Here is a 72,089-nt window from a genome sequence, read left to right as displayed (position 1 = left end):
CCAATGACTGAGACAACGGGAGCGAGCTGCAACTTTAGCAAGACTCCCGTGATTTTACTCTGACTTTGGAGTTTTGTCTGTGACTTTGAAATCGGAGGAAAAGTCGGTAGTTGTAAGGCCACTGCAAGATTTCCAGTCTTTTCCTCTGCTCTGCATCAGCACTGTGCTCTGGCTTTCAACTAGGGGTGGGGGAAAAAAATTGATACAGCATAGTATCATGATATTTTGTCTGGTGATATATCATTTGTCTCGTCCACCAAGTATCAACTTTTTCAAATCAATTGCTAATATGAACTGGACTCTATGATACTGGGAAAAAAATCTATTGCTTGGAGAATTGTTTGGCCTGTGAGGTCCGCAGAGGTGACGTCATAGAGCAATAGAAAGTTAGTACAACAAACATGGCAGCACCAGGGGAGGACATTAGGTATACAAGCAGGGCACGAATAAGATGGACATGACACATGAGGTTTGCAAGGAGTGCTACATGAAAATAAAATACCGCAGAAATACGACAAACATGAAGGCAAGACTAATGTGAAATCAGCTTAACAGTTGAAAAACTTGTATAAATCACAATATATGGTATCACAATACTCATTGTATCACAAAATGTTTAAAATCGCAATACCATCGAATCGAGACCCAAGTATCGTGATGATATGGTATCGTGGGGCCGCTAGTGATTCCCAACCCTACTTTCAATCCACCTCCACCCAAGCATCCACCTGGTGGCTCCTACAGGGGCATTGAAGTGGAAGCCTGACACCAAACAGATGCTATGCTGCCATAATAGATGCTTAATCAAATTTCAAACGTGACATGACTGAAATGCATCTATAATATGGCCTCACAGTCTCAAGATCTCAAACCAGAACCTTTGGATGTGGTGCAACAGGAGATTCACATCATGGATGTGCAGTCAACGAATCTGCAGCAGCTGCATTTTGCCGTCATGTCAACATGGATCAAAATCTTTGAGAAAAGTTTGCTGAATCTATGCTGTAAGAATTAAACAACTGTAGGTTGAAGAGGGCCCACACAGTTTTAGCAAAGTGTGCCAGTTGTAAACAAGCCAAAGGCCAATAATGTGGTGCATCTATTTAATGCTTTGTGGATCAAACGGTAGATTGGATTTGGAACGACGAATAAAGATCTTCTAACATCACGGAAAGACTCGTGGAGACCTGTGGAGATCATCAGTCATGAGAGGGACTGAAGGAAATTGGATTGTATCACTTTGCAACAGTGAGACAGAATCTGATTTTGATATATTTGGCTGCACGAGTAAGTGTGAGACAATTGGATTAGTGATTCTCTTTGGTTTGTTTGATATGTAACATCAGTCTCCTTCATGAAACTCAATGCCTGGTTGCCCTCCGTGCAGTCTCTATCCTCAGCTCCTCTGGGACAGCAGGTCCACAGGGTTTGAACGCTGCTGCTGCAGGATAGATTGGTCTTCTGGTCGCTGTGTGTGCTCTCCAGGCCGGTGTCCCATTTCCTGGTTTTCTCTAAGGGGCCGACTTTTGCTTTGTTTAACAGGAGGCATCAAATCCAGATTAAAACCCCATCTCTGTAAAAGATACTGCCATCGATTTATCACACAAGGAGGCAGAATAAACAGCACACATTATATAAACAGGGGCTTTACCTTCTGGAAGGCCACACATACACATTAATGCACACATACATATGTACTCAGCACATACATTCTGCAAGAGACCACCAAGCCATTGATCTCCTGCTGTAATTTATAGCTGCTTTCACATAGTCCTTGTTGGGAATTTGCTGCAAGCCAGGAAAACATGCTAACTCATGATTCTGAACACAGTTTGTGTTCAGGAATCATATGAGACAGCTCGGGGGTCAGAGGATGCCCACCAGATTTTTCAAGAGTTCTTTCTGTTCTCTTCTGGTACTAACCCACTCACACTAGGTCAAAGTGAACAACTTTACAACACAAAATTAAGGCCTGAGGCAAGGCAGTTTTATTTACAGAGCACAAAGCAATTCACAAAGCTTTACAGAATCCAAAACAGAACCGTTTAGAAATAAAAAGCATTCAAGACAGCAAAAAAAAAAAAAAACTCAATGTATGGAATATAGGGTAAAAAGCAGGACACATTTTATTTTAGCTGTAGGGACATAGTATTGCCTTTGTGATAAGACAGTCCATGAAGTTTAATCTCTGCTGAATATTCCACGGTTAAATGTAAGTGATATAAGCAAGTGGAAGCATTTAGGAACAACAGAAACTCAGCCAAGAAGTGAAAGACCAGACAAAATCAGAGTGGGGTCAATGACTGGTTGGAAGGTGCACATGGAAAGTGGAAGTGATTGGGAATGACAGCAACTCAGCCACAAAGTGGTAGGCCATGTAAAATGATGGAGCGGGGTCAGTGGATGCTGAGGCACGTAGTGTGCAGAGGTCGACAACTTTCTGCAGAGTCAATCACTACAGACCTCCAAACTTCATGTGGCCTTCAGATCAGCTCAAGAACAGTGTGTAGAGAGCTTCATGGAATGGGTTTTCATGGCCGAACAGCTGCATCCAAGCCATACATCAACAAGTGCAATGCAAAGCGTGGGATGCAGTGGTGTAAAGCACGCCGCCACTGGACTTTAGAGCAGTGGAGCCAAGTTCTCTGGAGTGACGAATCACGCTTCTCCATCTGGCAATCTGATGGACTAGTCTGGGTTTGGTGGTTGCCAGGAGAACGGTACATGTCTGACTGCATTGTGCCAAGTGTAAAGTTTGGTGGAGGGGGGATTATGGTGTGGGCTTGTTTTTCAGGAGCTGGGCTTGGCCCCTTAGTTCCAGTGAAAGAAACTCTGAATGCTTCAGCATACCAAGAGATTTTGGACAATTCCATGCTCCCAACTTTGTGGGAACAGTTTGGGGATGGCCCCTTCCTGTTCCAACATGACTGTGCACCAGTGCACAAAGCAAGGTCCATAAAGACATGGATGAGCACATTTGGTTTGGATCAACTTGACTGGCCTGCACAGAGTCCTGACCTCAACCCGATAGAACACCTTTGGGATGAATTAGAGCGGAGACTGAGAGCCAGGCCTTCTCTTCCAACATCAGTGTGTGACCTCACAAATGTGCTTCTGGCAGAATGGTCAAAAATTCCCATAAACACACTCCTAAACCTTGGGGAAAGTCTTCCCAGAATAGTTGAAGCTATTACAGCTGCAAAGGGTGGACCGATGTCATATTAAACCCTTGGATTAAGGCCTCGTTTACACGATAATGTTTTGTTTTGTTTTCTGTTTTCGTTTCCAAAAAGTTCCATGTTCAGACGGCAACGTTTTCAAAACAATCTCCATTCACACAAGACTGCGGGAAACACCACCAAAAACAATGCAGTATACATGCCAGGCCAGTAGATGGCAGTGTGATTTTCATGCCTGCACCAGATTCTGACTCGACCCTTAAGCCTTTCGACGGCGTATGGGTCGAGTTAGAATGTGGTGCAGGAACAAAAATCGTCTCTGCTGATCCAAGTGATGGTGAAGTAAATCAACACTTTGTTGGAGAAGTACAGGTAAACTGAAAAGAGTAAGGAGCACGAACAGTACACTGGTGTCGGCCATCTTTGTTTTGTTTTTTGCTTCCCATCCATGCATGCGTTATAAGCCTACTTGTGCATGGATATTTACTGCAGCCGCAGTGCTCATGTCCATTTTCAGAAAGTGCTGGTTTCCCTGTTTACATGGAGATGGGGGCATTTTGAAAAACTTCCACTCTGGGCCTGTCTCCGAAAAGTTCCATTTTCAGGCACCAAAACGCCATTGCCGTGTAAAACACTACAAAACTGTTGCGTTTTCACTCAAAAATGTCATGTAAACAGGGCATAAGAATGGGATGCCACTTAACTTCAAATGCGAGCCATGGCAGGAGCGCCAATACTTTTGGTAATATAGTGTATGTAACTTACTGACTGCTTGGTAAGCATGATGTAATCTGTAGTTATACTGATACAGTTCTCTATTTGTGGAGCTCCTCTCCTACAATTCTGTGTTCTGTGCACACTTTGAATAAGTTGCACTGACTTTGAGATCCTCATTGTGAGTGTGGTGATTCTTCTTCATCCCACACATAGCAAGGACTATAAACATATGGTGACATTAGTTTACTGTGGAAGAACTTGACTGGCCCACACAGAGCCCTGACCTCAACCCCATGGAGCACCTTGGGGATGAACTGGAACAGAGACAAAAATCTTGTGGACAGCCTTCCAAGAGGACTGTAAAGGTCAGGCAGCTGAATACTTTGTAGATAAAGAGTATTTCAGTGAGTTTTTATATGATTATGTATTTGACCATGCTTGCATCTTCTCAGTGCCTTAAATACAGAGTTTTTGTGTTCTTACAATAGGGGTGCAATCAAAACAATAACAAAATACAGCATTAAGGGGAAGCAGGGAACCAGGGGAGCAAAACTCTGGTGAACCCACTATCTCCTTGGTTCCCAGCCTGGGGTCCAGGCCCCCATTCCGGGGGGGGGGCACCAGAGATTTCAGGGGGGGCATGAGGGTCTGTCTACTCTGAGGTTGTTAAAATAATACTGAAACTACTAAAATATTAATAAAACACATGAATTATTCATACAAAAATCTTTTGGTTATCACACTTGTGTTTCTGGCTATTTTGTTTTGCTTAAAGTGATGAAAATAATTCAATTTGATGTGTGTTTTGACAGCAAAATGGCACTGTCTTTTTGTGTTTATGGCATGGATCCTGGGGGGGGCGCAGCTCTTCTTCTGATTGCAAAGTAGTCAAGATGCATGGACAAAACAGACCTGATAGTGATGAGTCGTTCGTGAACGAGCCTTGTCAAAGAGCTGGCTCTTTAATGTGAACGATAAGAGCCAGATCCCATTCCGCTTTATATCATCATTCTTATTATTGCTATTATTGTTTTATGCATATTGTGTGTGTGTGTGTGTGTGTGATTGATTTTCAGGAATGATCTTTTCTCCACAGTTCTCTACAACAGGCACACAACACATTAGGGATTCAAGGTGTAACAATGTTTTATATCCAATGTTTTATATCTCATTGCTAAGCGCTGTCATGAGCTGTGGAGGGTTCAGTGCCTTGCTCAAGGGCACTTCGGCAGTGCTCAGGACATGATGGCACCTCTCAAGCTACCACTTTTTTGCATAAACAATGTTTTTGCACTTCTCTCAACCAGATTCGGCAAGAATCTAATTGTCACGTGTTTTGTTGCTCTGATTGGCCCCTAAAGATGGACATGACATTGATTTTTTTCATCAATTTAAAACAAATGAGCATAGTTGGAGTAGAATATCAGCACAGATATCAAATATATGTCATACATTGCTAAATTTGGCAGGTTAAATGAAGCCAAACTGGTACCAGATGAAGAGCTGTTCAGGAGCTGAAAGAGCCGAACCAAATGACCCACATCACTGAAAGCAGCTGAAACTCCCATCACTAAGACCTGAAGAGGAATGGTCATGATCCAGCACAAGTACAGCCGCGCATGCACTGCTTTTAAATAGATAACAGATTTAGAAAATGTGAGATCCCACACAGAATGACAAATTAAACGGATTTTGTTTTTATACTAAGTGGTGTGCAACAAGATGACCAACACACTAAAGGCAGGTGAACACTGTGCACTACTTTATTCTGATCCTTGGGGTCCAGGACCCCCCAGGGGTGGGGGCGCCATAGTTCTCAGGCTGTGTTTGCTCCCATCATTGTCATGCTTTCATGCATGCTATGCTGTCCTCTGTGTTTCCCCTACACAACAGGATTTCTGAGTTAAAATATTGAAAATGTTTGGGGTTTTTTAAATCATTTTTCATTGTAGCATCTCTTAACATCTGTAGGGCACCTTACTACTTTATTCTGCTGCTCAGTTTGAACTACATCTATGTCTGCATGCCTGAATGCAGCAATCCCTGCCCTGTGATAGGCTTGTTGGATATTTGCATTAACAAGCAGTTGAAGTGATGCAGCTAATAAAGTGTTGTTGAGTGTTTTAGTTTGTAAAAACTCAAAGACTTGTACTGTTGTGAAAAAGCAAGGTCATGTAGAATCCAGTCACATGTTTTGTGTCTGATATCTGAGTCATCTTCTCCAACAGTTGTTTTCTGTGCGCCACCTTCGTTCGACTGTTAGGCTCTATTCATGTTGACGGCAACCAAGAGCCTGTGGGGCGCAAACTGTCCTTTTTTTTGTGAATAGCCTGAGAAACCGAGCAAAGGTGTGAAGTTTATCAGCAGAATGTAAACTTGTTGACACAGTAAATAAAACTGTCTTTTCTGACCCCTCTGACCCTCCAGCCTGATCATGATCTGTACTCGATAGTTGGATCAGCTGATTTTCTGTCCTTCACTCTGCATGTGTCCGTCTGCCAGTGAAGACCTTTCAACACTTTGATTCAGACTTCAACATTTCAGATGGATGACTGTGAGATTCTGTCCTGACACTTAAGACGCCCTGAGGACAAATCCTGCAGACTGTGGAGATCCCCTTCATTTTCCACATGCATCACCAGAACATAGACTCTCAACATAGACCATAACATAGACTCTGATTTGTGAAACACAGGGCTGAACAGTCAAATACTGGCTTCATTTAGAAGACCCATCTGACCGCCTATCATACAGCCAAACACCTGGGTACCAGACAGGGATCATTCCTGGGTGGTTTTTGTTATGTAGCCGCCCCAGGTAAAGACAATATGAGCCTTTCTCCAAATAGCAATTTCAGCAAGTGGATTAAATGTTTTAAAGAATCTCTTTTTAGATAAGAAACCAGAAACTATAAGACATACCCAAATCTGTAATTATATATAACCCAAATACCTAAGAGCATCATAACGTAAACCCATCACACTGTAATGTTTTAACATAAAATTGGTTAAAGATAAATTAAAACAGTCATTAGATGAGATAAATGCTGAAAAGTAATGTTTAAAAAAATCTATCAAAAAGGAGGTCTGCATGACAGCATGCTAGCAGATTTGGCCCCTGAAGACTGGACCCTCCCACTCTATAATTTTGACACTTTTTTTCCCTCTTTTATCACTTTTGTGCAATTTGTGCTTATTTTGCCTCTTTTTGTGCCATTTTACACCAATTTAATCAACTTAAACCTGTTTTGATCACTTTTTCCCACCAATTTTGCCATATTAAACATACTCCTGCCAATCTTTAATCCCATTCCCCCCCTTTATGCCCATTTCTTAAAATGTAAGCCATTTTAGTCATTTCTAAACCCTTTCCACTAATATTCTGCACGTTTCTGCTATTTAAAAACTGATTCTTTCCCATTATTGCCATGATTAAACCTTATTCACCACTTTTTACCCCCATTTTTGCCCATTTTCAACCACATTCACTATTTATTATGGCCTTTTATGCCATTTGAAACCATTTTGACCACTTTCTGCCTTTATTCTGCCCCAGTTAACCCATTTTTGCCAGTTTATACCAATTCTTTCTACTTTTTAATCCCATTTCATCACCAAAAGTTGTCACTTAGTGACAAGTGGGTGGCCTTTTTTGCCCCTTTAAACCCATTTCCACCACTTTTTAATCTAATCCCACTTTTTCTACCAAATTTGACCACTTCTTTAAGCCAATACTTGTTGGACTATGGTGATGTTCTCTGCATGCAAGCTTTGTCTCAGAGTGTACATGCTCTAGACACAGTGCATCATGGATCCCTGAGGTTCATCACTAACTTTAAATCTCTCACTCATCACTGTTTGTTGTTCGATCGTGTGGAATGGTCTCCTTTTTTTACACGTAGACTAAACACTGGTATGTTCCTATCTACAAGGCTATTCTTGGCCTTATCCCTTGCCTTCAGACCTACATCAGTCAGAAGAGTACAGGAACTTATAATCTTTGTTCCCAGGATCTTTACTTGCTGCTGTCTAAACTGGGAAAAAGGTCATTTAAATTTACTGCTCCCTCTGCCTGGAATGATTTACAAAAAGAGATGAAACTCAGTGAGCTGATCTCACTGGACTCTTTTATGTTACACCAAACCAAACAAAGGACTCAAATGCAAGACTTGGAGATCAGAGGCAAATTCAAAGTCCGTTTAATCAGGCAAAGGTCGGTACACAAAAATCCAGAAACACAGGCAAAGGTATCCAAAGGCTAAAGACTAGGTCAAAAAAAAAAAAAACAATCTGGGTCAGGATCTAACGAGGAAACACGAGGAATATGAGTAAGCTTACACAGAGGAAAAGACAAACTGGCGGGGAAGGAAAGGACTGGAGAAGACTAAGGGTGCGTTTGAAAAGTCCAGAAAATCACTTTCTAAGTCCTTTCCTATTCACTTTTCTTTAACCCTGTGGAAAAACGTCACAGCGTCACAGGAAGAGTGGGAGTAAGAGGATAGGAAGAGAGAACAGCGGTGATTGACCGCTCTTTCCCTAGGTGGATGTTGCGTACGTGACGTGTGTTATTTGTGTAAAAACTACAATTTAACGTTGATGGACTACAAAATTCGCATTCACCACTCGCTGGGTTCTCCGTGTGAACATATAACATATAACATAACTCTCTGCAAAGTCAATACGACCAGATGAATAATGTTCAAGTCCTTTTATTTCACAACAATGTTAAATTGTTTTGTTTTATTCCCTACCTATCCTTTTTCTTTAATGTTCTCATCTCTGTTAATTTCATTAGTCTAATCTGGTTCCTTCTTTCAGCTCGTTCTGTGAAAAGCTCTATAAACTGTGTCTTACTTGCGTAATTATGATGGTAGATATAATAATCACAGTATGGCAACACGCCAACTTTATTGCTTTAATTGGTGGTAAATAACTTTTATCACATTTACTTTAATATTTCAAAATAGAAAAACAAATACAGTTTAAAATACTAACTGATTGGTTTCCTATTTGAATAAAATGGAAATGAGAAGAAATGAAATCGTTTTCATAAGTTAAATGATATAGTTTTCATGTCTGTAATATTCCTCTGTTCATCCCTATTTCCTTCCTTTTATCACATGAATTATAAGTTTGACAGGGATTTTTACTATTTAAATTGGGGCTAGTAAAGCTACAGTCAGTTCACTTGTTCTGATTAGCGGTCAACAGGCTCGTCACTTTAAATGAAGTTTACGCAAAGAATTGTGGGTCATCTTTTCATCTCTCCTTAGTAAAGGATGGTCCAGTGTTTCCTTGGCTAAAGGAGAGAATAAAGGAAATAATGAAGCTCCTTTCCTTTTCAGCTGGAGAATTTGAACGGCCTTTATCATGGCCAAACAACTTCTGGGTTGTTTCACTCAATTAGGAACCTTCCTAAGCAAAATGGACTGTTCGAACGGACCCCAAATTCTCTGGGGGAAGGGAGACAATTACACGCAGGTGAAACACATGAGGTAATCACAGACGTGGGAGACAGGTAGGGATGGGCAGGAAGTGGCAATCTGAAAAGAGACACAAGGTAAGTATCACAAAATAAAACAGGAAGCAAGAGACAAGAAACCCAAGGATGAAAGAATTCTAAAATAAGACACTAAATAAACCTGCAGACATGACATTTTATAAGAAAGTTGAAAGATTTAGAGGCATCTGGCAGCAGCTGCTCTGATTAATCCACAAAGATGGCCGATTCCAGTGAGTATTTGCTGCTTAAATTGTTATCGTGTGCCTGTTATTTGTGTATGACTGCTCTTTGCTTGTTTGGAAATCTGTTAAGTGCTGCTGTCTTGGCCTGGACGCGCTTGAAAAAGAGATTTTTAATCTCAATGAGGTTTTCCCTGGTTAAATAAAATAAATAAAATATTGCCACTGTTAACCACTTTTCCCACTTTTCCTCCTTTAGCCTCTTTTTTCTAATTTTCACCTCTTTAACCCATTTTTATTCTGTTTAGGAAAACAAATTTACATTTTTAAGATGGATATATACTATGGCATATATGTTTTTTTAAAAAGGTTTTTGGTGAGAGTTGTTATTAAAACTTTTTTTTTTTTTTTAAGGTGAAGATATTACGGTGTAACAGGCATGGAGGGACACCTGCTAGCAGCTTAAAGACTGTCTGTAAAGACAAAGAAAGCAGACTGAGTCGGCCGTGCTCGTTAACCTTCCTCTTGCTTCTGCGAGACTGAAGCACAGAGCGCAACACAGACTGTTCTCAGCCAGCTCAGCAGGGAGGCGCTGCCCCCTAGTGGCACTTTCAGGAATCTAATTTCTCATTCATTGTATATGCATTTTTTCTAACATTTGTGCAAAATCCATACAAAATAAACAAATAAAAATTATAGAATGTGACTGCAAATTACTGTGTGTTACAACAGAGTAACTTTATAATGACTCCTTGGTCCCCCAGTCTGCTGGGCCCCAGAAAGCTCTCCCCTTTCACCCCCCCTCATGGTCAGCCCTGTCTGCATATGACTGTTTTTGAATGTGCATGGCTGTGTTCAACCACCTTCAGGTACAGTGGGGGTCCCTGGTCTCTGGCACCTTTTTGGGGGGTGGGGGGCTGAAAAGGTTGAGAACCTCTGAGTAATTCTTCAGTATGCCTTGTTTTTGGTACATACCATACCGTACCAAATAAGGGGCATAATACTTTGAATGGTGCATGACCTTATTTTAGTTTCAGACCTCAATTCCCAAAAAGTTGGAATCCCATAAACCCCATATTTAGTGTGAGATTTCAGATTTCTTGGGGAGGACCCCAGACCCTCTGTGCTGAGTGCTACTTTCATCACTGCAGGCCTTTCGTCTTCTCAGTCAGCGCTCTTTTAGTTTCTTAAGTAATCTTTCTTTTATTTTGTCTCATAGTCTTTAAATGCATATTTCATTTCTTTAAGCTTGAGCAGCCCTTTAGCTTGGGAAAGTACAGAGAAAGATGTAACAACATCAGATGAATTTCTCTGGAAGAAATTTCCATAAATGCAACATTTATGACAGACCTACAGTTACTCTGTTGCTCAATATTTTGCATACAGTGTCAGTGTGCAGCAGAGTTCAGTGAATTGTAATGCTGTCATTGTTATCAGGGGATCTTTTGTCTATAACGGACCTAATTTTCCTTGGAAACCGAATCATCTGTCAGCTCATCCTTGGCATGGTTTTTGTGTGCAATGCTAACATTTTTAAACAACACTTTTGCGACAAATTTGAGCTGTTTATGACAAACATGCTGCTTAAAGAATGTCTGATATCCTAAAAGTGTTGGTCACAAAGATGTGGCCTATTTCTGCTGTGAGAAAACCTACATGCAAACCCCTCAACTGTTGATTCTTTGTACACTTGTATGTTTACCAGGAGCCTGGAGCATATTTTTAATGAGTGCTGCTTCTTGTCCGTCCAGTTCTTAGCAGGATCCTCTGGGCTTCAGAGCAACAGCTGCAGTTTGGAGCCAATATTGGGACCCATTTGCATGAGTGCTGGTCTGCCTGAAGGCTTCAAAACTTTGAGCAAGCAAATAAAAACCAGTACAACAACACTGGATTGGTCAGTAAATAATGGATAGTTGTTGTTGTCAAAGATGTGCAGAAGTAGGTAAAGTTACAAACTGAAAAACACATTTAAAAACAAATATTTGCTCTCTTTAACCTGATGTAACGTGTTTGTTTGTATACATCTAACAGCTACAGGATCAGACCTTACTGGGAGCTTATAAGGCTCTAAAACTTCCTCTGAGTAAGAAACAGACCATTAAATGTCTAATAGAGCTCAGTAAAGGATGTCTAATCTCATTACAAGCCTTTTAGTTAATTCACAGATGTGCACAGCTGTGGTCTGATGGAGCATAAAGCTGCCAACAGGTCAGACGGTCATGTTGAAGCTCTTCCACCGCTGCTGCAGCTCCTCTACACACCTGAGGATTCTTTAGACGCTACCTCTCTCTAGTGGAAGACAGCTGTAATAACATGTGACTCTGTTAGATTTAGAGGATGCATGAGACTTTTCTGAAGGATTTATTAGATCATTTCAAAACATCTCAAACAGCCAAAGTTGAAACACAAGAGAACTGGGCAGTATGCTTCAACTTACATCAGCTTTATTTCTGCCTGTTTTCATGCTGTTCTGCAGACCTGAAGAGAGATTATCGCCCTCTACTGGCTGTACATCAGTTGGCATGTATTTAACTGGGACATCTTGATAAAGTCCAAAAATATTGGTGATTTCTCGAGATATTTCACTGTTTTAAAATACTTTTTTGACAACACTTTGGCAGGGGTGTAGAAAGTACAATACAATGCAATACTGTGCACAAGAAAAAGTGAGGTTACTTTGATTGAAATGTTGGGTTACAGGAAAATTTCTTCTTAAGTAAAAGTAAAAAGAGTTGAAATCAATTTTGGTCAAAGTACTGGGTTGTAAATTTTGACACCTAAAGGGGTTAAAATTAAAATGTGATTTTCCCTCAATGTAAAAACAAACAAACATATTGTTTAATCATTGTGTATATTTTATGACAAATTGCAGTGCAACCAAAAATTTAGGAAGCAATTTGGAAACCTGAGCTTAGTCCCATCTCTACCTACCCCTTGCTTTTGAGCGCCACCTGCCCCTTAAAACAGAATTACGAGGTATGGTGGTTTAAATCTTCCCCGATGAAATGGGATGGCCCTCCAAGTTCCTGATTGGTTATCACTCGTCATTAACACAGATTCAACAACAATACAGGACATTTCTCAACTTTCTGAAATGCTTATTTGGAATAAAAAGACAATAAAAATTACTTTATCTATATTATAAATAAGTGTACATTATAAAATTAAATTATTATATTGGGTAACTTAACTGACCTAAATAGATTGCTGTAAAATATAAATGTTATGGTCATTACGGAATTTTACAAGAAAAAAATAATCATGGTTAAAAAAAAAAAAAAATTAAAAAAGAGAGATTAAAACATAAAAGCTTAAAGTGCAATTACTATTAATTTAAAGATAAATAAGTGAACCAAAGGAATATGAGCAAAAATAATGATAATAATAATAATAGTAATAATGATAATAATAACAATAATAATAATAATATTAATAATATAAATAGTAATAATAATAATAATAATGATAAAAAATAATAATAGTAATAATAATGATAATAATAAATATTAATAATATAAATAATAGTAATAATAATAATGATAATAATGATATAGTAATAATAATGATAATAATAATAATAATAATATTAATAATATTAATAATATAAACAGTAGTAATAATAATAATGATAATGATAATTATAGTAATCATGATATAATAATAATAATATTAATAATATAAACAGTAGTAATAATAATAATGATAATGATAATAATAGTAATCATGATATAATAATAATAATATTAATAATATAAATAGTAGTAGTAATGATAATAATGATAATAATAATGATAGTAATAATAATGATAATAATAATATTAATAATATAAATAGTAATATAATATTAGTACTAGAAGTTCTAATAATAACAACAATGATAATTGTTGTTGTTGTTATTATTATTATTATTATTGTTGTTGTTGTTGTTGTTGTTGTTTTTATTATAGTGATGATGATGATGATAATAATAATAATTATTATAATAATAATAACTAGAAAAGCACTTAGAGAGCACAGACTTCTGTCATTAGCCTTATCTCCCAATAGTGAAAAATCCTTTAAAAATTCCTGAATCCAGACGGTGATCCGGTTGACTCCCAAAATCTAATTTGCCGATTACTCCCTCCCCGGTGGGGTGGAGACACGGTGAGGCAAAGGCAAAGCATTGGCTTTGCTACGTTTGGACTGTCATGGCGGAAGCACCCATGGTCTCACCGGACAACTGAAAGTCATGGCAGATGGTGAATATTCCTCTGTTCCTCCCAGCATTGTGAGTACTCTCACTACTATTACTGTCTTTCTCTTTGTTACGCTCCCACTCGTCTCCTCAACCAGGCGTGTGTCTTACAAAGTCTATACACTCCAAAACTTTGAATAAGTTACTCATGTCTGCCATCTCCTGGTGTAAAGTGGTAACAGCACAGACCTCCACCATTAGCCCTATCTTCCAATAGTATAGAATCCTTTATAAAAAATTCCTGGATCCAGACGGTGATCTGGATCAGTCCCAAAATCTAATCAGTTCTTCCATATGCCATTTCTGACATTTCCTGAAAATTTCATCCAAATCCGTCCATGACTTTTTGAGTTAAGCTGCAAAAAGGCAATCCAAGACACCCTATAAAAGTTGTATACACCGCGTTCCACATTATTATGCAAACAACATTTTTCTCTGATTTTCCTAAATATTAATGCAAATGACAGTCAGAATATTTTTCAAGTCATCAGCCATTAGAGCATAATTCAAATGTTTTTGAACAAACTTCATAATGACAAAAAATATGTAAAAAAAAAATAAAAACCTCAAAATGCACTGTTCCACATTATCAAGCACAACAGCTTTTTAAAACATTTTATAGGTTGTAAAGAACTGAAAATGGTCATTTGTAGAAATTGCAACATCAGGGGGTCATATTTACTGAAATCAAAGCTATTTCAATCAAAAACATCTTAACAGGACAAGTTCCATGTTAACATAGGAGCCCTTCTTTGATATCACCTTCACTATTCTTGCATCCATTGAACTTGTGAGTTTTTGGAGAGTTTCTGCTTGAATTTTTTTGCAGGATGTCAGAATATCCTCCCAGAGCTGCTGGTTTGATGTGAACTGCCTCCCACCCTCATAGATCTTTAGCTTGAGGATGCTCCAAAGGTTCTCAGTAGGGTTGAGGTCAAGGGAGGATGGGGGCCACACCATGAGTTTCTCTCCTTTTATGCCCATAGCAGCCAATGACACAGAGGGATTCTTTGCAACATGAGATGGAGCATTGTTATGCTTGAAGAAAATTTTGCTACTGAAGGCACGATTCTCTTTTTGTACCATGGAAGAAAGTGGTCAGTCAGAAACTCTATATACTTTGTCGAGGTCATTTTCACACCTTCAGGGACCCTAAAGGGGCCTATCAGCTCTCTCCTCATGATTCCGGCCCAAACATGACTCCGCCCCCTCCTTGTTGACGTCCCGGCCTCACTGGGACATGGTGGCCATCCACCAACCATCCACTACTCCTCCATCTGGACCATCCAGGGTTGCACGGCACTCATCAGTAAACAAGACTGTTTGAAAATGAGTCTTCATGTATTTCTGGGCCCACTGCAACCGTTTCTGCTTGTGAGCATTGGTTAGGGGGGGGCTGAATAGTAGTTTTATGCACGACTGCAAGCCTCTGGAGGATCCTACACCTTGAGGTTGCTGGGACTCCAGAGGCACCATCAGCTTCAAATACCTGTTTGCTGCTTTGTAATGACATTTTAGCAGCTGCTCTCTTAATCTGATGTATTTGTCGGTCAGAAACCGTCCTCATTATGTCTTTATCTGCATGAACCCGTCTGTGCTCTGAATCAGCCACAAATTTCTTCACAGTACAATGATCATGCTTAATTTTTCCTGAAATATCGAATGTTTTCATTCCTTGTCCAAGGCATTACACTATTTGACACTTTTCAGCAGCAGAGAGATCCTTTTTCTTTCCCATATTGCTGAAACCTGTGGCCTGCTTAATAATGTGGAACATGTGGAAAAGTGCATTTTGAGGTTTTTATTTAAAAAAAAAAAAATAGTTATCATTATGAAGTTTGTTCAAAAACATTCAAATTAAACTCTAACTGTGGATAACTTGAAAAATATTATGACTGTCATTTGCATTGATATTTAGAAAATCAGAGAAAAACGTCGTTTGCATAATAATGTGGAACGCGATGTAAAACCCCATTTAAGGTGCCTTTTTTTACATGGCAATATATATTTGAAAAAGTGGACCTAAATTTCTACATTCAGATCCCTGAAGTACACATGCTACCTCTGAGTAATGATCTAGTATAAATATGCAGCTTCAGCACTATTGCAGTAAAAATCTAAGCTAATGTCAGATAAAGATTTAAAATCATGTTCATGAGATTTCTTATTGCTTGTGAAGCTGATTAAATGTGTTCTTCTTGTATTAAAGTGTTTCTCACCATGCATTTCTTCTGCTGTCTTACATTATTTATGCTGATCTTGGTAATTATGTGTTCTGCAGGCTGACAGATATAAAATAAAATCCATTTTTCCACGTTAGGTCTTGTATTAATGCCTTAAACATCCCCTTGGACCACACCGTGCAGATGTCTGACTCATAAATCTTTTCTATTACTTCTGTTATTCCTCTGCTGCTTTGCAATATTTCAAAAGCCATAAAGGGCGACATAGTTTTCACATAATAAATCATTTATTGAAATATAAATCATCTGAATGTACATGTTGTAAAATAATGAAACATAGTACTAAATCATCATATTGGCTGTGATTACAGAGACTGTACCGTCAACAACACAAACATTCACAACCACACGGCTTTAAACATCAAGAAAGCTTCCTTTATCCTCCTCTTTTTTTTTTTTTTTTTTTTTTTTTTTAAGCTTTCTTTAACATCCACAACAGACTGGGAAACAAAGCAAAGTGCAGCAGCTGGTTGCAGATGAAATCACAGTGGACAGAGAGGTGGAGGCAGTGGATCAGCTGGTACAGTAGCTGAGAAATAGGATAACAAAGGGTTAACTGATGTATAACATCAGATTCACATGAATCTAGTCCCTCTAATGTCTAAGTTTAACTAGAACCTGCTAATTGACTTCAGGACAGTAGATACAACAACATGAGACTTGGCACAAAAGCACTACCATACAAAATGTCTTCTAAGATGAATATTTTCTCAAAAATCCCTTTAATTTTCATGAGTTGCAATCACTTGTGTTGGCATGACTGCAGAAACTTGCAACCCTTTCTCCTTTAAATTCTCACAACTCTGAAAATGCTGTAAATGTTTTAACCCAATCTGCTAAATTGACAAAAATGACATCATATTTTGCAGAAACTTTGGCAAAAGTTGGCTTTCTGGTCAAAAAATGTGGGGAAACTAAGTAACTGCATACATTTTTTGTTGATTTAGTTTGTAAACATGATTTGCTGTCCATGCAGAGCAGCCAAATTCACGTTTATGTCATTAATTAGCACATTTTTAAGTACTGTCCCTGATTTTTTCTCCACATTAAGACCCAAAGCTTGAACCACTACCTATGTGGAGAATGGGAGCATTTAAGCTGATGAAAAGTTCTCATGTCAGACATCAACAACATGACAAAATAGAACTGAAACAGCATGTACAAGTTTCAAAATGTTTGACCCAGTAATCCAGGTTGAGAGAATGGATGCCAAATTCTGCAGAAACACTGAAGACAGTAGCAGCTGTTGAGTTCATTTGTTGTACTGTTTTGGGTTGCAACTATTAGTTCTGTCCATGAAGAGGATCTCTGCAATAAATTACAGCAGGATTTGATTATAGTAGTTTTTCTATCAGTACTCTAAATTTAAAGCCCATGAACACACCACAGTCTCAATGGGTGGCATAAGTTGAAATGATTGTTTCTCATGCATTTCTCTCTTCTTTAAACATTGAAAGGGTTAATGCTTTATACCAGGGGTGTCCGAACTATGGCCAGGGGCCAAATGTGGTTGGCAGTCCAATTTTGATTGGCCCACAGCAAATTCTGGAAATAAAATGAAATATGGTCCACATTTGAACATAGAGGTTGTGCTTGACTGTATTGGACTTTGCAGATTCAGCATAAGGTGGTGCTACCATGCTAATTCTGTAACAAAAATCTCAACAGATAGAATTTATTCATGTTTTGTGTGTGTGTGTGTGTGTGACTAAACTGGGACAACTTTGTGCATTTAAAAAAATACTGGCACTCATATAATATCTTGTTTTCTAACTCCCTGATTAGTTTTGGCCATAAAGCAGCACTGATGGTAATCCCCAGGGCTGAGTCAGGGTCAAACAAGGCCGCCCAGAATCTAATTGGCATCCCCAAAAACCCTAGATTGTTTGTTTTCCTTGTCAGCCATTAATTCGAGCATTTAGCATTAACTCAAGCAGGCTAAGGAGTCAAGCTCCTCCCCGATCAGCTGATAATGCAAGCCCTCATCAGCTGATTGCCAGCTGATTTGCTCTAAGCACGCTATTGGCCTTTTGCTCTGATGCATGCATGGAGAGAACATGCAAAATCCACACACAAAGGCCCTAAAGTGAACAAGGGACCTTCTTGCTGCATCGTGATGCAATTGCTCCCATGCTCTCATTTAATCTGCTCTTGCCTGGTCATACTCTGTCACTCTCTTTGCAAGCTGCTCTTGCAACCCTCCTCCACCCCAGCTCCTCCTTTATCCTGCTTCTGACATAATCAATGTCATACACCTCGCCTTGTGGATATCAAACATCTTTATATATTTCCATATGTGGCCTTCACTGGAAAAAGTTTGGACACCCCTGCTTTATACTAAAGGGTCACATGTTTTCATTCCTTTTGGTGAACATTTCCTTTTTAATTTTCTCCTCTTTTCTTATAAATTTATCTCGAAGCATCGGTTACATTTGGTCAAATAAGGGCGCAAAACCTTGATATGTGCTTGTATAAAATACTGTTATCCCAATAATCCTCTTATAAAACAACTCTGGAATTATTTACAATACAATCACGCTTCGTCTGGCAAATACGACTGAAGGGACAACGTTGGAGGACATCATTCTGAGCAAAAGGTGAGACACTGCGAAGATGCATGTAACTCTCATAACCATTCAAACAGCTATGTTCAACATCTATTCACAAATAATACATGTTTACATGAGGACGAAGTAAAAAAATAAATTTGATTACTGCACGAAATTGCAAACATTATAAGGTCATATACATAAGGAATGCACTCAGTCCAGATTTTGTGCTTATTGCTACTGATTGTACCAGCATCAGGTGCTTCTCTCTTCCTGCAGGACCGTCTTCCTGCCAATGCTGTTGCTAGTATTGGACTTTCTGTAGTGGTTAAATGTGAAAGACATCTCGGATGTTCCTTTAGAGCTGCTGTTCAACGTGTTGAATCCATCCCTTCTTGCTTATATTGCTGTTAAAGAATGCCCGATAGAGTAAAGCTTAACGAAACAAAGATGATTTTTTTCGTTTTGATCAGTCCGACACGGGCTCGATGGTTCTGTGTCCTTAATGTCCCGTTACATCCTCCAGCCCAGCAGGGGGCAGTGTCCAGGAGGTAAGGGTGTACCATACAGTCACCACAGACGCGTCCACACGATGAAGTGGTTTTGTTCTGAGGAGGGATAGAGGGGTGAGACAGCAGAGTCTTTGGTGCATTTACAAGTCTTTAGTCTCCTATGTCCTTACACCCCCTGTGTCCTTGCTCTGTGTGCTTATAAGGGGGGGGCAGGTGTCACAGGAAGCTGTCCTCTACCAGGTCACTACAGTCCAGACACATCTCATCCAGCAGCGTGATGTCCTCCAGAGTCTCACCCTCACGCTTGGCAAAAGTGGAGCTGCTGGAGCCAGTCTCAATGGCGCTCTCCTCGGATGTCTGAGAGCTGCAAAGACACGAATAAGCCGAGTTAGCGACATCTACGGTAAAATCAACACAATATGCAACACATTTTCTAAGTTTGGCAATAAGGTTAATACAAAGAGTGTGCCAAAACCATTAAAAAACCTTACAAATGTAAACAATCTGCTCTTTGTGGCCGTGTGAGTGCTACACCGTGTATGCCCTGGCTCAGGTTTAACCAAAATGCATCAACAAATATGTAAAGGATGTCAGGGAACTTTTTTATTGTCTAGTCTGACAGTAAGTTTAAACTTAGAATGGGATGTACACTGACATATATATTTATTTTTCTTTTGGCAATTATCTTAAGGGTAGAGATGCACCAACTGTAAAAATCAAGGCTGATGCATATACAGATCAGCTGTTAGGTTAGGTGAGCCAACATTAAGGTGACACAACAGATAAACATCAGCTTCTGACATCAGTTCATGCCTCTGTTTTCACATATAGCCAATGTTTGTCAAAAGGGCTGATATTGGTGTATACTTAGGTTAAACTGATCTGTTCTGTCCACATATAGATGATAAATTAGGATCGGAAGTAATGTCAGAAAGCATTATTACTTAAACCATATGAAACAAAACTTCCTTTCAGGGGGATAGGGGAAGACTTGAGGGGACACTCTTGCAATGCCACCATGGGAAACGGCTCTACCCCCTAACCCCCTAACCCTCCACATGTGGATGAAGCGTGGTCACTGACAGCACCAGACGGAACCAAAGTTTAAGGAATTTGCTTAAAATTTGGGCGAATATGCCATTTGGAAGTTACTTGGAAATTTCAAGTATTCTCATGGAAGGAAAGATGGATTGGAAGTTTTGGGGGGAATTTGCTTTGAATTTTTCCTTTCGCATATTCATGGAAATATGGAAAAATTGTTTTCATGTTTGGGAAAATTTGTTTGGAAATTTTCAGGCCTTTTTATGTAAATCGAGGAAATAAATTTGAATTCCTTTAGGAATTTGATTGGGAATTTGGAGGTGGGCGGTGTTCCTTAGAACACTGAAGAATTCTCATGGAAGTTTTAAAGGATTTGTTTGGATGTTTTGTCTTTGTCATGAAAATTTGGAGATTGTTTTTGGAAATTTTTAAGAATTTGCAAAGGAATTTTTGGGGTACTTGCTTTCCAATTTGGGTATTTTTTTCCTTTTTTTTTTTTTTTTTTCTTTTTTCTGTTAGAAAAGTCTTTATGATTAAGTTTCAATGAAACATTTGGTGACTTTCCGAAAAACTTAAGGGTACTTTTTATGAAATACTTCATGAATATGTTTAATATATATATATATATATATATATATATATATATATATATATATATATATATAGAGAGGAGGACAGTGGATAGAGTCCGAAACAGGGATGAGAGCGGGGGAGGGACATGCGGTTAAAGGGCCCAGGCAAGATTTGAACCTGTGCCCTCAGTGTACATGGGGCGCGCCCCAACCACTCAGCCACCTGTGCCTCAGTTTTAAGAATTTTAACATAAATTTTAGGTAATTTCCTTGATTTTTTGGGGAATTTGTGTGGATTTTGGAGGAACTTTTCCAAGAAATTCCTGTTCAAAGAGCAGGCTGATGTTTTAAACTCTCAGATCCTACTTATTCCAAATAAATAGGAGAAACCTAAAATGCTTCCAAAACTAAGCTCAGGTCTCAGGAGGTTATTTGGTCTGGTGTCTAGGTGAACCCAGCCTTCACTATCTCTTCCACAAGTTCGACATATAACTTTCCCCTCCTTGTTCTACTCCTGAGCTTCACTTGGGATTCTGTCGATGCCCAGATTACAGTCAAACATTTTGTCTCCCCAGCAGACCACTTTTCTCATTTTCTGCTCTTCTTCACAACCTAGAAAGTGGCGTGCCCACTGATGATGTCACGGTTCCCAAGAAAGAAACAACTATTTTTGGTTCCAGCTGAGAACCAACTTTTCAGGTTCAGAACCCATTTTTTCTCGGTTTGAATGCACCGACTGGTTAAAAAGTAGATTCAGGAACCAGAACCGGCACAGAGCCCTGTCGGTCTGAAAGGCCTATGAGTGGACAGCCCCAAAATAACCAGCACACTGCTTTGCTTTGGAGCTGAGGGAACTTGACTTAAAAAACACAAGAAGAAAGACTACCAAAGACACTTAACCTGAAAGCAAGAAGAGCAAGCTGAGCAAATGTTTGCTTGGATTACATGAGTTTTAATTCTTTGCTGCTTGGAGCCAGCAGTTGCTTGTGCTAGCAATAATTCATCCCTTGTGGCATCGCAGCACAACTTGCTTTGGAGGTGAATGCTTTAAAACAGTAAAAGAATTAGATTTTTCTCTCCTGATTAGGTAAGGTATTGGTTCACTGTGTGGTTTTGCCAATGCAAGACAGCTTAGTAGTCTGTTGGTATTTTCATCCCCATGGAGTTCTAGTTGTGCTTACCCGTGTCTGTTCCTCTTTCCGTATTCATCGTCAGATATCGGGTCCAGGTCTGGGAGGGGGATGATGTAGCCACTGTCAGAGCTCAGCCGCTGCTCGTCGAAGCCGCTCTCCCGGTCCTTCAGCTTGCCTTGGTTCTTGTAAGTGATGCCAATGTAGGCGTCGTCATTCTCCATGCAGACCCGGGTCACGGCAGGGTGGTCGCTCTTTAGGAACTCATGGTTCACCCGCTCATAATGCTGCAGACAGACAAAATTGTTAGACTTGTATATAGTCAGAATGCACATGATGATATGATATTTGGGCAAGCTGCACGGATGATACCAGACAGAGTGCCAGTGTCTAAACAGAACAAACACATCTTTATGAAGCTGCAGGATGGCCATGGTGTGAGTGTGATCACTGCTTGAGTTGCCAGCTGGATGGAGAGAACCAAACTGAAACTCACACATGCCTGAGGTGCTGAAACAAGAGTGGGTTCCTCCTCTGCCCTCAGCCCTTAAATGTCTGTGAGGCAGGCCGAGGTGAGGCTGTTTTGATGTGCCATGTGTGCTGTGGGGTTTAACAGGGTAATTAAGGTTGGGGCGGTAAAGGCGAGAACTGAGGCTGCGTCATTACCCAGACTGAGGCTGGACGCTCTAACAGCCAGCTGCTGCTGATCTGCACCCTAATCACACGTAGGTTTGAGCTTTCCCCAAAGTCTGCAGACACACTCCTAATGCACCCTCAGAGGAAGTGAAGGGGGTTAAAATGATAAGTCTGACACTTTAAGAGTGCATTAAATTATTTTTAGCCTCTGCTCTGCCTGGTTAAATGAAGGGTTGGCAGATAAGACAGGACACCTTGACTGCATCTATCACTAGACATGCAGAAAAGAAATGGAAGAAGATGAATGAGTTTCACAAAAGTATTCAAGAACCTATCTACATTTTTTATCAGTCTTTTGTTCTTTTACGCTGCGGCATATGCCATGAGCTTCCAGAGTCCAAACCCTAGGAAGAGGCACAAAGGCAAATTTTTTCTGCCTTAATGCAGTGGTTTCTCCCTCCAGTTGGGGAGAGAGTCTCTGCCTCAGGTAAAGGAGTTCAAGTACCTCAGGGTTTTGTTCATGAGTGAGGGTTTCCGTTTCTACCTCCTAACCCTCACCTATGGTCATGAACTCTGGGTAATGACAGAAAGAATGAGATCATGGATACAAGCGGCTAAAATTAGTTTTCTCCAGAGGGTGGCTGGGCTGAGATTTAGAAATGGATTAAAGACTTTCAGAGGGAAGTAAAAGTAGAGCTGCTACTCCTTTGCATCAAAAGGAGCCAGTACAGGTGGTTCAGACTGTGATCATGATGCCTCTTGGGTGCCTCACTTTGGAGGTCTTCTGAGCATATCTGGAGATGAGGAGACCTCAGGGGAAGACCCAGAATGCACTGGAGGAAAAATATATGCTGTCTGGTCTTGGGATCCCCAGAAAGAGTTGGAAAGTTTCACTGGGGAGAAGGATGTCCGAGTTGACTTGTTCAGCCTGCTACCACTGCAACCCGGCACTGGATAAGCGGTAGAGGAAGGATGGATGGATGGACGGATGGACGGATGGACGGATGGACGGATGGATGGATGGATGGATGCATGGATGGATGGATGGATGGACGGTTGGATGGTTGGATGGATGGATGAATGGATGGATGGATGGACGGATGGATGGACGGACGGAGGGACAGATGGATGCATGGATGGTTGGATGGTTGGATGGATGGATGGATGGATGGATGGATGGATGGATGGATGGATGGATCTCTATTATATTTTTTATCCCTTTGATTCGGAGAAGAATGTGGCTTGCAGAAAAAAACAGGCGAGCCCTCTTTTCTCTAGATTCTCTATGTGTGAGACTTAGTGCTCTTACAGGCAGTTTAAAAGTCCTGATATGCACACTGAAATGAGATCAAGCCAGGACGCTACCAAGGCCCAGCCACCACCCACCCGGTTGGAAACAAACTTTAGTTTGTTTACAAAGTAGAGATGTGAGGTGAGTTAGTAATATCTATAATCACTGTTAAAATATACCCTGACTTTTCTCTAGATTCTCTAGCTGAAACTATTGATACAAAGCACTGTACTACACTGTATAGATAAACTGTGAGCAGCATTTAAAGTCTGTCTCTATGGAAGCAGACCCTAAAGGGGTAGTACTCCCTATGGGAACAAAAAGTAAGCAAATAGCAAGAATGGATTTGAGACTCACCCTCCTGTAGCTGGAGGGCAGCAGAGCAGCTACAGTTTCACTCAGACCCAGGAAGGATGGCCTCTTCTCTGGCTCGCTGTTCCAGCACTTCATCATCATCTCATACCTAAAAAGTGAAAAGAAAAACAGGCAACAGGCATCATCACAACATGTCCTGTACCTCTTTACGTTTCCATAAAGGCCTTATTTCAACAAACAGTTCTGAATTTGTACCCAAACACATTATTAAACTGAAGCCCACACAAAGAATTATATGAACCATCACTTACACGTCATGTGGTGCATGCTCTGGTTTGGACATCCTGTATCCACTCTTGATCTTGTTGTAGAAGCTTGAATCCACAACCATCCCAGGGTAGGGAGTCCCACCTGCATGCATACAAAGATTCTCATTAGTTGGCTTTTCCATCTACATGCCAGTGTATTCCTCTGGTAGGTGTTTGCAGAGGCTCACCTAAGGAGAATATCTCCCAGAGCAGGATGCCATAGGACCAAACATCACTGAGGGATGTGTAAAGGTTGTCAAAAATACTCTCTGGTGCCATCCACTTCACTGGTAGGAAAGTCTGTGAGATCACAGAGAGGAAATGTTCAATCAAGCAGACAACAATATGATGCAAAAGGATGGAAAGCTTTGTTTGAGAGCTAAATTGAGACTTACACTTCCTTTGGAGACGTAGTTGTTGTCATGCATGATATCCCGGGCCAGTCCAAAGTCACAGATCTTCACTATCTTTCCTTGAGAGAGTAGCACGTTTCTTGCAGCGAGGTCTCGATGCACACACTGCAGAAATTGAGAGTAAGAAAAGTCAATCAACATCTCAGTGCATAGGACATTTTAATTCTCAGCTCCAAACCAGCACATTTCGCTCCCAGGGCTTCAGCTTCTGCATCTATTTCTGCTCACATTTCATCTCAGCCGAGTTCATTCTTAATGTTGTTTCATTTCGCTTTATAAAGCATCGGTCTTTGTGTAAACATGCCAGTTGGAGGGATGGCTGTGACCACTGGATATTTAGGGATAATAACTATGAAGCGTCTGGCTGCAGTGTGTCCCTGCCTGCTAATTCTAGCCTTGGCGTTGCTGCTCCTAAATTCAGCCGCTGGCCTGTCTCCTGAGTGGGCTCAGAAGCCTTCGCAGGACCGCTTATCACAGAACTGCTGATCTCAGTCCCCTTTGGACTGCACCGACATCTTTAGACAGGATACCAAGAAAAATCCAGAAGCAGTGGGAAGCAGGAACTATGTGGTCTGTAAACCCCAGCAGTAATTCATGCAAAGTGGGTTTTCATTCATTGTCCCTCTCTGGACTAAATGTTGTTTAAGCCTGGCTCGGAGGCTGGAAACACATCGGAAAACTCAAGAGGAACAACACAACAAAATAACTTATCAATCCTGTAAAATTTTAACTGTTTTCTTTTATACTTTGGGAAGTTATCTTTTCAAATGAGCACATCAGTTTAACTGGTTGCAAGTCTAAATCTGATTTTAGAGATGTTTATAAGAACATGGCCCACCTCCTGCCCTACTTGGTTGGCTAATTCCTTCAGTAAACATTTTCTTAAAGTATTCATGGCCACAATCTCTCTGTCAAGTCGTCTTTAATACCTCATAATGGTCTTTTAGTAAAATATGGTTCCATTTAGAGTCAATCCACATTAAAGAAAGCTATGCTTAAGGACATAGCAATGGCTTATTGAAGATTTGCAACCATGGTGGGCTCTCAGCTACAACACAGACATAATGATGTGTATGGTTAGGAAAACATAGACCTATTTATGCACATGTCCAGTACTTGTTGTCCAAAAAGAGCTCAGAAGTAACCACCTACTTTTTCACCCTGGTTGAGGAAGACATTTTCGTCCTTCAAGTCCTCCAAAGATGGTTTCTAAAATCCATTCTAGTATCAACATTTTCAATGCTTAATTTAGGCTAGCTACTCAAAAGCATCACAGCAGTATAATATTTGATTTGGTGCAAAAATAGACTTGGAAAATCCAGAAAAGGGCAAAGAATGACATGTTTTGAATTGTACACAGACCTTCTTTCTACATTTATCTTTATTGCGATGTTTATATTGTTGTATTATTGCTGTCAATTATGTAGCTTTTCTATATTTAGTCTTTCATGTAGTGTATACAGTGTTTATTGTCATCTGAAGGCCTTAGTATGCAAGGTCTGTAAGCATGTCCATGCTAACAGTGGGCTCTGCCAATCAGAGACACTGCTGTAAGACCCCAGGATTGTGGGTATTGTAGTTTTTTCACCCATGACTGTGAATCAGGCCCCCAGTCTGCAGCCACCACCTTTAGGTAAGTATTTACCAGCATCTTTCGGTGCAAGATTACAAGAGTTGACTTCCCTTCGCTTAGTAATATCATAGACTAATAGCTCTATTTTATCCGTCCATCAATTTTCTATACCGCTTATCCCGTTGGGGGTTGCAAGCGGGCTGGAGCCTATCCTAGCCATCATTGGGCGAGAAGCGGGGTACACACATATAAAGACAGACAACCAGGTATTTTCACATTCACACCTAAGGCCAATTTAGAGTCACCAATTAACCTAATGAGCATGTTTTTGGTGGTGGGAGGAAGCTGGAGAACATGGAGAGAACCACGCATGCACGGGGAGAACATGCAAACTCCACACAGAAAGGCCCTGACCGGGAAACAAACAAGGGACCTTCTTGCTGTGAGGCAACAGCACTAACCCCTGTGCCGCCGTGCAGCCCCAGGTCTATTTTAAATAGTGCTTAATATTTCCTTTGTTCAATGAAAAAAAAATCTCTGGTAAATGTAAGAACTATCATTCTGGCAATAGCAGAAGGTGCTGGTTAAGAAAACTTCACCCTCAGAAAGAAGAGTCAGAAGATAAGTATCTCATCTCCCATTGTTGTTGACAAAGCTGATCTCATAGACCCTGCCCCTTCCTGATTTTAACTGGTCAGTGAGAAAGAAGTGATACTGACAAGTGTGGCACCATTGCAGTTTAACTATTGAAAGCACTAAAACAGTGGCAATGAAAATCACCTTATACTGAGGGCATGTTTCTTCTCAGGATGCAAAAAATTCTGGACTATCTTGGTTTAGAAATGAAAATAAGTGATGCCAGTGGACGTAAACATGGCTGTAGCCCATGATATTGTCAAAAAAAAAAGGTTGATATCATATACAATTGTGTCTTCTAAAGGAGCATAAACCATTGTTTCACACTCATGTAGCTCATGGTAAGTCTACCTTGGATGGTTTTGACATTATGGCTAATAATCATAATGCTAAGGAAGAAATTAGTGGGGGTTTTACTTTCAGAACTACACTCAGCTGTATATGACCAAAATCTGCATTGCCAATCCTCATCCTATAATATCTATATGATGATGGCCAAAGTGCCAAACCCATGGCTTCAATGGCCATCCATGGCTGCTACTTTGACTTAGAGTGGATTTTTAAAAGACTGGAATTGCACTTTGTCATATTTGTCAAAATTAAGAGGTCAACTAGAAGAGGTCCAACAGCCTCCATATCAATGATCAACACCTACTGTAGCAGTCAGGCATTATTCTGTTGGTAAGTTGATTCATCCCTGGTGCTTGCATAATTGGACAAAGTCTGTAGTCTCATTCAATGTCCAAATCGAGCTGTTAACAACCCTGATGGCAGAGCAGAGCAGAAGCACCAAGCCAAAAAGCCTTCACTACTTACATTCTTGGAGGCCAGGAACTCCATGCCTTTGGCCACCTGGTAGGTAAAACTGAGCAGGTCGGTGGTGGACAGGCCCTCGTTCATGTCATCTGACAGCAGGTCATCCATCTCGCTCCCTGGTTCCAAAAACACACCGAGAAAATATACTTATGAGGATGCCATGATCATGTAAATAAAGTAAATATAGCTCTGGCTGCTCAAACCTGGCTTTTAGTAATGGCAGGGAGAAACCGGGCATTATTATACGCGTGCTGCAATTATCCTCTCTGTGTAATGACAGGGTTGTACCAGTGCTAAACTCTGACGAGGGTGGACCCCACCAACACTGACTCAAACACACCAAACACTAAAGCCAAGCAAACACACCAACAACCCAGAGAGAAAGCTGAGTGTGTGCCGCTCGCATGGGCCGTTTCACCATTAGGCAAAGGTAGGCAACTGTCTGGGGCCTCAAGATACAGTCACTATTGACAAAACATCAAGTTTTACAGCTATATTAATATATACTTAATAAGATAAAGCCTGATTTATGGCTTGATATATTAAAAATCACAGGCAAACTCCTGCTGGTTGTCTAAACGGCACAAAGAATGAACAATTCCTTGTCAACTCCACCTTCTTTCCAAGAGTTGCCAGTGTATTTCTGCAATTTAATCAACACTCTCTACCTCTCTGGGTTAACAATTACTGAGGATCATGATGTTTTTTTCTACTTTTTTGATTCTTACTATCATTAAAATAATAGAGAAATGACATTTGAAACATTTAAGAGTCTAAAAACTGTAAAAACCACATCATTAGCACCCTTTTTGTGACAGTGTGTTGAAGATTGCTTGTCATTTTTGAGAATTAAAACATAAATACTGGCCAATATTGTGTGTTTAAGACTAAAGTTTCTGTGGCTTCAAACAGGTTTCCATATAGTTTCAATCCTATAAAAGTTCTTCATTATTATGACGCCCGTTCAGCTGGAAATAACTGGATGTTTTTTGGCCCATATCATCCAGCCATAGATGAGGGTACATCCCTTTGTTCTCTGGCTTTGTTACCTGAAAAAGGTTACTTTATTTTGTTCCCATAATAATTTATTCTAGCTCATATCATTCCTTTTCCTTGGCTTCCAAATTGCTGGCCGCCCGTACCTTTCTGAGATGGCGGGTGGTCATAGTCGGACCTCTGGATGTAAGAGTACTTCGAGGCGTTGCTCATCTCCAGCATGGGGACGTACTGAGTGTTGTCAGCCTGCTTCATGTCCATGTAGTCTCCTTTACTCTCAAAGGACAGGATCACATAACTGTTTGGAAAGACAAGACAGGCACAGAGGAGAGACGCTGTGAGGACTTATTCACTACAGCTTATAAACTGTAGTCCACTGACCAGATTTACATTTGATGGCTGCAGCCATCAGATTTGTTTTTTGTTAAATATTAGATCATTATATGAATATTTTCAATTTTGCATCTCAAAATTCTCATTTAAACTTATGATTGTGACTTTATTCATGTTTTTACTTTCAAGATTCACAATTCAGAATTCTAAGTTATATTTTTACCTTTTAAATTTGTGGTTTTGACTTTCTGTCTCATTTATTTGCCTTTTAAAAACATTATTTTGCCTTTAAATTTTGTGCTTTAAACGTTTAAACTAATAAGTTTGACTTTTTATCTCAGACTTTGAGCCTTTAAACTTATCATTTTTTCTTTTTTTTCATCTCAGAATGATTTATTATCAGTGTTATTTATATTTTCTCATATTTTACTAACGGTGAAAATAAGGTTGAGTTTATTTTTAAGTGTTGAGCTTGGCCATTTTTACTCAGAGATTCCGCAGTAAAGGTGAAAAGGGATGCCCGTCTCTGTTCCGCAACGAGCAACTCACACAAAGGTGTAACTGAGCCGTGCACGCCCCAGCTTACACTCCCCGCCGTCCCGTTATTAGATGGCAGCCGCTGCCAGAGCTGCTGCTTTCAATGAAACACGAAACTCTGGATTTCTCGGTTCAAAACTTTGTATTTTCTAGATGAATTACGGGGAAAATACCATGAACATTCATTTTGATCGATTAGATCAATAGACTTTTTTCCTCCATGTTTCTGAGTTGGAGGTCTGAGCCCCAGACGCTGCTGTGAGCAGAGGTGTGTCTGTTCTCTCCTCTCCTGTACAGAGTGTGATCAGCTCTCTAACCTCGCAGTCCCTCCAGTTAATCCACATTATTCATTGTTTCATCCCCTGTTGCTCGATTAAACCACGCTGGTTTTTAAATCTCCCATTTATGGAGACAGCAGTGCACACTCGCCGTTGTGGAAAAGTCTGTTACAGCTCTGATACTACCTCTCGATCCAGATCAGAGGTCAGAGGGCGAGATCAACCCCACATTGCGGAACGGTCGCTTTCATACAGAATGGCGTTGCGGAAGGAAGGCGTAACAGACACATAAAAGAGAGGCAGTGTGAAAGTAGCTCTTGTAGGGCTCTTAGGTAAGGCCTAAATTCAGAATCCGCAATTGACTTTCACAATCTTGCCCTAAATAGTCCGGCTCCCAGGACTTTTCATCTGAGCAAATCTGGCCCCTGGACTCAATATGAGTTTGACACCCCTGGCCTAAGGAGTTAATAATAGAGAGAAACGCCAAGCATTTTTTAATCAAGTGTTTGCTACAGATGCTAACAGCTAAAAATTACCCATGCTAACTGCTGTTAACCCTCTAACAGCATCCACTGTGGATGAAAACTATGATAAGGCATTTTGAATATGAACTTATCAGTGACTTGGTGTTTTTCTCAAGGGTTTTGGGGGTAATTGTCATTGTGTTTTGATGTAGTCTTCACTCTGATCAAACTTGTTATGAGAAAGTTACGTTTGTTTATCATGCAGAAACGACGGGTTACTGATGGCAGTGACTCCCTGCTGCAGACGTGGCAGAATGACTGTTAACCCTGATGCTGACCGCGCTACACCTTCATGCAGGCGCATGTGACTTTGAACGCTGTGGTGCACATCTGAAATAAGGCTGCCCTGAAATGCTATTACATAAATGTACAGAGAAAAACCTTACAACTCCTATTTTCACTTGTTGGGAAGAGAGGTAAAAGATTATTACGTCATTGTGATGGGCAGTAAAGGTACATAATCTCATCATTAAATTTTCTAATTTTAATAGAATAAAAAAGCTGGAGTCACATATTCTTATATGTAGTAGGAAAATTCAGTCCAACAGCTTGATTGTTTTAATTTCATCAAGGTTTAGGCTATGCAGCACAATCTAAACCAGTCTAAACTGCCCCGGAGGCTCTGGTGAACACTGGTCTCCCTCCTGCCTGCTGCTTTAGGAAGATGTGGTCAAGGCGAACATGGTCGCCAGGATTAAATCATGTTATGGTCAGTTCGAGGTGTGGTCGCTTTGAGTCATCGTTTACCACAGAGCAGAGAGAGGGAACGAGAGGGCTGCTGTTTCACCATGAACGTCTGGGCGGACAGAATTAACAGGTACCTCACATCCAATGACATTAGGCTGAAAGCTGAGACCACTTCACAGTGAGATTTGATTTGGTAAAGACGCCAGACAATCTCCTCAGCCGAAAACAGCGATAGAGTTACCAATTAGGGATAGGAGGGAATGTGAGACAACTGTGCAAATTATTCTTTTAATGTTGTGAGCATTTTGGAGGGGCAAAAAGGGGAATGTTTTTCCACATTGTTCAACAATAAATGGGATTTGACTACAAGAAAAATGTGCAAAAGTGTGGAAACATGTACCTCCTGCTGCTCTCGTCTGCTGGGTTGATTCCAAAGATATCCAGCTCCTTTTTACTCTTCTCTGGGTTCAGGCTGAGGAAGTTCTCCCGGTTCTTGTGCAGGTAGTTGACCAGGTCTCCGTAGAAGCAGTACTCTGTGATTATGTAGATGGGGCCTGAGGAGAACACAGCAGATAGAGTTGTGCATCGGCGTCAGTCTGCAGGCTAATCTTATCAGAGAGCTCGTAAAGGCTAAAAGCACAGCCAAGAGGGCAAGTCTGCACTTTCTCATAAAAAGCCTGTTAAAATACCACACCCACCACGAGCCGAGGCATGGCTGTGGATCTTTTACTGACCCATGGTGATGAAAACGTGCACAAATCTGCATAAGTGCGTGTTTTTGGCAGGAAAAACGTGGGCGTTAATGTGTGCCCTACTTTAAGAAGTGGTGACTTAATTGCAAGAGAAAAACAGCCATGGTAAAGTGCACTGTTGTTGAGTGCGTGCACTATTTACCTGACTTGGTGCATGCTCCCAGCAGGTTGACGATGTTGAGATGTGGTCCGAGATGAGTCATGATCTTTAGCTCAGACATCAGGGCCTGTTTCTCACTGGAGCGAGCTGTGGCTGCAAGAAGGGACAAGAGTTGTGAAAATCAAAGCCAGAAAAACAACAAAGCATGCATTCAGCCAAGGCCTCTTTATACTTCACTTAAAGAGCTTTCTTTTACACAAGAATTCCTACATTCAACTTTTGAATGATGTTTTTGATCACTCAGTTTTTACAGGGTAGAAAAGGTGACCTGCTGATCAAACTTTTGCATCATCTGCAGTATTTTTGGCACAACAGAGACACTCACGTTTCAGCATTTTCACTGCCACCTTCATGACTGGCTGGGAGCGGCTCAGTCCGTAGGCGGTGCCTTCCACCACCTTCCCAAAGGCTCCGGATCCCAAAATACGACCTGAGACAGACACAGGAGATCCATTATCAACAAAGGACGACACAAACACAACCAGGCCTTTGCTTTCTCATCTGTGACTCCCTCAGTGGCTGAATATCCTCTGATCGCTGAGTCAAACCAAACCCAGCCAGATAACTCCCCCGCTGCCAATAGCAGATTATCTTATAAGAGCCTCACTTCAAAGACAGAATGAGACATCCTGAGCAGAACATCTCTGCAGGGAGACCCAGGACTACAGCTTTACAACTCTGATTATTTTGTTCTGCTCACCCAGGACCAGTCTGTCACGGGGGAACTCCCATCGGGAGTCATAGGGAAGCTGCATGGGATCCACGTAGATGTACTCATGACCGTCTGGGCTGACAGACTCAATGACCCTCCAGCGGATCTCGTACCGGGGTTTCTGGAGGACAAAAGACATGAAAATATGCATCAATTTTCAGCTGATGGTTGGAGACTAGGCATGTACTGAACTCATATTCAACTTCTGGAACAATATTTTTGAAAGGAATCATGCAAAGTCTACCAACATGTTTGATTCGTTTTCTAAGCCTGGTGAACTTTGACACCCAAAATAACATTGCCACTGAAAGGATAAGCCTTTAACTGAGCAAAACAGAAAACTATGGACAGTTTTTCCCTATACAAAGATAAGACTTGATTTAAAAGAGTGAAAATTACTGTTTTTCCAAAACTTATGAACCCGAGACACAAAAGCAACACGTGAGAGAGTGAACAATGTGTGTATGAATGATGCCATCAGTACCTGCTTCCAAATAACAACCAACACAATGAGTGAGATGATGACAATGACGAGCAGCACCAGCACAGCCGCGGCTACAGTCAGCTCGGGGTGGGGGCCTGCGTGAGGGGAGAGGCAGCGTCACACATGTTAGATGGAGTAACAATGATCACAACATGAGTGTGCATGATAAGGAAGTGCTGCTTCAGAAATCCTGTCTGTTTGAGCCAGAGGAGAGTTAAATCCATAGGGGGGCAGATTACTGGAACCAGAAGGTATGCTGGGAGATAAAGGAGTGGGTGTTGGGGGAGGATGGGGGTTTGAAGCTCATCTGGAGGAAGCAAATGGCCTAACGATCTCTGTCAGAATAGAGCCCCTTCCTCTTTGCTGCATCACAGCCCCCCCCCCAGTCAGCTGTTCCAAAAGGAACCCATCATCTGACAGCTGCTGAAACACCAACAACACTGGGAACAATCGCTTTTACTCATCCTGCAACGCTCTGAGTGTCAGAGAAGGAACCAAAGAGTAGCCTAAGTGTTAAACAACAACAGTTTAAAGCTCAGACATGAGGAAACAATCACGCTCTCACCATTGGACACCAGTTTGACCTCCCTGCTCACGGCCGCCATCTCGTTCCTGGCGAGGCAGCGCACGGCCAGTGTGTTCTCCAGGTGACCAAACATGACCTGGCTCTCCAGGTTGTTGTCCTCATCCATATGAGAGTCCACGGTGATCTCAGTGGAGTTGGCGGGGAGGGGCACCCAGGAGGAGGTGTCATTGGCACAACTGCAGAGAAACAAAGGAAGAGGGATTCACAGACGGTCAACGATAGCATGAGTGGAGGTGGTGTGCAGAAATATTCATGTGGATTTTATTAAAGAGTGCTTGAATAGAATTCCTCATCAACACTGAATGAAATGCATGCAGTGTTAGCTCCGTTACAATCCTGTTACAATCCTGACAAAAAAGCTGAGACATGTACCCCTACTGAAGGGGTTTCAGGGCCTTTTATTTGGGATACAACTGCTCTGTGTCCTTGCACATGCTGCATGCATTATCAGACCATCTTTTTAACTCAGTGGTTTAACAAGAACATCACATTTGACACATTAATTTTTCAGTTTCACAGCAAGGATAATAAAAATCCTTGCTGCACCCAGTATTGGTAAATGGTTTGTTGGAACTATCAATGGCAGACAAACTTCTGCAAACTGTCTCCATTGCACAAATACAGAATATTTGTGCAAATTAGATAGTGTGCAGGTGTTAGCTTGTGATTTCTGATGAAGTTATTCCTCCTCTAAGCCCCTGTCTCGTGACAGAGATGTAGTTTTTAAGGCTTAATAATACCCATCATTCAACTGTATCATTTAAAAACATGTCCAAAAGTAAAACACATATTCAAATGTTGACAGCCCTTGGGTTTCACAGCTTTAGTCTGAATCATGCATCAGTTTTAACCATGTTGCAATATTACCCAAAGTTAGCTCTGCAATCCCACGGGGAGATTTACAAGCAGGCCTAAAATGTTTTGTGATGCATGAGGAAAATGCTCTAATTGGTTGGAATTTCTTCCTGGAAACAAAGAAGAGTTGACTCCAGCCTGGCTGTTGCAGCTCCAAAGAAACTTTCTAATAAACATCACAGATTAATGCTGGCTTTGCCACTGCTATAGAGCAGCAGTTCTCAGCTGATGGGTTAGGACCCAAAAGTGGGTTGGGAAGCCATTTTCAGTGGATCTTGAAAGTGTCTTTCAAGTGTTTCTCAATATTTCAACACTTTTATGTCCTTTTATTGTAATGACAAAGATGCTTTTCTCAGGATAATGAGGTAATTCCTCAAGATCTCTGGACAATTGGCAAATTTGTCATGGGAACATCGGGTGTAAAACATGTTTGTTATGCCATGAGGTTTTTCAGTCGTATATTTGATTCTGATCAAAGATCCAAACTGCAGCAGTTCATTAAACAAACATGCTTTGTAGAAAGTCTTTGGAAATTTGGGCTGCAATTTGGCATTAAAGAGACTAGTGGGTCCTGAGGCTAGACCAGTTGAGAACCACTGCTCTAGAGAGATAAATGGCTGCAGGCGATGATACAAGAAGTCACATCTACTTGCTGACATTTGAAAATATCAGAGATCCATTTCCTCATTCCTGTCCCTCTCAGTGGCTGAACAAATGCAAAAATTCCCCATACTCTGCCTCAGTTGATTCAGCGGCCATAGTTTCCATCCCTCTGGTGTCTCCTGTCTTTCTAGCAATAACTGCATTATAGCCAGCTGTTAAGAAATATTTAGCAGCACCTACTCCAACATACTATGCTCAATTTCATTTGTCAGGGTTTCCAGTAAACAAACAAGCAGAAAATGTGGCAGTGGGACTGGGAACATGCTTAGAAATAGCACTGATGAGTAGTGTTTCGGAGTGTTGCAGAGCAACATGGACACACCAGCGCACAAGCATGTAGTGCACTCAGTCCAGCTTCTCTCACAGCAGTGCTCAACACCATCAGCTGCAGATAATCAGTCCATAAACAATCCTTTTCATTGCCAGAGCAAAGTGAGCTTACTGTTTGATGTTCTTGCAGATGAACCACTCCACTACAGGCATGGGCTGCCCCCGGGAGATGCACACCACAGACTGCCCCGAGGCCGAGCCGTGGTGGATGTCCATCAGGTCCACGATGACTGCAGGCACTGTGACACAGCGAAGGAAAGTGCGTAAACACGTGAGAAAGAGACAGACTGTAAGTGGGGTAAACGTTAATAAAGGTAATGAAGGGCTTGAAGCATTCCTCCCTCTGACCTTTGACCTCCAGCATCAATCCTACACTGCTCCTCTGGTCTCCATTCTCCACGCGCATGGTGTAGTTCCCGCTGTCCTCCTCCTTGGCCCGGATCAGGGTGAGAACGCTCATGTAGCTGCACAAACAGACGCACCAGTTAACAGGCGTAATGACAGGTCAGCCTAATGTGTGGGAATGTTAACTTGTCATTAGCTCTGCAGACTCACCTGGTCTCACTGAGCTGCCGCAGGCTGGTGGAGATCTCCGCCGTCACATCGTTCAGCGGGACACCGTCTTTCAGCCAGGTAACCTGAGCGTTTGGAAAGGCGCTGATCAGAGCTTTGAACTCACGGACCTCATCCAGCTCTGCAGATTCATACTCTTTAAACTCTGGCCGGATGGACAGAAACTCCCCAGCTGAAGAAGAGCAGGACAGAAATCAGCAATCATTCAACACCACAGAAAACAAACAAATGTATAACTAAACCGATCAACAGCTTCCTTACCATAAACCTGGATAGCTAGCTGCTTCGTTTGACTCTCGTTACTGATGATATCTGTAATGGAGCACGAGTAGATGCCGCTGTCTTTACTTGAAGCCTGAGGGATTGTGAGCGTGTAGAGGATCTCCTGGTCCCTCTTGTTTTCATGCACCGTTTTGACAGCACGATTGGCCTACAAACACAGAAACATTTTATTTTGAGCTTTGAAGCCCTTAGCATGATTACATTTGAGTCATGTGATGAGGACTCACCAGTTTGCCAGGATATTTCCAGTGGTCTTCCAGGATCTCAGACCCCCGAGCGAGACAGGTGACAGTGAGGGTTTCTCCCACGAACAGAGCAGTGCGTTTGGCCGTCAGCTCAACATGCAAGGCTGCACCACCTGATAAACAATAAGTTATAAAGAATAAATGACTTATTAAAAACTCTTTTAAGGCTGTTTCATCAGTAAAATATGATCCAATGCAACCAGCTATTAAATAATTATGCTGAGGTTAAGTTAAAAGCTAAGTCCATTGTTTGTTTTTTGATATTTTCCTGGAACAAGCATTCTGTCATTACAGTTGATTTATTTGATTGATCATAAGCAATCCAACATGTTTTCTCATAGTGTACGCATTTTAATACCTTTCAATATGTTTTCAAGCAAAATTATCTCTGTTATATACCACCAACAAAGTCTAATTCTTTTTCTTAGGTTTTTATCTCAAAACTGCTGCAGAGAGAGAGAGCTCACTGTCTGAACTGCACAAAGTCAAAGGCAAAACTTCAGTACTGAAATGTGCAGGAAGAAATTTTCCTGTGAAATTTAAAACTTTGCCTGTGATTTTTAAAACTGACCATCATTGTGTCTCTAAGACTTCTATTTTTGTCGCCATGGTATAAAAACATGCATCAATATGATTAAGCTTGCACGTGAGCACATACCTGTCCAGCCGTGGACAATGTATTCCCCGCTGTAGTGCACCTCTCCATTTATGAGGGCCTTGCAGACATACGTTCCAGCTGTGAACACTCCCAGAGCACCCCTCTTGCTGTCATAAACACTGGGCACAGGCTCCAGCGTGTCAACGTTAACCAGGGTCACATTAGCGCTGGGATCAGACACCCGACACTGGATCTCCATCTCCTCGTGGTCGGAGAGGACGTGGTTCCCAAAAGGTACCGGAGATGGTACAAAGGGAACATCAGGATCTAAAAAAGAGTCAGATAAGTGTCCCGGACCAGGTAATACATTTTTTAAAAGACCACAAAGCTTCTGTGTGCTCAGTACCTGGCACATAGATGTAGATGCTACTATCCTCTCCCTCGTCCGTGTCGTTCCTGCTGTAGAAGCAGATGTAGTAGCCTGTGTGCATGGCGGTGGCATTGTCTACAGTGATGGTGGTGACAAACAGGCCACTGTTATCCTCCTGGGTCTTCTCAGGGACATCCAGTGGGGTCTCCCAGGCCAGCTTAGCCTCTCCCCGACAGGTCAGGGTGAACGGAGTATGGAGGGGAACCACAAGCTCCTCCACCTGAGGTAGAAGCACCGGAGCCGAGGACGGGGGGAACATCGCTGAAGTGGGGGCTGAAAGAAAGAAAGAAATATAAGCATTCATTGATCAAAACTTATCCAGCCACCCATCCATCCATCCATCCATCCATCCATCCATCCATCCATCTATCCATCCATCTGTCAACTTGGCCCCCTGTCCTTCTATTCATCCATTAACCATCCAAGCTTTCTTTCTGTCCTTCCATCTTTCCTCCTGTACCTTCATTTAATCATTCATGTCCTCGTCTGTCAACCCATCCATCCATCCATCCATCCATTAATACAACCATATAGCCATTCATCATCCATTAATCCAATAATCCAATAATCAATCCATCCATCCGTCCATCCATCCATCCATCCATCCACCCATCCATCCATCCACCCATCCATACATCCACCCATCCATACATCCATCCATCATCCATCCATCCATCCATCCATCCATCCTACCTTTTACTTTGAGGCTAAAGGAGAACTGAGCAGTGCGAGAGCCACTGACTGCAGTGATGGTGTAATTCCCATCATCTTTGAACAGTGGTTGCCTAAACGTCAAAATACTTTGATACCTGAGAGAAGAAAACACACATTATTTGATATAAACTTTTGTGTAATTGTAGTATGCTACATAGGTGAAAAATGCCTTATCTGTGTTACCAGAGAGTTACATCAAAAAACTGATGCTATGGTTTTTCTGTCAGTTCACTGCAAGGACTCAAAACTTAGCAAATGGCCCTCAAATGGAATAATACAATCATGAAGTTGTGAAATTGTAAAGTTGTGTTGTCGCATTAACAAATAAGGCTGCCAATGCTTTGCAACGGCAACATGTACAATGTACCAAGCAAAAATAAGGCCTACACGGCTAGTAAAAAGTACAAAAATAGCTGCTGTTGCAGCAAGACATCAAATTTCTTGATAATGATTGTGATTTTTTTCCACTTCTGTGAGAGATTAAATTGGAGTTTCTGCAGTGTGTTAAACTGGACTGTGCATGTTGTTAGCTTAGATTAGCGTAACGTCTGGAAACGAGAGAAACCAGCTGGCACTTTGTAAAAGGAAATAATACAAATCCAAATATTAAACCTTGAGCCGTCTGATACCTTTATTTGCTTAGAGAGAAAAAGAAGAAATGAGATGTAACATGCTAATTTTGCAAGCTTATGAGTTGCTGGAAGCCAGATATTGTTACTCTTGGACAAGGTGGCTTTATCTTTCCCTTCCAAGTAAAGGTAAGCTGGCTACAAACAGATATTTCCTTCTCTTTCAATTCTTGGCGAGAGAACGCTTCAAAATATTTTCTGAAACTTAACTGGCAGAATTGAAACTAAAAGTAATAATCCCAGTTTCTATCCTCACCTATTGCCTTCAGTGTGGCTGGTTTTGGTGAGGACGTAGTAGTTCTCTGGAATGGGTTTCCCATCTTTCAGCCACATCACTTTAGGGGCCGGGTAGCCAGTAATAAAGATGGTGAACTCAGTCTCCTCCAAAAGGCTGACGAACTCTGTTGCTAAGATCCCGCTGTGATCCAGGGCCACGTAGGAGTTGTCGTCTGAAAACAGAATCAGAGAAGAAGAAATGAATAAGCAGGTTTGTCGTGAATGGAAATGGGCGAAGGCAAAGACTGAGATGAATGGAAAGTAAATGAGGTGAAATGAAGGCCTGACACACATCTGTTAAAGCCATCCTATAAAACACAGCAGCTGATGTTGAAAGCAGAGGTGAAGCTTTACGGACAGATGGTGGAAAATGACTTCCACACACCACTGAAAGCACTTAGTGCACATAACGAATGTAAGACGAGGACAGGTTTATCAAAATGAGGACTCAGATGTTGAATTTAGGTTTATTGAATTGAAGGTGCATGGGACTTCAGTTTGTCTTGACGTTTTTTAGTGAAAGAAGCAAATTGAGCTTTTTACAGGGTAGACATGTTCAAATTTAAAATCTAACAGTTGTTCGTAAAAAGGTGTATTGTTTAAAATTTATGTAATAGTTGACCATACTGACTGGCTTCTTGCAGACAAGGGTTTACTTGCAGTATGTCTCTCACAACAATGGACAGCACTACTGGGTTGATATGAAGTCACTATGAAATTTAGTTATTACATTCTAGGTGATTTTTGGAGCTATTAAAGGAACAGAAGGTAACATTAGACTTAATCTACCAATACAAAACGTCACTAGCTGGGTTTCCATTACAGTTTTTCGCAAAATAAAAGCGGTATTTCTTAAATTTCGACTAAGTACAATTGCACTCTGAATGTGTTTCCTCTGAAGGAAGTTTTTGGCATGAACCTCGTAATTCTTGCAAAATCTCATCTCACGAGACTCTGCTGCAAGGAAGCTGGATGCTCAAAACCTGTTGCGTATTCGTGCGTTTATGCTTTCATCTACTGCGGTTGCCTTGATAATTTTGAACAAAAGACGACAGACGACAGTATAGAGTCCGTATGTCTGGCAAAAGCCACGTATAAGAATATTAGTTAACCTGACACACCTTTCCCAAACACTCTGCACTGACTAACATGAGCATGAGGACATTTGGTACATCTGTTCTAAATTAAAAGTTGTTTTAGAAAATGCTGTTTTATGTTTCATATAATGAATTTTAGATATCGTATAATGGCATTTCAAGCTTTCTAAACTTTCCTTGTACAAAATGTGCACTACAAAGATGATCACAGTGAATTTGCAAGGCCGAATATGTGTTTAACACTGGTATCTAGTAACATGTCCTTTTTTGTCATCTAGGCAGGGGCAAAATGGTACGACGGAGTGTTTGGGCCACACGAAGAGAAATGAAAGACTTACTTTTTTTTTTTTTGACATTACGAGAATAAAGTCATAATATTACGAGAAAAAAGTTGTAATATAACGAGAATAAAATATTACAAGAAAGAAAGTCTGCCAGGGCACCGCCTCCGGTAAAATGAGCAATGTTGAGCATCTTGTAAAGCTATACTTTAGCATCAGTTTCACAAATAAAGAAATACTTCATCTTTTGGCACATCAGCATCAAATTATTATCAGAATCAGGAGAATACTCCGTCGTAGATCCGCGGTGCCAGGGCAGACTGTCTTTCTTGTAATATTTTATTCTCGTAATATAAAGACTTTATTCTTGTAATATTACGACTTTTTTCTCATAATATTACAAAGTTTTTTCTCGTAATGTCAAAAAAATCTTTTTTTTAATCTTTCATTTTTTTTTTTCTCTTCATGTGGCCCTAATACTCCGTCGTACAATGGATACTGTGATGTGCGTTAAACTTTTCTGGCAAGGTTTTATGACATGCTGGTCTGTCAATGTGCTTAATAATACCATTTTGAGGTAGAACTGTGAGCAAAAGATGTTGACACGAGGTTTTGCTGTTCAAATAAGGTAATTCATTTGGTAACAAAAGTCAACCTATTGCAAAATCTTTAAAACCGTGATAATGTTGCATACTGCAAAAGTATCTGGTTAAAACTCAATGACCTGTACAATGACAGAGCACTTCACAGTTCATTAAAAGATATAGAGACAACAATTTGAGTGGATAAAAACGTACCAAATACAGTTACAGCCACACTGCCGACTCTGACCTCCCCATTTATCTGGTTGGTAATTGAGCATTCGTAAGTGCCGCTGTCCTGGGAGGAGGTTTGTGTAACACTCAGGATGTAGATCACTCGGTCTGGAAGCGCGTGTTTCATCTGAACTGCACCCACAGCCTGTCAGAGGGGGATAAAAGTTTGAGGTTATAGGCATTGGAAATGAGGCAAAACTGGTACAATATTTGTATTTTCCATTTTGCAGGAACAACATATAAGAATGTGCCTGCGAGGCCTCTGTAGACTAATGGTTTAAACACTTGCTGGGGCCATAGAATATAAATCTCACCAGCTCCTTTTGTGTTTAACCTACAGCTCTTAAATTTGACACATATCTAGCTGACATGATTTAAACAGTTTGTTGTCATTTTCACAGTCATAACTCTGAGCATTGCCTTGTTAGTGCTACTTGAAGATGATTCACTTACTAAGATTTTTCCATTTTTGTATGTACAATGTATAAGAACGTGCTGCTGAGGGCTGATGGTTAAAACACTTGGTGGGCCCACAGGAGATAAATCAGGACTACAGAGCCTTTTAAAAGTCAGTAATTGCAACTGAGACCAAAACCAGGAGTGAAAACCTCTGTGTTCCTGCACTGAATGTTCCTGGAAAAATATTTAGAGGAATCCCATGCAGAAAAACAGACAACATGCTGCACAGATTAAGGACTGAAATTGAATGTAAACAAATGTAAATTGTTCTGATCCCTGCAGCCAACACTTCAAAAGCATTAAATGTTTATTTGGCTGTCCTGTGCAGACAGCATCTGTCCTACATGTCTGAGGTCATCGGGGTCAAAGGATTTACCATCCCTCTTTCTTCTTCGTTTGAACTACCTGCTCCCCTCCAGCCATTTGTCCTGAACTTTAACTTCCTCGTCTTAAACTGCAGCAGGAGACGTTTGGCTCATGTCTTCATAATGAAGACACAACATCCAGTCCTCCTTCCCCAACACATACTTTGTGACCACTAAGGGCCATCTTTAGAGCTATATTCCACTTGCTGCTGCTAGCTCCAAAACCATTACTCGCTAATTTAAGGCTCAGTGCTGCCAGGGAGGAAATGACATGGAAATATGACAGAGAGGTTGAAGGAAACAGGGCAAGAAGCAGATTATGGATGAAACCAAAGAGAACACTAAATTTAAATAAAAAAGGCATTTCTTCTTGCCTGTTTTTTCGGATGAAGCCACTGCTGCTGGAAGCCCGGTCCGGCTGGAGCGATACATGTGATGTTGAAAGGCTGCCTGGCTCTCACTGTCTCCTCGCTGCTTTTTACTTCCACGTCAAAGTCTTCCATGTCTGCGGGGGCTGCAGGGACCACCAGAGAGCGGATATCAACACCATCATCTCACAGGTCCAGAGATAGTGACAGTTTGATTACCATGAGCTCATCCATCATGAAGTGGTGGCTAAGTATGTTGTCATTACTCACTCACACACCTATTAAGTCATCTCCCCCTGTGATAATGACATAATATCATAGCTGTCATGCAGTGAGATCATCCTGCAGCCCTCTGACAGTAAACACACATGGGGAGAGATTCTTAATGTGCTGTTTTTTAACACCTTAAAAATCAAATAATTCAGTTCTGCAGTCCATCAGTGTTCAATACGTGACAGATTCAAATCTCACCATCTCCTTAACATTTTATCCTATAAGTCTAAAATTTTACATACTTTTAACTGACAAGATTTTAGACATTTGTTGTAATTTTTGAAGTTATATCATTTAACCATCGCCATGCAAGGGCCACTTAAAGATGCCATACAATGGATCAGTGTTCAATAATCCAGAATACTAAGGACAACATAAAATAAAATCCTACTGTCTCCTTAAGAGTTTGGCCTACAATTCTAAAATTTTAAGTACATATTATTGACATGACTTAAAAGGTTTTCTGTCATTTTTGAAGCTATAACACTGGGTATCGCTTTACAAGTGCCACTTATATATGACTCACCCAATTAATGAATTTTCTTATTTTGCTTTTGTGCTTGAAACAGTGTAGGTTGTGTTCAAGCCCTATGCCAAATTAGCATGTTTCCACATACCTTAAACCGTTGTCCCAAAAAAACACTTTAAAAATCTGATGGTTCAGCCATGCAATAGATTAGTGTCCAGCATTTTGGGATACCAGTGAAATCATGAAATAAAATCTCCCCATCTCCCTGAAAGTTTAGCCTGTAGGTCTAAAAATTTGCATACATGCTATTGACATGTTTTTAAATGCTTGTTGTAATTTTTGAAGGTATACCATTGCGCGTCGGCTTGCCAGTGCCACTTAGGCCCTGTCCACACGAAGACAAGAACGCTATATATTGCCGTTTTGTTTTGAAAAAGTTTTCCATAAAGACGGGATCATTTCAGGAAATATCCGCATAAGCATGGAACCACTGAAACGACTGAAAATGTTGTAGTGTGTATGCCAAGCCTGTATGTGGCGCTGTATTGCTGCCACGGAAATGGACCAAAAGAGTGAAGAAGATCACAGAAAACTGACACAAACTTTCTTCTAGTTGCCCTTCTGGTTGTCCTCTGCGTTGGATTTAATGGATGATATGGTGTATGTGTTTTGCGGTGGTGGTAAAGGAGCAACAGATTTTGCTGTAAAAGCCATAATAAGCTCAGTAGCTTCTGCAGCACGAACACAACCCTGTAATCCACCGTTGTTGTTTTGGTCAGATTCACGCAGGCGCCATAAGAGAGCTATGCTATGTGTGACATAATCATTTCAACAAAGATGCGGATAGCCATCCACACGGAGACAAAACAGTAGTCGTTTACGGATTTATGCACTCTGGGACCTGTTTTCAAAAAGTATCGTTTACAGTCACCCAAAATGCCGTGTGGATGAAACCCCAATACGACAAAAAGATTTTGCGTATACTCCTGAATTCGTCTCTGTGTGGACGGGGCCTTAGAGAGGACTGGACTGCATAAGTGGTGAAACAGAATAGGTTGTGTTTCAGCTCCACGGTAAATCTTCCACTAATGTTTCTTTCTGTGCAGTTTTCCTTGTACTTTTATAAACACGCTAAAAATCCATTGGCTTAGTCGTGCATTGGATCAATGTCCAATAACAGAGGATACTTGACACCACAAAATAAAATCTCACCATCTCCATTAGAGTTCGGCCTATAGGTCTCCAATTTAACACAAGTGTAGATGACATGATTTTAAAAGTTTAAGGTTCTTTACATAGTTTTAGCTTTGAGTATTGCTTTGCTAGTGCTATTAAAGATCATTAAGTGACATACCACATTTTCATTTGTTTCCCTTGAGTTTAACAGAACACATTTGTGTTTAATCTTTGTAATTAAGGGGTCTGTTTTCACAAACTAGAGCAAGTTCCCTTTGAAATGAGTCTAGAAGCATGCACTCTGCAATTCGTTTGTTATAAGCTCTTTTTTGGAGTTTGCTAATAAGGTTAACTTTTCAAGAAAATTAAGATTTTAAATCAGCTGAATGAGAGCTTTTGCAAAGCTGTCCTAGATGATTCTTGTTCAGTCAAATGTACTTATTCCAAAAGATTGACAGAGAATCTGGCATGGACCCAGCATTATTAATCTATAGTTTGAATCAACATATTTCTTTTTATCAAAACTCTCTTCAGCCTCTGAACTAACAATGGTCTCTGTGTGCGTGTAAATGCTGACTCACCCTCAGTCTCAACGGTATAAACCACACTTCTGATTGTCTCTCCATTAACCACAGTTTCACACTGGTACTGTCCAGGCATCAGGCTGCCAAAGAAGCCCATTTTGCTGTCATAGTATGCCTGCATTTCTTCTCCTCCTGGAACGCTCCTCAGAACAACATGAGTGTTTGGGTCAGACACTCTGCAGGAGATGAGGACACCGGGATCGTCCATGGGGACGACCAGGTTCTCAGGCATCTCAGGGACAAACGGAGCCTGCAGATCTGGTGAAAAAGAAAAGCAACATTATGATCCATTGTGTTTCTTTCTCTCTCTTAAACCTAATGTCATAATTCCTCTTTTTTAACAGTTTCAATGTTAGATTCCTTGGAAAAATTCAAATTAATAGTGACATATGTATACTTTTGCAGTAAATATGTGAAACAGGACAGTTTCTGGTGTTCTTTTTGTCATTTCTAGTCTAAATGAAGAGTTTTGGGTGTTTTCTTTACTGTTTGCTGGTTATTGGAATCAGTCTGAAGATTTTATTCATGACCTTTTTTCACAAATGTGGTACATTTAACGGACTAAAAGTTCACTGATAGGTCAAGATTGTTGAAAAATCCATGCCAGCACTACTACTGTGGTGAGTTTTAAATTACATCCTTTATTGACCTGGGACTGAGCTATCAGGTCTTTCTTTAGGGGTGGGTCTATTGACCCTTCAAGTACTGACAATCCTGATGTGACATCTCGGTTTGTGTATCCTTCAAGTTAGCAAAGGGCTGATTCAACGACCGGATATATAGCTGTCAAAAAGTAATGGCATCTTTCTTGTTCTGCAGTATTAGCATGCACTGCCGTTCTCATGCCATTGAGAGAAAAAACATCGAAGAAGAGGTATCCATCAGGATATATTTGATTGTTTTAAATGTGCAATGTAAAATTTCCTCACAGAGAATTCCCATGATTCTCTGCTCCATGTGTAAAACACACTCACCTGGAACAAAGACGTATATCCCAGCCTCGTTGTCTTCTGGCTCTCCCTCCTGGCTCTCGTAGGCACACATGTAGTAACCCGTGTGATCCACAGTGGCGTTGTAAATAAAAAGTGTGGCTGTTAAGAAACCAGGCAAAACAAAGGTGTTTTTGGGGAGGGGGTCGGCCCAGATTACGTTTCTCTTCCCGGTACAGCTGATGTTGAACACTGAGTTTGGCTGCAGAATGAACTCGTCCTGATTGGACACGATGGTTGGTGGTGAGAGCCCAGACGTCACTGAAAGACAGTTTTAGACATAAGATCCACTGACAGATTCAGAGGAAAAACTTTAATACTCTACTGCAAAATTACCTGAAACCAGCGCCACCAAGATTCCTCCAAAGACGACATACGCCTTTACTCCATCCATGGTGATGGATGTTCTGTCCTGCAAAGACACAAAAGTGAATTCAGTCAATTACTACAGCAAACACTTTGATTTTTCAGCCCTTTCTTTGATATGGAACCACTGTCTCTGCAGTTTGATAACAGAAGTATTTGATCAATAAATCCATTGCTTATTGGCTTCTTAATCTCCTGTCCAGCCCAAACTGAAGTTTGTGCAGTCAGACTGGCTCCTCTTGCTTAAATAATCCTCTTACTAAGCAGTTTCTAAATCCTACTCCTTTTATAAACACTTTTCAAATCCATTGTTTCAGTCATGAAATGGAAAATAACAACAAAGTAAAATCTCCACCTCTGTAAGATTTTGGCCAACATGTCTAAAGTTTTGCACTTTTAGTCCGTATCATGTTGATTGCAAATGACACCAATACGTTGACTAAGAGTTAAAAGAGTAGGTTACGTTCAAGCTCTCTACAAAATGAGCATGCATATCATTTATCCATCACTGACTGATTGCACTGCAAATGTCTTATCAGCCAATCACATGGCAGCAACCAGTGCTTTTAGGCTTAAGATATTCAGCCCCAGAAAGGTGATTCATGAGAAGTGCCATGGTTGTTGGTTGGCTTGCAAGCGTTCATGTCTCCTATGGCTGTTCTGACCCGACCGTGAATGTAGGAGCCTCAGTTAGGCTGGTCTTCTGCTGCTGCAGCCATACTCTTTAAGGTTTAGCATGGTAAGCATTCAGAAAGATGCTTTTCTGCGTTCCTCAGTTGCAACGGGTGCTTGATTGTTGCCTTTCTATCAACTCAAACTGCTCTGATCATTCTCTTCTGACCAGGGCTGGACTGGTAGTCTGGCATACAGGGCATTTTCCCAGTAGGCTGGCACACTTTGGGCCAGTATGATGCTATTAAGATTTTTTTTTAATAATAATGCTGTAATTTCTTACATACTTCTACTATTAAAAGGGTATTGTGTCCACCACATTACCAAGTAACATCAAGAGAGTCAGTGAAAAAAGAGTGAAGGCATGCCCTTTTTAATGTCTCAGATTTTTAACAGTCTGAGAGAACCATTTGGTAGACCGATTAAAAGGGATGAAGGAACATTTATGTCGTCATGTTCAAACCCTGAACCCAAACCCAAACCAGGAGTAAAGGGCTGGTTCTCACTAAAAAATGCCAGGGCATAATTCTCTTCCCAGTCCAGCACTGCCTCTGACCGATGCCATCAACAAATGGTCAATGGATTTAGGCATTTTTCTAGTCATCTGATCACTCAAAGTGATTTTTGTGACCATCATTATTAACTAATCCCATTCATACCTATCCATGTGCATTCAAACACCACCGACTCACCAGTCGGAGCAAACTGGGTTGAGTGTCTTACCAAGGACGCATCCAAATGTGAGTGCGAGGGCTAAGACTCAAAACCACCTCAACCCCCGATCGATAGTTGCCCCCAGGCTATGTTGGCCCAGAACTTCAGCTTAGTGGATGTTTTCTCTTTTTCTGACCATTCTCTGTAAACCCTAACGATGGTTGTGTGATATAATCCCAGTAGAAAAATGGTTTGAGAAATACAAAGACCAACACATCTGGCACTAACAACCTCGACTCGTTCAGTTAATCCTCTTTCTTCCTCTCTCTGATGCTCAGTTCAAACTTTGGCATGTTGTCTTCCCCATGTCTTCCCCATGTCTACACCTACACCTCATTTTAAATATTATTCCCCCAGAAATCCTTAAAATATGAAAACTTTTTTGCCATTTTCACCATTTTTTGCCACTTATTTTTTGCCGCCTATTTAAGCTACCTTTTGCCATCAAATACCCCTTTTCCATTTTTTTTTTTTTTTGGCCATTTTGCAACTTCTTTTTGCCAGTTTCATCCCATGTTTGCCACTTTTCCCCATTTTATGCCACTTTTTGCCCAGTTAAGCTACCTTTTGCCATTAAAAACCACTTGTTTCCTCTTTTTTAGCCCATTTTTGCCACTCTTGACTGCTTTTTTCCTTTTTAGTCACTTTTCACCCTTTTTTTGCCCTGTTTTTGCTACTTTTGGACCATTTAGGCTTCCTTTTGCCAGTAAATACCACTTGTTTCCTATTTTTTGCCCATTTTTGACAATTTTTTGCCACTTTTATCCCTTTTTTGCTATTTTTTTTGCCATTTTTTGCCCATTAGAGCAACCTGTTGCCATTAGATACCGCTTGTTTCCTTTTTTGCCCATTTTGGCCACTTGTTTTTGCCACTTTTATCCTGTTGTCACCCTTTTCCCCATTTCTTGCCCATTTAAGTAACCTCATGCCATTAAATACCACTTCTTTTTTGCCACTTTTTGCCCATTTAAGCTACATTTTGTCATTAAATACCACTTGTTTCCTTTTTTTTTGCCCATTGTTGCCACTCTTGACTACTTTTTTTTTTCATTTTAGTCACTTTTCTCTCTTCTTTGCCACGGTTTTTTCCATCTTTTAATAGTTTTTTTGCCACCTGTAACTATTTTTTTTATCACTTCTCACCCATTTTTGCTACTTTCTGACCCTTTTTAACATTTTCTCCCTATTTTTGTCCATTTTCATCCATTTTTGTTGCTTTTTGACCATTTTAGCCACCTTTAACTTATTTTTATTGCTACTTTAAGCTGTTTTTGCCGCTTTTCACCAAATAGATTGCGGCTCTTGGTATTTGTAACAACATGGCTCTTTGGTTGAGTAACACTGATTTAGCTAAAGAAGAACACCTAATGAAGCGATTGGTGATTGAATGTTCACTATCTAGAACAAGTCTGTCCAGCCTTTATGCATACCCCCCACACTGATTTACAGAGCAATCAGTGGGACCTGAAGGCAACATTTGTGGTCTCCCACATCACTTCAGAGCAGAAACGTGCGATTAATCACGGGACTGCATGAATTATTCACTGCAGAATGGAGGCTAAGACAACAAGGCTGTAAATTCCGAGGTGTGAAAGCATCCACGGGGTTGGAGCATAAAGTTGGCCAGTAGAGGGCGACACAGTCCACACTTTAAGCGCAATGAAGCCTCCGTGGATCTCATCCCATCATGTCGTTTTCCATCCCGCCTTTTTGAAAGTTTCTTTTGTCTTACTGAAGAAACGTTCATATTTTTCACAGCTTTAACCGGAAACCTTCCCACTAAGGCGCACAAAAAGGCATAGATTAACCCTCACCCTTGTTCAGTTCAATAAAGGGTGGGACAAAAGTCAAGAGGATGCCTAATTAAGACGTTCTCACGTTCAGCCCAGACTCTCCACAGCTCATCTTGTCGGGTTCAGCTTAGTCACGGAGCTCTGCAGACCCCTGGTCTCCCTAAATCACCTTCATCATCTGGGGCTACACAGTCCTCCATAGACCAGAGCTGAAAAGGCTAAATCATCCCCTCTCCAGGAGATATTAAACTTTTCAAAGCTTTCTACTCTGACCTGAGACCATCTTTCCTGTTCCTGTGGATCCTCTGCATCCACTGGATCTTCCATGCGCAGTTTCTAAGAACAATAAAACTTTTGGCCCCTGCATCGCTTCCTGTGGCTCATCCGAGACAGCCTAAACGATCCCTGGGCAACCTGGGTTTGTTTAACTCTATAATTAGAGCACCCACTCCGCACAAAACTACACAAGTGCGTGGGAAATCAGCTGACAAAACGCATAATCTGTTTTGACGTGTTTGTGCACACGCCTTGCCTGAAACATTGCAATGAGGGATTTTTTTTTGTCACGGATCCTGCAGCCGCTGCGCGTAAATCTGAGCGCGTAATTCTCAGACTCGACAAATGTGGCAGATAACAAATGCATCCTCGCTCTGCAGGGCTGCAAACATTTGAGCAACAGCTGATAAGGCTTGGCTCAACCTTCTGTCCCTGCGCGGAGGGCGAAGTGGACCAGCTCAGCTGTGCGTAAAAAGTTCCAAAAGTGTTGTTTCCTGCACTCCAAACATCAAGAACTTTCCACTTTTGTGTTCTCGCTTATAGTAATCCTGTGCAGAGTCCACTGGTGACACAGTGGTTAATGAGGAATGCGTCGTGGCTCCAGAAAACCCTCAGTTCTTCTTCCCCCCTCCTGAATCCGTCACACGGACTTTCATTCCAGCGCCTCCGGTGCAGATTTTCCATTTTAATTCCTCACATTCCGCGACCAGACGAAGAAAACAATGTGATGTACAATTTCCAATGTGTTTCCCATTAAGTGCCAAGCAGCGTCCCACAATGCTGCCCTCAGTCTTCGGGGTGACACCTCCAGCTGTGAGGCCGAACCAGAGCGCTTTTATCCAGCAGGGTCAGAGGCATCTCCCTGCGGTGAGACCATATGGTGGCAAAATCCCATGTTTGGAAAAATATGCATTTAAAGATGCAAAAAAACTTGAATGGAAGAGGCGCAATCCAGGGAAAGTTGAAGAGAAGTGTTGGAAATGGAAAAATCCAGGTGCGTAAAAACCAGTGTTCAGCATTTGGGGATATCTCAAACTAAAACCTCCCTATCTCCCTTAAAGTTTCACCCACAGGTATAAAAGTTTTCACTCATGTAGCTGTCATGATGTGGAGTATTGGCTGTGATTTCTAAAGTTATAGCACTAATAATAGTGCCACTCAAAGATAACTCGCTGAGCTGAGGAATTTCCTCTTTTACTGCAGAGCTGGATGTGTTTAAGCATCAAACTGGAGCTAGCTGCATTGAAAATAACTCCTTTGTAGTTCTTTTATCACACGCAAAATAAGGTCATATCTAGCAAGAAAATTTTCTTTTAGAAGGTCTTGATTCTGAGAAAATCTTGAGTACCTCTTGTTATAAAAACTTGAAAAATCCAGGTGCGTAAAAACCAGTGTTCAACATTTGGGGATACCTCAAACTAAAACCTCACTATCTCCTTTAAAGTTTCGCCCACAAGTATAAAAGTTTTCACTCATGTAGCTGCCATGATGTGGAATATTGGCTGTGATTTCTAAAGTTAGAGCACTGATAATAGTCCCACTCAAAGATAACTCATTGAGCTGAGGAATTTCCAATTTTACTGCAGAGCTGAGTTGGATGTGTTCAAGCTCTACAGTGAGTGAGCATCAAAACAGACTTCTGCAGCACTTACCATCACTTTAGATTGAAAAAAACCCCGCAATAAACTGTCAATAAGACCAAAAGAATGTGATTTTGTTTTAGATTCCCTTCAGATAATCGAAGAAAAAGCACCAAAAACTGTTCCAAAGGCTGAAAAAGTTGTTTCTTTTAGACTCCAATTACCTTTTTCTAATCCCCTCTTTATATTCCTTTGGTGTGAGTATATCCACAGTGAATTGTTGGCTCCAAAAAGCGCAGTGAGGGTCCTTTGCAGCGGCTGTAATCCTCAGAGCTGCGGCGCTGTGAGAGCATATGTGCGACCCTCTGTCCGCGTCCGCGACCGTCCTCACAACTGCGCTCCAACCAAGCGACCTGTAACTGATTCAATGTTACAGTCCACCCTCCTCCTCCTCCTCCTCTGAACCCCTCCTCCCTCCCAAAAATCATCTGGCTCAAAGTAAATAACTCTCAGGAAATGACACCCCCCTCCCTCCTAAGGCTGGACCCCCTTTTTTTCAAAGTAAGAGCCTTATTTTACGCAGAATATTCCGCCGAAACGAGAGGACAACTTCTGTTTCTGGCGCTTTTTTATTCGAGTCCGTGAACTTTTGGGGAGCAAAACAAGCTGGTGGATTTTTCTGGGGAACTTTTTCTGCATCTGTTAAAGTTTTGCTGCCTGATCCTTCTCTTCACGTTTCACCGCTAACAGTTTGGCGTATCTCTGTTTTTGCGCCATCAGAGCTGCTTTTCTGCAGGATGCACTCAGTGAATGGACGCATGCAACAGTCAGGCACAATGGACAGTGGCGCACGTGACGCATAGAGGGCGCTCCAACACCATCAAATCACAGAGAAACCCCCTCCCCTCACCCCCCGTCTGTGTTCTCTCACTGAGACTTACTCCTGTTCCACCCACTGACTCTAGGTACACTGTCAGTACATGAAAACTGGACATTAGAGGACTAGAACAGGATATTTAGTCATATTTATGGCTTTAAAAGTCAAAATTCTGAGACGTAGAGTCAAAAGATCCAAAGAAAAGCTGACAGTGATGTCTAAACTCTCTTAATCCTGATTTAATGTCTCTCATGTTGGTCTTCATGCCTCCAGAGGTGACGGTCAGGAGGCTGAGGCGTCTGCACACACACGGACTCTTCTCAGAGAACCGTCTCAAAAACTCTGAGCTTTTTTTCAAACTTTGCACTAAAGTCCTCTGTGAACTGGTTGGATTTTGGTGGTTGAAGGTCAAAGGTCAATGCCATCGAGCCTCATGTTCAACCCTTCCTTGTGAAGTCAAGAACGCTTTGAAGGATTTTCCTCAAACTTTGCAAACATGCCGCTCTGATTCAGGGACAGGCTGAATACATGTGGAGATACAGGGTCAAAGGTCAAAAGCCAATCCCACCTTCGTCTTTAGCTTCCACTCTTCTATCATCGTCCACTAACTGAGCAGCATGAGCCACAGTTAACTCATGATTGTGGTATTTAATCTCACATTAGATTATCATTTTTAATCTCATTATTATGAGATTTTATCCACAGCTGTGGTGTTTTAGTTTATGAGCTTGACTTTTATAATTATGATGTTTTACTTATATTTTTAGATTTTAATCTGAGTTTTCATCTAAAAATGTGTTTTTTGTCTCATAATAAAGATATTCTTAATCTCAGGTTTTGGGTTTCTTTTCTTTTAATTATAACATCTCAACTCAAATATTGACTTTTTATCTAATAATTATGAATTTTTAACCCCTAACTAGAGTCTTAGCGTATGATCATGACTTTTAACCCTTCATTATGAAATTTTACCTTTTACTTTGACTTTTAAACTGATAATTTTGATTTCTTACCTAGTAGTTTGGATTTTTATCTCATAATAAGGATTTCGTATCTCATATATATATACAATACAATAATAACTTTATTAATTGAATTATTTAATTTGAAATGTAAATATTTAATGTAATAAATATTTTTTAAATAATTATTTACTTAATAAAATTACTTAATAGAAATAATTAAATTAATTATTTAATTTAATTATAATTAATTTTATTAATTTTATTTATATTAATATGACTTAATAATTCAAATATTGTCTTTTAATCTAAAGATCATGAAGTTTTGTCCTGGTCTTTCAGTATTTGATTCTGATTTTAAACACAAATATGATATTCTGTCTTATTTTTTGACTTTAATCTAATTAGTAAGATTCTTAAACCATAAAATGGATATTTAAATCTCAGTATTTGGATTTCTTTTCTCATAAATTTGACTTAATTATTCAAAAATTGACTTTTAATCTCATGACTAAGCTGTTTTTCCTCCATTTTTAATCTTTTAATCTGATGATGTTCCTTTTTCTGATAATGGGGATGTTTCATCCTTCATTTTGTCTTTTCAACCATAATTCTGACATTTAATCCTGTAACTGATGCTTCATCTCAGAATTTTCAACTTTACTTTCATAATTATCTTCTGCGTCCTTTTTTTTAATCATAATTTGACTTTTGTGTTTTTACTGAGACGTTGGAGGCATTTATTCTGACCTTCAGTCTTACAGAAGAGTTCAGGGCTTTTTTCTTTCTCTGACTAAAACTTTTTTATTTCATCAGGGCTTTTACTGACTGGCACTGATGGGCTTCCGTATAAACACGAACATCCCTCTAACAGTTAGTCAGAGACATTTCACCATCAGCGCTTTTTTTCTTCTTCTTGTTCCACAGAAACAAACATCCTCATGTTTACGGGCTCACGTGCGTCAGCTGTTTACCGGGTCCTCACACAGCCGTTGGCTCCCCTGTCACCCCGGGGCGCTCCTGACGGCCGGCACAGGAGTAATGAGGCCCAGTGAATCAGCTTTCTGTGGGCACATAGTGGGGCATCAGCCTGGTGTCTGTGCGTGGAGCAGCAGAGCCCCGGGGCCCATGCTAACCCCCTAGACCCCCCCCCCCAACCCAGCTCTGGTGCAATTACTTCCACATGTTGCAGAAAGAACAGCGTCCTTGTTCTCCAAACAAAGGATCGTAACTTCGGAAGACCTTAAACCAGTTTGAGGTTCTGACTTCTGAGGGATTTGATCTCTTCGCCTCAAAAAGTCCTAAACTCTAAATTACAGGTAACCCAGAGCCCGAGGCTGACTGGAGGCCTTTAACGAGGGAAAATACACAAACAGACACTTTTAACAAAGGAAATATAGGATGTAATATGATCTACAGAAAAACCTTCATCAGTAAACTCAGGACAGCCTCTATGTTTCTGCTACGTTCACTTCCAACAAATCAAAAACTTCAACAAAAACTTTGTTTTTTTTTTCCTCCCCTCAGTGAAAGGTCATTAAAGTTGTTTTGTCCTGATAAAATGATGATGATTCCTCTCAGCATCACAGTCAGCATTTTAACACATCATCACTGCTGCACACACGCACTCACACACACAGACACACACCATCATTCCTCCTCCTCACTCTACCACTGCCTGTCCACCAGGGGGCGTTTGGAAATGAAGCCACGTGTGTTTAAATCAGATTTATTTACATTCTGATCAAAGGAGACGACTTCAACAGAAAATAATAAGATAAATAAGCACAAACTGAATAAACTGTGGCACAAATGCTGTCCTTCCTGTCAGAATCAGGCCAAAAAATCCAATATTAGAGGCACTCAGACACAACAAATGTACAGTATTTTCTTTTTGAGGTTGTTCTTTCACCTTTATCCACCTGTAGCACCTTGGAAAGTCTGTTTGTCCTCATAATCAGGGTTGTAGTCATGATAAAATGTGTATAAAACAAAAAACATGCAGCCTAATGCAGGGGTTCTCAATGTTGGGGTCGGGACCCCATTTAGGGTCGCCAGACACTGAGAGGGGGTCTCCAGATGCCTTAAAAAACTAACATTTTTGAATTACACTGTTGCCACTTTACACCAGTTTTGCCAAACTGTAACCCATTTTTATCCCTTTTCCCACCAATTATAGCATATTTTTGAAACTTAAAACCCATTTTTTGTCATTTTTAAATTTTTTCTGCCTGTTTTCTAATCCATATCTTGCAACTCTCTGCCAATTGTTGGCTCTGTTGACAAATTATAGCCACTGTTAACCCCTTTAACACTTTTTAAGCCACATTTTCACAATTTGAAAAGCCCATTTTTGCCAGTTTCTGACTGTTTCTGCCTCAGCTAACCACTTTTTTTCTGTCTGTTTTTGCCACTTCTAAACCAATCCTTGCCACATAAGCCAAATGTTGCTTTTGTTGACCCATAATTGCCACTATTGACCCCATTTTACCACTTTTTATACCCAAATTTTCTAATTTTAACCACATTTCCCTATCTGATATGCCCATTTCTGCCAACTTGACCAATTTCTGCCAATATATGCCTATTATTTTTTTTCTCAGTTAGCACTATTTTGCCAGTTTATATCGATTTCTCTTCCCATTTTACCTGATTTCCACCCATTTTTGCCAATTTAAAGCTTTTTCAGCCTTTACCACTTTTTATGCTCATTTTTTCCTCAGGGAATGCTTTTTTCCTGTTTACATCAATTTCATCCCATTTCACCAAATTCCCTCCTATTTATGCCACTTTTATGCCATTTCAGCATTTTTAATCCCCTTTTCCCACTTAAAATGCCAATTTTTGCCACTATTTTTGCCATTTTTTGGTTGTTTTTTGCCACTTTTATCCAATTTTTGCCATTTCTAACCCGTTTCTGCTACTTTTGAAATCTAATTGTACCACCTTTCCCACCGTTATTTGCCATTATTAATCCATTTTAGCTATTTTTAACATATTTTTAATTCTGTTTTGAACAAAAGGATTTACATTTTAAGAGGGCTTTTTCCTACACAAATGAATTTAAATGTATTTCTTTGATAAGCGTGATTAACAAACAGGTTAAGAGTAAAATACCACAGCTTAACTTTACAATGGACCATGACTTTGCTGACCCCCAGTTTGGCCCCAGAAAGCTCTCCCATGTCCCCCTAATGGGTGGCCTTGTCTCCACATGACTATTATAGTGTTCATGGCTGTGTTCAGCCACCTTCAGGTACAGTGGGGGTCCCCGGTCTCTGCCACCTTTATTTTGGGGGTCCGGCTGAAAAAGTTGAGAACCACTGGCCTGATGGATGTGCCAGGTTCTATCATCCATCTATAAACCCTCAACCAACCTTTAAACACTTTGATTTATTATGTGAAGAAGGGCCAAAAGTGAGTAAAATAGTGTCAAAAAGTATGATAAATAAGTCTCATGAGAAGACCATAACAAGCTCTAACCAGCAAAGCTGGAACACACGGGGTCCATTAAGATTAGCAAAAACATGGTCCGTGGTAAAGTTTAATTCTATCCTGAGCATTAATACTCAACACCTCCTGAGCTGGAGCGATGTAACGTGACTACTAGTTGATGTTGGACTCCATCCCCATGCCAGGACTTGAAAAAGTCGGGATGCTGATAAACAGGAAAAGAAAAGAGGGTGAATATGAACCCTGTAAGAGCATAAACTTTTCCTACCTCTGCCTCAAAAGCAGACCTGAGTACGGCCCAGACAGCTGCTAGACAGGAGGCTAACACTTTTGTGTGTTGATGTAATATCTGATCTGCTCTAGAGACATGTTCAAATGTAAGGATGCTCCTACTTAAAGCTCTGATGCTCTTCTTAGAGCTGATGAAGTACTGCTGGCTATGTGGAGATTTAGATTTCAGAATGGGAATGTCCTTTTCCTCTCTGGCTTTGTTTCCTGTAAACGGATGCTTCAGAATACTCCGTTCACTGTTTCTGATTGCTTTAAGCTAAAAGGTGAAGAGTCTTATGTCAGTCTCTGCAGGGGATCTCCAAATGACTAAGACTTTACAGTAAGAGAGCAAGTCATATACTAGAGAAGTGCTTACCTAATGTATTACTCATGGTGCTGAATCTTTATAAATGATGAACCTTTGTTGCATCATTTCACCACATGATCTAAGACATGAGCAGTTCAGAGTTTAAAAATAATCAGTTAAAGAAGTAAAGGGAGGTTTGCTGCCATGTTCACATTTATAACAAATTTGTCCTGGTGTTTTGGTGCAAAAGCAACAGAACAGGAGTGGAACAAAAGGTCAAAAACTCATATACAACCAATTAAGTCAAAAATAAAATAAGATAAAATTAGATTAAATTAAATTAGATTAAATTAAAAGTTAAATAAAATGAAACCAAATTAAACTAAATAAATTTTAAAAAATTAAAAAAAAAATCCAAATTAAATTAAGGTAAATTAAAAATTAAATAAAACCAAATTAAATTAAATTAAATTAAAAATAATAATAATAATAAATTAAATTAAATTAAATCAAATTTTAAAAAATAAATTAAATTAAATTAGGTTAACAATAAAAGTAAATTTAAATGAATTAATATAACTTGAAGTTAAATAAAATAAAATTAACTTAAATTAAGTCAAAAATAAAATAAGATGAAATTAAATTAAATTAAATTAAATTAAATTAAAAGTTGAATAAAATAAAACACTATAAATAAAAAATAGAATCAAAGATAAAAAAAAATTAATAAAATGAAATAATATAAAAACAAATAAAATTAAATAGAATACACTGAAATAAAACATTTTACTTTATTTTATTTATTTGTTTTTTATTGAGTGATTCAAGACAGAACATTACAAGTGAGGGACAACACATTTGCAATTCAAACAATACAAAAAGTGGAAAAAAGACAAGACAGAGACAAGCAAGAACTTATAACACGATGATGTTTTAAATTTGAAAATTGAAATAAAATATATTAAAGTTAAATAATAAAATGTGCAATAAGTGGTTTGAAAGCTGCACGATGTGCAAGATGGCTTACAAATAGCTGAATAAATTTGCTGGTCACTTACAGGAGCATCTCAGTAAATCAGAATTTGTTTCAGTTTGTATTATATAGATTTATTACACACAGATGTATTTCAAGTGTTTATTTAGATTAATTATAATGCTTATGGCGTACAACTAATGAAACCCCAAAATTCAGCATCTCAGGAAATTAGAATATTAATCTAAAACAACATAAAGGGATTTTTAATGCAGAAATGTTGGACTAGTGAAAAATATGAACATGTACAGTACTCAATACTTGGTCTCGGCTCCTTCTGCATGAATTACTGCAGCAGTGTGGCGTGGCATGGAGGCGATCAGCCTGTGGCACTGCTCAGGTGTTATGAAGCCCAGGTTGCTCTGATAGTGGCCTTCAGCTCTTCTGCATTGTTGGGTCTGGTGTCTCACATCTTCCTCTTCACAGTACAGAGATCCTCTATGGGGTTCAGGTCAGGCCAGTTTGCCAGCCAATCAGGCAGGGATACCATGGTTCTTAGACCAGGTTTTGGTGCTTTTGGCAGTATGGGCAGGTGCCAAGTCCTGCTGGAAAATGAAATCAGCAGAGGGAAGCATGAAGTGTTCCAAAGCTTCCTGATAGACGGCTGTGTTGACCTTTGACCTGATAAAACACAGTGGACCAACACCAGCAGATGACATGGCAGCCTAAACCATCACTGACTGTGGAAACTACACTGGACCTCAAGACACATGGGTTCTGTGGCTCTCCTCTAATCCTCCAGACTCTGGGACCTTGATTTAAAAATGAAATGCTAAATTTACTTTCATCATCAAACGTTGTCTCTGGTTCAAGAGCGGCTTAACTAAAAAGAATGCAACAGTTGTAGTCCATGTCCTGGATCCGTCTGTGCACTGACTCCAGCTTTAGTCCACTCCATGTGAAGCTCCCTGAAACTCACAGTCTTCTCAAGGCTGTGGTTCTCCCTGTTGCTTGTGCTCCTTTTTGAGCTCCTTTTCCTTCCATTCATCTTTCTATGAATATGCTTGGATACAGCACTCTGTGAACAGCCATCTCTCTGTGGCTTACCCTCCTTGTGGAGGGTGCCAATGACTGTCTTCTGGACATCCGTCAAGTCTGCAGTCTTCCCCATGATTGTGTAGCCTACTGACCCAGACTGAGAGACCATTTAAAGGCTCGGGCACAGCGTCCTGACCTCAATCCCATCAGGCACCGTTGGGTCAGTGCCTGACCTCATAACTGCTCTGTAGAATGAATGGGCACAAAGTCCCACAGAAACACTCCAAGGTCTTGTGGAAAGCCTTCAAAGAAGTGAGGACTCCACATTGAAATGTCATCACAGTCCCTGTTGGTGTCAGGCGGACAAATACTTTTGTCCATATTGTTCACATTTGCAACATTTGGAAAAGTAGGACTTCTATTTTTGTTGTTGTGTTGTTGTGTTGTTGTTGTAGTGTTCATTTCATTTTAAGATAAAACATTTCATATGGAAAAGATCCAAAATTATCTTGCGGCCAATAAGCTTGACTGTGGCTCTCACAGTGAACTAGCATTTTACTCAGAATCAGGCCTGACATACATGATTCTGTCTTATCCTATGCCATTTAAAAATATGAGTAATATCACCCATCCTTACTACAGTCCATTATCATTGTTTCAGATGTGCATCAGCAGTGAAGTTCTGTAAATATGGCAACCAGGAGTTCAAACCTGGCTCCCAGAGTGTGCAGTATTCTCTGCCCTCAGGATTTAGAAGAAAGGTCGTCTAACTCCACATCTCTGCCCGCTCCGTCCATCGGCCCGGATGTGAAATATGGTCTAGATTTATCCGGGATGAAAACCCCATCTCCCCTCCAGTCCACTTCAGCTTCCTCAGCCTCTATCTCTCCACATGAGACAGCAGCTGCAGCCTCCTGAAAAGCGCTCTTATTAATTGTCTTTTGTCATGCGTAATTGCTGCTTTTTCAATGGTGGCCTGACGTCTTTGGAGTGGAGCCGTTAGTCGGTGCATTAGTAGGTATGTGCAGTCCCTTTATCTGAGGACTCTGGCCTGTGCTTTTCAGGAAAATCTGTTTAAAAAAAAGGAAAGTTATGAGATGTTTTAGGACACAGGTGTCAAACTCAAGGCCCGGGGGCCAAATGCGGCCTACGGTGCAGATCATTTCATATTTTAATTCAACGTGGATCATCCGAATGAGGTCTGCAGATTTCCTCCAGTATAAAAATGTAAATTTAACCTTAAAATTAAAAAAAACACCTTGTTAAGACATAAAAGTCTGAAAAAGTAGAGAGTAGAAATATTCAGGAATGAGGGAAAGAAATTAATTTGTGTTTTCATTTCATATTTTCATTTTGCATCCCAAGATTAGTCTAAACGGAGGATTTTAACTTTATATTTCATACTTTGAGCTTTAAATTCATAATTTTGACCATTTCTCTCATATTGTGAACTTTTAGTTTCACAATTTTTCATTTTAAATCATATTGTGACCTTTAAAACTCCTAACTTTGACTTTTTATCCCATATTTTCACTTTTTAACTCCTGATCTAGAATTTTATCTCATATTTTGAGCTTTTAAAGTCACTTTTTAGAATTTTATCTTCTATTTTGACCTTTTAAACTCTTGATTTTGTATTTTATCTCATATCTTGACCTTTAAACTCAGGATTGTAAGTCTTTATCTCATATTTTGTATTTTGACCTTTAGGACTTATGAAGTTGACTTTTTTTCTCACATTTTGAGCCTTTAACTCGTTTATTTATTTAATAACATTGATGCTTTGATATTTAATCATTTTTACTTTTTTTGTGTTTTTTTTTTTTTTTTTTTTTTTGAGAAATCTTAAATCATTTATCATCACTGTTTAATTTTCCCTATAAATCATTACCTGTGAAAACATGGCTGATAGTGTTTGGTTAAATCTCGACCCTGTTAGGTCCTCAGGTTAAACCTAAATTCAGATTTCCTCCCCTGCTGTGATTGATTTTGTCACCCCTGTTTTAGGAGATTATAATGTGACCTAAACCTTCAAACTGATCTTCCTGCGTTGGAAAGAAAGAATGGAGTTTGTTTCTTCTTGTTCAAAAACACCCCCTGCACATTAACCCTTTTAAACCTACGGGATTGCAGGTGCTTCCTTTAGCATATCCATTTTTTAACCGCGGGTAGAACTGTAACCAAATGAGATAGAGCAATAATTCTTTTAGCATATAAAACTAGAGTAATAACACTAACATACCACACATTCACTGTTCCAGAGTTCTGTCTCCTTCTAGAAATATCCTTCCTTCTTTTGCAGAAATGTAGTACAAAGCGCACACATCAAAAAAACAATAAAATATAATCCGGGCTTTAAATGTGTTGTTTTCTTGCAGATCATGAGTCGCACTTATTTATTATTTCAACGTGGTCTTCTGCAAAAATACGTATGCTGAAAATTTACTGGTTCACTTAGAGATTTGATTTCACTACCATAAATAGTTTATTTTTTTATAAAGATGTTGTCTTTTTTGCAAATTGAACACAATTTCATTTTAATTTCATTTTTGCCAGTTTATAAAGATGAGTGTTTTTCAAAAAAGGAGTTATAAAGACTCAAAATAATTTTTTTGTGGTTTTAAATGATCTTGTGCAGCTTTTTTACAATCACAGTTTTGAGGGATAGAGCTGTGACAGCTCTATAGTTAGGAAAATGTGTAAAAAAAAAAGCTTTTCGTTTTTCTTGTGATTTTTTAAAAACTCACAATATTATAAGTTAGCAAAATATTAGAAAATAAGACAAACTCTTAGACCTCTTTTTCTGCAGTATTTTGTGTAATTGTTTTTATTTAGTATGCAAATAGTTTGGAGAATTTGGTGTAAAAATGACCGTGAACAGGTACAGAAAAGTTTGGATTGGCTACAGCAGATTGCTTGAATCAGCAACTGTGAATAAAACTCATACGGCTGCAAAAACGTCAATTTTAGCATTTATTTATGTAATTATTTTATCCCAGATGCTGGAGTGTCTAGCTGTGCTTCAAGCATGCGCCATACTAGTAGACATGATTTTGCATGGATATGGGGACGGTGTCCGCTGAGCAGAACATGCTTGAAAATCACTGAAACTACCTTTATCCAGCCACCACTCTTTTGATTTATTTGGGCATCCATAAAGTCTCCTTTATTTTCTTCTTTGAATGTTCATCTCTTTAATTAAACTTTGCCAACTTCACTAAATGTTTCTGAGAAAAAGGCACTGATTAATTCTTACAACAAGGAAGTGAATGTGATAAAGGCTGTTAAATGGAGTGTCACCAGTACAACACCAGTTAAAGGGATATTTCACTGTTTTTGAAGTTGGGTTCTATTAAGCAGTGGTTCTCAACTGGTGGGTCAGGACCCAAAAGTGGGTTGCAGAGCTGTTGTTAGAGGGTCGTGAAGGTGTTTGAGGAGATAAGCTGCATCTAAAATCCATGACTATGAGGAGCCAAAGCCAAAATACATTCATACATTTCATTTTACCCTGTTTTTCCATGATGACATGATGAGATCTAAACCAATTTAACTCCTTTTCTGGGGAACACAGCACTGGATTTCTTGCTTAAATGTTTTAGTTCCTCAGAATTTCTACAAAACATCCAAAATGTGCGCCTTATAACAGGAGACAGAATAAAATACAATCTGTGCGTGCATTTCAGTTAAGAGTTTCTATAATGACGTGCTTGTCCTGTCTCTTCCTTTGGTCCTTTGGTCAGATACAAACTTCTGGATTCATTGTTAAATAAATTTGATTGAAATTTGATTCATCGTTAAATATATTGTCAGTAAATTTGATTGTGTCATAAGAGGGGGCATTCATGGGCCATGCCCCCTCTTATGAGCGGCTGTGCCCCCATCCCACTTCGCCCACTCTGCAGAACTTCAGAGGCTGAATTTCAGTTCTACTGATGTAATGAGAGAGATGGATTTCAGATTAAACAACTCAAACTGACCAGTGAGCTTTTCCCACTCAAACCCACTGTTCTTGATTATGAAGCGCTTTATGGGCAGCACAGACAGCACCAACACTCGCTGCCTCCAGCTAATCTAAAGGTAAAAATATGTATAAATATCTTGATTGCTTGGGTTTCATGATAATTTCAAATGTTTAATGAAGTCCTTTTAAAATAATGAAGCACAAACGTGCACATAGCAAAAGAGACATGGCTTTCATATATGGTACATGTGTGTAAAATATAAACTTTGCAGTGTGTTCTGCAGAGACACTGGCTGTTGGCAGTGGCAAACATATGAATGGATATCAGAGTAATGAATAGCAGTTTGTGCCCCAATACTTCCCTTATTACCCCTAATCTAATGTGTTCTAGGCCTGGCTCTGTTGGTAATCGTAGTTACATTAGTCTCCATTGATCCCAGTGTGTGTTGCCCCTTTAGGCATGATGCTCTTGTAGAAGCTAGGCTATACAGCGCTACATAAACTTACAGTTGTGCCGCATTATTTGGGGAGTTTAAGGTAAAAATGGGATAAAAATGTTGGCCCAATTGTTAGCTTTATCAAAAATAATTAAGTGTTTCATTTTTTTACCCAGAAACCCTCTGTGTTTACCCTCTAGCAAGCTTCAGCTACCAGCTACATGCTCAGCACCTCAGCATGTCTGATCAGCTGTTTGAGTCTGCAGACTTAACAACAAACTTAACTCACAGCTGAGTGACGTGGGTCCATGCACAGATGAATGAATACATAGAAGTTGAGGGTCCTGAACCATTATGGGTCAGTAACATTTTTCCTCTGAAGTAACTTTAAATCATTAATTGCCCGCTAAGTACGGGGGTGAGCTCATATTTGCTCATCCAGCTGATGTCTGCCATGTATTCTGGTCCAGACAGTTCTGTGAATTGTGGTGGCTCCATGTCTGACTTCTTCTCAGGTGATTCTGGGGTGAGGCAGGGGTTCATCTTTGCCCCTATGCTCTTCAGTACCTGTATGGACTTAAGGAATAGGGGCAGAAAAATGTGGAGTATCATTTGATGATGTCCAAATCCCTGATCTGGACTTGCTGATGATGCAGGGGTCCTTGCAGAGACTCTAGATGTCCTTGTGGGGGCTCTTAGGAGGCTGAAAAGTGTTGGGAATGCATGTCTCCTTGGTCAAATCCACCAATACGCTGACCGCGAGGCTGAGGTCAACCACAGACTAAGGCTGAATCCCAGTTCTCCCCTTAACCCTCAATCTTACCCTAAGTCTTAACTCCCCCCTCTAAACCAAGAGTAAGGGCCATCTCCTGACTTAGAAATGGGACACCCCTTAATAGCAGTTATGATTTCAGACTGTAGAGGGCAGTAATGTGCCAAAACTGTGGAGAAGAAGAAGAAGAAGAACGTGTTAATATTCAACCAAATAACACATATAAACACCACAACCACAGACATATTCAGCTGAAAGTCACCGTATAACACGACCATTAGCTAACGCCAAACACCAGCTGTAACTCGTAGGCTTGTCCGCGACGGCACAGTTACCAGCTTACGATCGAAAAAATAAAAGAAAATGTTCTGCTACAAAAAGGCAAATAATCCATAGAACAACATTAAACTAAGATACAGGAGTGGTTTTTGCCAGTCAATCGTAGGGCTGACATACAGAGACAGACAACCGGGCACGCTCACACCCACACGGCCAATTTAGAGTCACCAATTAACCTAACAAGCATATTTTTCGGTGGTGGAAGAGAACCCACGCGTGCACGGAGAGAACATGCAAACTCAGCACAGAAAGGCCCTGACTGGGAAGCGAATCAGGGACCTTCTTGCTGTGAGGCAACAGTGTTAACCCCTGCGCCGCTGTACAGCCCCGTCTCAAAATTGAGGCAGATAAAACCCTCAAACTCACCCCTCAACTCAACTCACGGGAGAACTGGAACAGCCCTCGCACTTCGCAGGAGCGCGCATTTAGAGACTGCAAAAATACTTTTAGTTTAGTTATGATCAGTTTTAGTGTCAGTTTTAGCTTTTGTGCAGATGTCAGGGATGAGTGAACATCATACATTTAAAAAAAATTCAAACAGGCTTCTCTTCAGCTATCATTTTATTATTTTTAAATATAAGATGATGTATGAATACAATTCCAGGCAGAAAACTAACACTGTGTGAAGTCTTAACCAATCAGATCAGGCAATTTTACACTCCCCAAACTCTGGTGGAGGTGCCAGTCAGTATGGTTGTGTCAAAGACTAAAACTAAGGATATTTGGCTCTGTTTTTATTTTATTTTATTTAGTTTTGTAAACACACTACACAGTTTTAGTTTCACTTAACTAAAATTAGTTTTGAATTTTAGTTTTAGTTGTTTGGTTGGTTCTAGCTAACTATGATAACCTTGAAACCAAGGCTGATGTGGCAAGGAGCAGAACTGGCATATGCTACTACGCCTGACCTGACCTGAGTCCTGGGGCCCTTGCACATGTGGACCCCACCCCAGGTCACATGGCTATGCCACTGGCCTGGTTTTATCAGGCTGGCCAGATTATTTGTGGATCTAGGACATTTTGGAAAATAATGTCGTGATTTTCATTGACTAACTTGACTGTAATTAACAGAACTTCAAATTTACATGACTTTATAAAGCCAATGTAAAACAAAAGGGCCATTTGGGGGTCAAAAGGAGCTGCTCCTCCTGCTGAAATAATCCAAACACCTGGATCATTAACCCTCAGGCCCTCCTTTAAAAGTCACACTCTCACTCTTAAAGCCCTTTTAGGACTTTGGGTATATTTACAAGTATGAATGAAAAAAACTTTTTTTTTTTTTTTTTGGTCCTTAACTCCAGCCCTAGTCATGTAGAGCAAATGTGAATTAATTTTCATAGTTTTAACCCTATAAATGCCAGTTTATTTACATAATGCCATTTTTTTTTACACACAAAAAAATAACTATTTTCAATTTGATGAATGCAAAGCAGATTTTATTTGTGCAAGGATTATCAGTCCTGGATATGTCAATGATTAGCACTAACACTGATTTTTACAGACGTTTTGTGTAATTACAAAAAATATTACAGAGGAACTAACAGGATTTCTTATTTCTGTATTGCAGTGGCAGTAAAATGAAAATAAGTGGTTTTAATGGTAGTCAGAGAGGCCTAAAAGGGCTTTAGGAGGGAGAGTGGGAGTTTTTTGTCTACACCAGCGGTTCTCAAATGGTGTGGCAAGGCACACAGGTGTACCTTGAGGTAGGTCAAGGTGTGCCTTGGGGATTTGGCTGGGCTGAAAAAACCCTAGAGAATGAGCCCTCCCAGTCATGAGTCATTGATGATATCAGTGTAAGTGTGTCGGATCAGCAGCATTGGTGCTAGCATCCTGGCTAACAGTTACTTCATTTGGCAAGCTATTATTGAGCTGAAATTGGTGTTAAAATTATTAATTCATGCATTTTGCCACTAATTTTGACAACTTAAACCGTTTTTGCTGCTTTTTTGCTGGTTTTTGCCTACTTTTGCTATTATTTGGACATTTTTTGCCAATTTTTTCATCACTTTTTATCACCTTTCAGCGACTAACCCTTTTTGCCACTTTTCTGCCACTTGTAACCTATTATATCATTATTTGACACTTCCAACCCGTTTTTGCCACCTTTTGACAACATTTAATCCTTTTGGCCACTTTTAACCCATTTTTGCCACCTTGTTGACACTTTCAACATGTTTTGCTTAGTGGCAGAGCCAGACAGTTTTCATTGGGGTGGCCAGACTGAGACCAAAGCTCACACAGGGGTGGCACAGAAACGTTTATCTTTTTTCTCCTATGTGATCAGTGGCTGTGCATCTAGTAGTGTTTCTTAGTCACTCGCCCTTTTACTTATCCAAGCAGTGATTGCCATGGAGAGGTAAATCATGAAGACCCACATAAGCGCACGCACACAGCTTCTTCTTCTTCTGCAGTTGTGTTGGTCGTTGACATTCACTGTTGATTGTTACTGCCTCCATCTGTTTGGGTGGATAAGTCTCTGTCTGAGGTGCGCTGTTGAAATGCGTCCATATGGGAACACCTGTGTCCAAAAGTGGTTCCGCATAAAAGTTGCCGGTAAAGCAGTGAGTGGGGGGAGGGGCAAAGATTCATCTATGATGGCCTTGGCCACCATTGGCCACCCCCTGGCTCCGCCCCTGGTTTTGCCACTTTTAACCCATTTTTTTGCCCCTTATGTCAATTGTTAACTATTTTTGACTTTGTCTTGCCACTTTTTGTCCAATTTTGCCAAGTTTTTTCACCACTTTAACCCATTTTTGACACCTTTCAGCCACCTTTTCCCCTTTTTTGATCAAGGTCTTTTTATTGATTTTTGCACATATATAACAAAAAGAATATCAACAACAACAATAATAACAACACCAAAGGACAGTCAGAGAGGAACAGAGGAAACCGAACTGTCCACAACCCCATTTACCCTACACCGGGTCATCACTTAACCTGCCTCAAATAAACAAAAAATATTGCATATATATCAGTTCAGGCATAGCCATTCCTACACACATATACTCACACACACACACACACACACATATATATAGCCTATAAATTAAAAAAACTAAAACTATAATAATTATATAAAAAAACAGGTTCTTTCTTCTACATATAATGAACATTAGTTACACAACTAATAAATAGATAATAAAATGATTCAAAGAATAAATAAATAAATTAATAAAAAAATAATAAAATAAAAATTAAAAAATAAATAAATAAAAAAGGGACAACATTATACAGTCAGCTGACATTTTTTCAACAAGGTGTGCCTTGAGCGGAGAAAGGTTGAAAACCACTGGTCTACACAGTGGAAAATTCTGTCAACACAGTGTGAAAAATAAAACTTCAAAAATTCATTAAAAAATGAACATCTCTGTCAAATATCATCATCTAAGCATGATTACTGCCAGAGTAAGAGCAAAAAATACAATTAAACAGCCCTGAAAGGACTCTAGGAGGGCCTGAGGTTTAAAAAAAGCCAAAACTCCCATCACCATTTTTCTCTGTCGCCTGTGATAAAACACATTTTTGCTCATTTTTCCCCAGGGATCTCAAGATATTTTATTATGATGTTGGGAAAACCAGCAATGCTGTCAACAATAATGAGATTAAGAAGACAAGATCTAACTTACCGTACTCATGATCACTGGAAATCAGAGAAAAATAAAGTATAATGTGTACTTTATTGTGAGTTCTTTCCAGGCTCACTTTCATGACCCTCTGTTGGTCCCCGCCCCACTAGTTGAGAACCACTGCTTTTCATGCAGCAGTAGTGTTTCACACCTGCAAGCGGGCCCTCTAATTTGATTAATAGGAACTTCAGTATATATTCATTAGGTGGCTTTCCCCCAATAATATATGATCATGAGCAGGACGTGAAAGGGGGCCATTTATTCCGGCTCTGAAAGGGTCTGCGTGGGACCCAAACTTCACCTGCTTCCCCTCTCAATTAGGAATGTATCCCAAACTCTGAGTTCAATTAGGCGTCAGCTAATTTCCAGTGGCCCCTCCCACATAATCCCCCCTCAGAGTGTCTCCATTTGAGCGTGCCCCCTTGAATTCAGCACGAGTTGAAAGGTTCAAATAGTGCCTAATGAAACAGTGACTAAATCGTTCTGTGTCGCTCGGAGGAACCCTGTCGCTGTCTCTCAAAGCTCTGTGAGCGCACAGCCGTCGGGGGGTCTCCGAGTCCCAAGGCAGGACAATCTAACCTGTCAAAGCCTTTGCCCACTTCTATATATCCTTCTTCTGTGGGTTTGGAGCCACGGCAGCACAATCAAGCAACGTGGGACCGAAAACGCAATTAAACTCGCTTTGGACGAGCAGAATCTTTTGAAAAGCGAACATTAATGGACTATTGGCTGCTCCCCGGGGGCGTTATCGGGTACCCTTTTGTGGTCAGATCTAAGGAGAAATTACAGCTACACTTTCATAAAGCTGAATTAAAGAGCTTATATCATGGAAATGGGCTCTGCTACAAAATGCTCCAATAAAAACGAACAGAGAACACTGGTTCTGTTAAAGGTAGCGCCAATAGAGCACTAATGACAGCCTAATAATAACAGCTGTCCAGTCATAGAAAACAGAAAGGCTGGACTTTAAGCTCCTTGGTGGATGCAACACTTAAAACCGGTGCGTAATTACGCAAAGCTTAACTCTGACGCTTACTGGAAAAGGGAGAAAGATGCAAACGATGGAAAACAAATTAAGTGAATTTAAATCAGCATTTTTATCACTTTGATGCATTTTTTCTAAATTCTGATAAAATAGGGCTCTCAGTTGATCCATGCGCAATGCTAAGTAAAATAAAATGCTCTAGGCGATTGTTTTCCAGCGTCCTACAACTTTCTTAAGTAATAACTAAAGCTCCACACGGCTTGATCTCCCTATTAGAAATACACAGTAATGTATAAATTATAATTAGAGTTAAAATGCATTAAAATCGAGTGATAGCCAATGCTGGATATTGATTTAACTGCTCCTCAGAAGCAGTTAGAAAGGTAAATATCACCCCCACAGCGAGCTAATGTGCCTGGTATAACAATAATAATTATACAACACAATAGTAACAATACCTGATAGAAAAACGTCCGAAAGATTGTGCTTTAATATCCATAGTGGATGTAAATTACACCTAATGTTCATGCGTAATTACGCAAACTTAACTTTGACGCACAATGGTCAAAAAGGAAAAAAAAAAAACAAAAACACAGAAACATTAGAAATGAATTAGAGCATCAGATTTTTACCTTTAATGTTTTTATATGTTTGCATGATGCTGAAAAGGGTTAAAAGTTTTATTTACTCGTCTCAAGGCAAATGTTGAACATTTAAATGTTCTGCAGGATTTAATACCATTCCCCTTTGTCTCATATGCCAGTATATGTCATTTTAATATCCTTCTGCTGTTTTTAAGTGCTTTAAATGTTCTGTTTTTAACTCTGTTGAGTAATCTGAATATTTTATACATCTACAGCTTTGCGTGGGTTTTGCTTATGCAGTAATGCCATGATAGCCAATGCTGGAGAAAGGTAAATACCACCCCCAAAGCGCGCTGATGTGCCTAGTATAACAATAATAATAATATACAACACAATAGTGGCAATACCTGACAGAAACATGGCCCAAAGATTGTGCTTTAATATCCATAGTGGACGTAAATTACACCTAATGTTCATGCGTAATTACGCACACCTAACTTTGACGTGCAATGGTCAAAAGGAAAAAAAAAACAGAAACATTACAAAACGCAACCAATCAGCTTGATGCATCAGATTTTTACCTCTAATGTTTTTATATGTTTGCATGATGCTGAAAAGGGTTAAATGCTTTCTTGACTCGTCTCGAGCCAAATGTTGAACATTTAAAATGTTCTGCAGGATTAAATGCCATTCCCCCTTTTGTCTCATGCCAGTATATGTCATTTTAATGTCCTTTTGCTGTCCTTAAGTGCTTTAAATGTTCTGTTTTTAACTCTGTTAAGCAATCTGAATATCTTTACTCATCTACAGCTTTACGTGGGTTTTGCTTATGCAGTAATGTCAGGATAGCCAATGCTGGATATTGATTTAACTGCTCCTCAGAAGCAGTTAGAAAGGTAAATACCACCCCCAACGCGCGCTAATATGCCTAGTATAACAATAATAATAATTATACAATACAATAGTAACAATACCTGATAGAAAAACGTCCGAAAGATCCATAGAGGACGTAAATTACACCTAATGTTCATGCGTAATTACGCACACTTAACTTTGACGCGCAATGGTCAAAAATGAAAAAAAAAAAACCCAGAAACATTAGAAATGAATTAGAGCATCAGATTTTTACCTTTAATGTTTTTATATGTTTACATGATGCTGAAAAGGGTTAAATGCTTTCTTGACTCGTCACGAGCCAATGTTGAACATTTAAATGTTCTGCAGTATTTAATGCCATTGCCCTTTTGTCTCATGTCCTCGTGCTGTCCTTAAGTGCTCTAAATGTTCTGTTTTTAACTCTTTTAAGCAATCTGAATATCTCTACAGATCTACAGCTTTAGTTGAGCTCTGCTTATGCAGTAGTATCATGACATCTACATAAAAACGCAGTTAAACACATTAAAGTCTCGTGATATTCAATATTTATCCATTTCAATCCATTTAAAATGGAATTAAACGGGATTTTATTTCAGTTTTCTAGATGGGAAGCTCCTGAGAATGATGAAGATTTTCAGTTAGTGATTTTAATTTCAATAACGTAAGACTTGGTTAGAGTAAATACAGCAACAACGTCTTCAATCCAGCTTCATTTTTATTACAATAAATACACATATACATAGTTTACAAATCGGTGCGTTCAGGCTCCACAGGTTAGGCCAGCATGGCGATGTGAAACTAGGTCATAACTGACAACATTTATACTGGGGATCATTAACCAGACCTCCTCGTGCATGTG

General features: G+C 40.1%; 1 protein-coding gene across 1 annotated transcript; it reads right to left on the bottom strand.

Annotated features, from left to right (window-relative positions):
• Positions 1 to 16,265: 16,265 nt before the first annotated feature.
• pdgfra (platelet-derived growth factor receptor, alpha polypeptide) lies at positions 16,266 to 52,162 on the bottom strand. The gene is made up of 29 exons (XM_041791305.1): positions 51,995 to 52,162; positions 46,706 to 46,781; positions 46,355 to 46,630; positions 45,378 to 45,638; positions 42,885 to 43,024; positions 41,669 to 41,831; positions 39,474 to 39,666; positions 38,568 to 38,683; positions 37,851 to 38,147; positions 37,505 to 37,771; positions 36,829 to 36,959; positions 36,581 to 36,749; positions 36,302 to 36,491; positions 36,095 to 36,210; positions 35,859 to 35,985; positions 33,878 to 34,074; positions 33,313 to 33,407; positions 32,817 to 32,949; positions 32,442 to 32,546; positions 32,099 to 32,209; positions 31,605 to 31,758; positions 28,992 to 29,143; positions 27,850 to 27,965; positions 24,807 to 24,929; positions 24,600 to 24,711; positions 24,415 to 24,514; positions 24,146 to 24,251; positions 21,913 to 22,148; positions 16,266 to 19,482 (listed from the first exon to the last, which is right to left on the bottom strand). The coding sequence occupies exons 2-29, from the start codon at positions 46,761 to 46,763 to the stop codon at positions 19,335 to 19,337; spliced, it is 4,392 nt and encodes a 1,463-aa protein (XP_041647239.1). The 5' UTR covers positions 46,764 to 46,781; positions 51,995 to 52,162; the 3' UTR covers positions 16,266 to 19,334.
• Between the last annotated feature and the right edge of the window lie 19,927 nt (positions 52,163 to 72,089).

Source organism: Cheilinus undulatus, linkage group 7 (assembly GCF_018320785.1).
Source record: "Cheilinus undulatus linkage group 7, ASM1832078v1, whole genome shotgun sequence".
NCBI classification, from domain to species: Eukaryota; Metazoa; Chordata; class Actinopteri; order Labriformes; family Labridae; genus Cheilinus; species Cheilinus undulatus.
Note: the sequence above shows the minus strand (reverse complement) of the source record. Positions and strands in the feature narration are given on the sequence as shown.

Coding starts and splice junctions, on each gene's coding strand:
- pdgfra (XM_041791305.1), bottom strand. CDS start 46,763: ATGGATGGAGTAAAGGCGTATGTCGTCTTTGGAGGAATCTTGGTGGCG. Junction 46,631..46,705: donor CTTGGTGGCGCTGGTTTCAG/GTAATTTTGCAG, acceptor ACTGTCTTTCAG/TGACGTCTGGGCTCTCACCA. Junction 22,149..24,145: donor TGCCCTCCAGCTACAGGAGG/GTGAGTCTCAAA, acceptor GTCTGTCTGCAG/CATTATGAGCGGGTGAACCA.